This window comes from Diadema setosum, chromosome 3 (genome assembly GCF_964275005.1).
Source record: "Diadema setosum chromosome 3, eeDiaSeto1, whole genome shotgun sequence".
Taxonomy (NCBI): domain Eukaryota; kingdom Metazoa; phylum Echinodermata; class Echinoidea; order Diadematoida; family Diadematidae; genus Diadema; species Diadema setosum.
Genome location: NC_092687.1, coordinates 16,859,463 through 16,931,551, shown reverse-complemented (window position 1 = coordinate 16,931,551; position 72,089 = coordinate 16,859,463). Strand labels below are relative to the sequence as shown.

Sequence of the window (72,089 nt, the reverse complement as noted above, 5' to 3'; positions counted from 1 at the left end):
AAGTGTTGATATTGATATAGCTTGTCTGTGAATGGTTCACCAACCTAGTGAAGTGGCTATCTTATCGAATGATTATATCACATTATTTAATTTTCTTCTATACATATATATATATATATATATATATATATATAGAGAGAGAGAGAGAGAGAGAGAGACAGACAGACAGACAGACAGACAGACAGAGAGAGACAGACAGACAGACAGAGTGAGTCGTATTATGTTCTCTTTCATTTTATTTTTTTTTTATTCTTTTGTTAGTTTTATTCTTGTGATGTTACACTGTAAAAACATGGGTGTTAGATTTAACACCACGGGTGTTAAATCTAACACCGATCAAACTTCAATAAAGGACCACACCCACAGGTGTTAAAAATGCACTGTGATGGTGTTGAAAAGTGTTCACCTGACACTTCGTGGTGTTAATTTGACACTGTACCTGGTATTATTTTGACACTGTACTGGTGTTAATTCAAAAATAACACCACATGGTGTTGATTTGATATTTGTTGGTGTTAATATCAATGGTTTAACACCCGTTCAGCTTCAATAAGGGACCACACCAGCTGGTGTTACTTTGGTGTAAATTTATTTTCACATTTTTTCAAAAATCTAGTATTTTAATGTAAAATTCTTGATCGTCTTGCTTAAATCAAAAATCAACAAGAAGTGCAGATACTAAGAAACTCTTCAAAAAACAGTTTAAAATTTGGAAATGACACCCGGGGTGTTAATTTGACACCATAAATGAGCACCGAAAATTTAACACCAGCTCGGCGTTCACTATTTAACACCGGACTTTTTTGCAGTGTAGGACCTCTTTGCTTCTGGATATCTCGATCGATCATTTTAAAACCATTTTTTTTTTTTTTTAGATAAACTCAGAATTTCTTTTTGGAATCGTTGATGCTCTTTCATACTTCATAACATGTTTCTAATAATATGTCACAAAGAGGTTGGAAACCTGAGGCCCCGTCTCAGTCAAAAGTATACTATCCCTTTAAGAGAGCAACAGGCGGAAAGATGTCAGATGTCATTGCCTTTGAGGATAGCATGCAGCGTGTATAGATATTAGTGCCAAACAAGCGCTCACAAAGGGATCTATTTACCGAAAATGTCGTTATGAATCTTTCGTAAGGAGGCTTCAAAAGTCATCCATAGAAGACAAATTATAAGTTGCATCTCTCGCATTAGGCATTATATTCCTTACGGAATCCCAGCGTATAGAGCTAACCAGCCCCGATTTATGATTCGAATTCAATTAATGACTGGGAATCTTCATTCCCCGAGAACCTAGACTTTGTTGCACTTTACACTATAAGAACAAAATGAAACGAAACAAAACAAAACAAAATCAAAACAAAATAGTTGTCTGACTGGCAAACTGAATATTTTTACTATGATAATGATAAGAATGCAGAATTCAATACACGTATCTACAAATCAGGGTCCATAAAGCAAAACGGAAGGCAAATAGTATCAAAGTGTTCGAGACTATACAAGGTCAAAGTCCAGACAAATAAAAGCCGCTCCTACTATCTCTATATCGTGACTCTTTTATTGACATACAAGGCCACTGCACTACAAGTCTCCACTTCATTTTTTGTTACTCTAAACATAATCAGTATTTAGACTGGGAGCACGATACGGTTTATTGCCACTTGGTCTCCTTCCCAATTCGTCTAGCACCACTACGGTAAAACTCATTTTGGTCTACTATCAGTTTCGTGTTATGCCCATTAGCTGATCTTTAAAAAAAAAAAAAAAAAAAAAAAAAAAAAAAAAAAAGTTCCAATGCCCAGTTTGGCTAATCACTTCGTCTAATGACCACATGGTCTAACTGCTATTTTTAGTTCTTGGATTTTTTTTTTTTTTTTTTTGCCATTTTGTCTAATAAATTGGGTATTAGTCGAAATGGGCTAGCCCATCTGGAAGTAAATCACCTGGTAAGTGGCAATTGATTGGACTAAATGGTCATTAGACGAAGTGGTTGTAGATGAAACGGGATTAGACCATGTGGGTTGAGACTACATGGCTATTAGACGAAGTGCGAGTTAGCCAAGTGATAGATCACCCATCTTTACCGGTGCAGCTTTGCTCCTTTCAGACCAGTGTCGAAATGGGAGCATCTTTAAAGGTGCATGTAAACTGTAAACGTGCACCTTTCTGTTCTGAAAGGTGCAAAGTGTGACACTGGTAAAGACGCAAAGTTGAACCTGTATAGTTCGTAACGCTTTGAATAGATCGTTTTATACCACAAACTTCATGCCTAGTATTTGTCTGTATGCTCAGACAAGCTCCGGTTCGCTCGAATTCTCTAGCAAACAAACATTTCCATAAAACATACATTTAATAAAGCACACACACACACACACACACACACACACAAATCGCCATGCAACCTCTCCACAGTTTTGCATTATGCACCACTGCGCATATTCCACCTACTCACTGCGTGTGGGCTTGGATACCCTTTCATTTTGTCGTATTGCATGTAATGGATATTTCTAAAGGCACAACTATCCCCGTCAAGCGTCTTCTTAGGCATGATAATGGCCCCTGCATTTCTATCACTCTTAGAATTGCTTGATTTCTCTTGAACCGCGTTACAGTTTGAATTTTCATTCATTTCATGTCATCTGCACATTTTCATCTTGTGTATTAAACATGAAACAAGGCAGTACATAGCAGTCATCAAGCTGTTCCCTATTTTCTCCTGTTGAATTCAAATGCAGTCATGACAATTATAACGAACACGGTTATAACGAATGTTCGGTTACAGCGAAGTAAAACTTCAGGCAGCAAATATCCCTTCCATTTTTTGTTGGTTCATTTGTTCGGTTATAACGAAATTTTGATATATATGTTTGTATAACAAAAGAAAATTGCCGGTCCCGAGGACTTCAACGGGAGCCCAAATGTATCACTCAATAGCTTTGTTTAATTGACTTTAGGTTACAGTCGTGTATGAAAAGGAATGTACAAATGAACTAAAGTCGGATCAGATCAAATTGAAGAACATTAAAAAAGAGGCCTTACGCAAACCCTTCTGTGAACCTCAGCGAACTAACGAATTCGACTTAGGCTCCTATTTAAAATGTGTCACGAATGAATAATACATGTACTTCATAGTACATGAAATTTCCCAAACGTTCGCTACACTAGCAATATTATGGCCATATAGTATAGTTCAACACGGGACGGTAGAATGTAAGGTTATAATTTGTTTTTGTTTTTTTTATAAATAACTTCAGTTCGCTTTGTCAAAGTTGTTTTTATTCGACGATAAAACGTTAGAAAGACGGCTACGAGGCTTTGTATTCGAAAGGGATGTCGGAAAATATTGTCCTGCAGACCTACATGTACTTTCCACGTTTTCGACCAGTGTGAAATAGTCTCCTTCCACATTTCATTATACTGCAGACTTTTGACTGAAATTACCAGTCCCGAGACGAAGTCAAGTTACTAAAATAAATATGTAGAGATGAAATCTTCATGGGGGAAAAAAAAAAGTATCATATAGTGTATAGGGCCTATACGCTAAAAACATCCGGGTCAGAACTGACCCGGAAAAGGGTCCGTTGGGGTCACACTCCATTCCAGGTCAACAAATGACTTGGAATTGGTCATGAAGACCCGAAATGGGGTCACGCTGACGCAGTTCATGACTCTGAATGGAGTCATATCTGACCCCATTCCATGTCATTTCTGACCCTAAAAAGAGTGTGGCCCCAACAGACCCTTTTCCGGGTCAGACTGACCCGGATGTTTTTAGAGTGTATACACTCAAAATGAGATATACATCTATGCATATTAAGGTAAGTATACCATTCAACAATGTTCAAGTGTTCTTGCAATCGTTTGGCATCTGTTGATGTTTTCCAACAGGAGAACATCTCAATATGCCTTAATACAAAATGGTCACCTATCACGTGATCAGCTTTATCCAATCGCTTAGCACTATTCGACTGACAGATATAACATTGCGTCTTATGCGCTACTAAGACCAATAAATGTCACGTGAGTATTAAGCATCTGAACTGTTCAGATCTCCGTCATTTCGATGGCCCATGAGGAGGTTTGCTAGGCGTACATGTCCCTCCTTGGAGGCAATGTCCTCAGGTGTGAGCCCGTCGGTGTTCCTCGCTTTTACATCAGCCCCTTTTTTCAAGAGATATCCAGTGATGGCTAAGTGTCCTTTCTTACATGCTATGTGAAGAGGGGTACATTTATCAGTCAGCGAGGCTGCATTCACAACAGCGCCGTTACCACACAGATGCGCAATCACTCCAAGGTGACCATTCTTTGCAGATATGAACATGGGTGTATGCCCCTGTTTTGTGGTTGCGTTCACATCCGCACCTTCATTAATAAGGTTTTTCACTACATCTAATCTGCCTTGCTGAGATGCAAGAAACACAGGTGTGAATCCATCTCTGTCTATCGCGTTCACACTGGCTCCCCTTGACACTAGGCTCTGCACAATCTGTAGATGACCCTGTTCGGACGCGATGTGTGCAGGTGTGGAGCCGTCTGCCTTGGCAGCATTCACATCAGCATCAGTCTTCAAGAGAATATCAACCACATCGAGATGACCTCGTGCGGACGCTATATACAGCGGCGTGTATCCATCCTTCATGATAGGATTTACGTTGGCACCCTGAGATGTTAGAATAGCCACGACGTCTGAATGACCTTTCTTTGACGCAAAATACAAAGCCGTACAACCATCCTTGTTGGAGGCGTTCACATCAGCCCCGTGATTGACAAGATACTTCACGACTTCCTGATAGCCCTCCTGAGAGGCAACATGTAGTGGAGTGACTCCTGCTTTATTCGGGATGTTCAGATCAGCACCCTTACTTACGAGAATGTCAACGGCCTCGAGAAGACCTTGTTGCGCGGCTGCGTACACAGGTGTAAACCCGTCTTCGCTGGCAGCGTTCACATCAGCCTTTGCATCGATAAGCAAATCCATGACAGCTACACGATTATGCTGGGAAGCAGTGTATAGTGGCGTGAATCCATCATTGCTAGCTGCGTTGACATCGGCACCCCGGCCCACCATCCACTTCACGGATTCATGTCGCCCCTCCTCTGAGGCGATATAGACAGGTGTGAATCCGTGTTTCTCTTTTGCGTTCACATTGGCGTCACTGTTTAAAAGAAGTTGTATTACATCTTCGTGCCCGGCTGTAGAAGCGATATGCAAAGGAGTTAGTAATTCATCGGTGGTGGCGTTCACATCTGCGCCTTTCCTCACGAGTATCTTCACTACTTTGAGGTGTCCCTCTTGGCAGGCTATATGCATGGACGTCAGCCCATCACTGTTGACAGCGTTCACATTTGCTCCCTGAGCGATTAGAAAATTCACGAGCTTCGCGTCACCCTCTTGGGATACAAGGTAAAGCGGAGTGTATCCATCTGCCATGGCGGCGTTAACGTCGGCCCCATGCTCCAAGAGATAATTCACTACATGAAGATTGCACTGCGTCGCGGCGATGTGCAGCGGCGTGAAGCCGTGAGCATCGGCGGCGTTCACGTCAACGCCCTGGCGCACGAAATAACGCACGTCTTCCAGCGTCCCATATTGTGACGCAGCATGAATAGTTTTTGCGCCCTCTCTCGTTGAAGCATGGCTCAATGCTTCCATGACTCTGTCGACCTTCCGAATCAGAGAGAGGGAGAGAGAAAAAAAAGGTGGATCATTTAAAGGATATTTAAAGAGCAGTTCCAAATATAGTGTACACAATCATTATCAATAGGATGACTAGTGAAACAGAATGGTAAAGTTTCATCAAAATCGGAAGAAAGCTATATGATTGTATTATAACCCGACAGTGATACGATTATTATTACTATTTTTTTTTTCAAATTATATTAGGTGGCGTTGTAATCACCGCATGACTAAGCAGATCTTTCCCGTATATAGAAGCGTTATAAAAATCGGGGTTTTCTTCTTCATTGACAAAGTTAAAAAAAACCTTTGCCCTAGATGTCTTTACTGCTAAACAAATAACAGAACAAAAATAAGATGGAAACCCTGCAGGCTTTTTCCCTTTCGATCTCATGTCTAAAGAGGGTAAGGTGTGTGTGGGGGTTACAGCTCGTTATTTCGAAGATTCGTTATTCCGAAGGCTCTTCAGTCCGAAGATTCCTTGTTCCGAAGGTTCGTTTTTCCGAATATCATTTTCGGATGAACAAATCTTCGGAATAACGAACCTTCGGAATAACGCCACAAAATGTTCGGATTAATGAACCCTTTTTCATTTTCGGATTAACGAACCTCTAGGTATAGGGAATTTGCGTGTTTCGGATTAACGAACCTTCGGAATAACGAACCTTCGGAATATCAAACCTTCGGAATAACGAACAGCACCCGTGTGTGGGTGGGGGGGGGGGAGAAATAAGTGAAGATTAATTTTGTGTAGAGGCAAACAGTATAGTATTCTTCCATAATATCACCTCATTTGAATTGTGAAATTTTAGCATGGGGAAAAAAAACAATTGAAATTTGTTAGATAAACTTCTGTTATTACAAAAGAAGACAATACTATTATTAATGGACTTGCCCCACGTTCCCATTCAGACCCATCATTTTTAGTGATAACAGAATTTCAAAATTACAGATTTGTATTCGCTTCAGCTGGGACAACTTATGTTTAGTTGCAGAAATAATACACGTCCAAGTATCTTTTTTTTTTTACTTCATGTTTCCGAAATTTGAATCAATTCACAAGTATCCTTGTAGGCAGTCAAATAATTTTTACTTACCTATCTTGAGGAATTTCTTAGCTCAAAATGCATTCATATACCAAAGTATTAAATTTTGGAATTCTTTGGATTGTGAAAAAAACAAACCAACGTTCTTTCATTGAATTCGTTTAAACAAACGCAAATAGAAATTTCGTTTGTTAGAGTCCTACCGAGGCAGTGTTTCTCATTAAACCATATTGAATTTGAAAATCATCATCCTCAACATAAGATATGAACACATACTTTATTTATCAACACAGCTTTGCAGCTATTCAACAACGTTCTTGATTTTTCTGTTCTGTTTCCACAGTAGCAGCTTCTAGGCATTGTACAGTCACATGTTATGCTCTTGAGATTTTTATGTTTGTTTGTTCTTTCTGTCTTGTCTGTTCTCTAATGTCTGTCTTGTTCCCAATGACTTGCATTTTTTTTTTTTGGGGGGGGGGAGGGTTACGTTTTGATTTGGCAGTTGGTGTCCACAATATAAAGGCTCTGTATGTTAAAGTGAACCCCTTATTTTTTTTTTTTCCTTTCCCACAGCATAGATAATGTCAAGGGTGCCGGAAGCGGGGGGGGGGGGGGGGGGCAAAACGAGTTTTTGCCCCCCCCCCATAAAAACGAGTTTTCGCCCCCAAAGTGTCCCTGTAACAATATAATCAATTATTTAAAGACCAAAATGAACAATAAAGGCACTTTTCTTGTCTAAAAGTTGTCAATTTCATAACTGAAAATGATAATACACTAATGATAACACACTAATAATATACATATCTATACACTAATTCATATTCACTTATGAGTAAATTTAGTGTATAGATGGAAGCTCGCGTAGTATGGAAGTATGGAAGTATGGAAGTATGCCCCCTGAAACAAACCTTTAGTAAACCTTTCATTTTCCTTTTACGCGCCGGAGCACTTTTTGTCTTTGTTTTTGTTTTTGTTTTGGTTTTGGGTTGTTTTTTGTTTTGTTTTGTTTTGTTTTGGGGTTGTTGTTTTTTGTTTGTTTGTTGTTGGTTTTTTTTTGGGTGGGGGGGGGGGGGGCAAATTCTCGACCAGGGCACATAATGTGACGGTGTGAAATCCTCGGCGAGGGAGCGAAGCGACCGAGCGGGGGTACCACAGTAGGGACTTTTTGTAAAAACAGAGTACAAAAGTCGCGTTTATAGAGCATTTAAAAGCAAATTTCTTGGAAATAACACATAATGGAAAAAAAATTAGTGCGAAGAACTATGTTTAATTCCCTAGAAATGTGCTTTTAAATGCTCTATAAACGCTACTTTTGGACTCTGTTTTTGCAAACAGTTTTTTTTTCTTTTTTTTTTCTTATTTTACAAACAGTCCCTACCCGCTCGGTCGCTTAGCTCTCTCGCCGAGGATCTCACACCGTCACAAAGAAATAATGTACACCCGTATGCTTGTTTAGTCCGCACTATTTCTTTTTTATGTTTAATTCCCTAGAAATTTGCTTTTAAATGCTCTATAAACGCGACTTTTTTACTCTGCTTTTACAAAGTTTTTTTTTTTCTCTTTTTTTAATCTTATTTTACAAGCATTCCATACCCGCTCGGTCGCTTAGCTCTCTCGCCGAGGATCTCGCACCGTCACATAAATATACGCCCGTATGTTATAATCAAAGTCCTTTTTGATATGTCGCAATTATTTTTCCCCTATGTTTAATTCCCTAGAAATTTGCTTCTAAATGCTCTGTAAACTCGACCTTTGTATTCTGTCTCTTTGTTTGTTGTTGTTGTTGTTTTTTTTTTTTACAAAAAGTCTGGGGGGGGGGGGGGATACCAGCCTCCGACACCCTCGCCGAGGATATCACACCGTCACATTAACGTGCCCCCGTCGAGATTCCCCCCCCCCTCAAAAAACAAACAAACAAACAAACAAACAAACAAAAAACAACAAACAACAACAAACAAGCAAAAACAAAAACAAAACAAGTTTTCCTGCGCGCTTGGATATTGTATTCTAGGACTTAGGACTATGTAATAATGTTGGTTGGTATACACGTATACATGTCTAACTATTCAATTGCCAATTATCAATTACCTCTGATTTTCATGGTACAGTCAACTCGTATGTATTCGAGATCATTTCTGATGTTTGTCTATTAATAAGAAAATGAAATAGAGTCATGCAAATGACCTCATCCAATTAGCATATGGTTGCAACAGATTCTGATTCAGATCTTTGATTCTGTGTAAGGGGCCACATCATCCCGTAGTCCGAAATGTTGACAGTCCATACTGGTTATAGCTGATTTTTACGTCACAGTTCCTGCATGCTCAACGAGTTAAAGGGATAGTGTAGTTTTAGTTGAGATGGGGGTTCAGGGTTTAACTATTTGGGAGACTGTTAGAAACCACTCAGGCCTATATGGAATATTCACAAGCATTCAATATTCTAAGAGGAGTTAATCGTTTATTTGATAAATATCGGTTTTGCCATGGCTGAGAAAACAAATTAAAACAAAGTGGTCCTATTATCAAGTTGGGACCCATCTTTTTCTAAGGGCCTTTTGTTGTTGAATATCTCAGCAATTTTGGAGCTATTTTCATCACATAAAATTTTAATTCCTCTTAAGAATTGGATGCCTTTAAATGTTTCAAATAAGTGGTATTTGCAAATAGATAAAACCTGGAAACCCATCTCAACTATAACTACATTATCCCTTTAATGGCTATAGGAACAGCAATCCGAGTTCAGTATTATAATGGCAGCGTAATTCGATGTGTTCCTCCCAGAAGAACGGCTTTGTGAAACACCTCCCTGGGAGGTGTTTCACAAAGCCGTTCTTAAAGTTAAGAAGGACTTAAGTGCGACTGGTGATCAGTTCTTGTGTGCTATACTTATCAGAATCTCAATGATTCGGTAGCACAAGAACTGATCACCAGTCGCACTTAAGTCCTTCCTAACTTTAAGAATGGCTTTGTGAAAATTTTATCTGGTTGCACTGTCATATTCCGTTTTTACGAACAGCTGCTACTAAAGACATCTAATGAAGAAAAAAAAAAATGAATATCTCGTCACCATACCTGTTTAGATGTTATTGATATCCGCTGCATACGACTGGTCTTCTAGCGAAGAAGACCAGAGTTTCATCGGTGCGGACCTCCGATCGTTCAAGAGCTAGCATACGTGCCGGTGGTGGTGACTCTTTTTTGGTCGGCGTTTCCGCATGGCGTCGGACACTCCACGCGTTGACATTGCGTAGGCCTACTTCCCTGCAGCTCGCTAACAACGTTCATCGTTTTCCTGAGCGCCTATATATCTCGAGTTGCCCCATGTTTTTGACGGAGCGAGGGTGCAATATTTGCCATTCCCCGTTTATCAAAATTGTTTTCCGTCCTATTACTTCCTTCTTGGTGTATTCCAAGGGATCATGCACAAACAGAGACAATAATGTTGTTTAATGTCCGGATTCAAAGGTCAGACATGCTGTCTGTAAGGCTTGTTACAAGATAAGTTGATAAATCGGCACAGATTTTGTATTTGTGCGTCCATGTGTATGATCCTCTTCTTTGTGTCTTTATTGCTTCGCGCTCTTAGAAGCTCTAGAAGTACTTTTAAGGAGAGGAATTTCTGGGCAGTTCTCCTCAAATATAGTGTTTAGCTTTATATACGTTGCTCACGGATACAGCGTTGTTAAACTGCGTGTTAACCTTACACAGCAATGACGAATGATGTTTGTTATTTGTCAATGTTATTCACCTTTGCGTTTCGGGGTGCAAATAGTTCTACACGAATTTGTCCAATGTTATAGTTAGTTTATGGATGTAAGACAAGCGCGCCGGAACACTTCTGGTTTTGGGGGGGGGGGGGGGCAAAATCTCAACGGGGGCACATTTATGTGACGATGTGAGATCCTCGTCGCGGGAGCGAAGCGAGCGGGGGGGGGGGTGGAAAGGGGATTCCCCCCCCCCCCCCACTGTAGGGAGCTTTTGTAAAACAGGGTACAAAAGTAGTCGCGTTTATAGACCATTTAAAAGCAAATTTCTAAGGAATTAAATATAGTGAAAAATAATCAGTGCAAAGGGCTATGATTATTACATATACGGGAGTATACATAATAATGTGATGGTGTGAGATCCTCGGCGAGGGAGCGAAGCGACCGAGCGGGGGGAGGGCGTGGGAGGGGGGATATCCCCTCCCATACGGTAAGGACTTTTTTTTTGTAAAAACAGAGTATGAAAGTCGCGTTTATAGAGAATTTAAAGCAAATTTCTAGGGAATTATCATATTGAAAAAATCAGTTGGAAGGACTATGATCATAACATACGGGAGTACATTAATAATGTGATGGTGCGAGATCCTCGGCGAGGGAGCGAAGCGACCGAGCGGGGGGAGGGTGTGGGAGGGGGGACACCCCCTCCCACGGTAGGGACTTTTTTGTAAAAAAACAGTATAAAAGTAGCGTTTATAGAACATTTAAAAGCAAATTTCTAGGTAATTAACATATTGAAAAAAAAAAATCAGTTGGAAGGACTATTATGATCTTAACATACGGGGGTATATCATGTGATGGTGTGAGATCCTCGTCGAGGGAGCGACGCGACCGAGCGGGGGAGGGTGTGGGAGGGGGATACCCCCTCCCACGGTAGGGACTTTTTGTAAAAACAGAGTATAAAAGTCGCTTTTATAGAGCATTTTAGATTAGATTTCTGAGGAAATAAACACAGTAAAAGAAATCACGGCGAAGGACTGTGATAATAACTTATGAAGACTTTTCATCTTACTATAAGTACGGGCAGAACGAGCGAGCCACTTTCACTTTGCAATTTATCTGAAATGTACTCATTAAAAGCTTAAACATGATGGCATCGTTCGAACAATAAAAAATATTCTTATACTGCTAGAAAGCAAAGAAGAAAATGAAAAATGTAAGGTTTACTAAAGGTATGTTTCAGCGGGCACACTCGAGGACACGAGGCTACCATCTATATACTAGATTTACTCATAAGTTATTATTAGTGTATAGATACAATAATGTACGTTGTTAGTGTATTATAATTTTCGCCCCGTTAGGGGCGAAAAATGTTGCATTTTCAGTTATGAAATTACAACATTTACACAAGAAATATGCTTTTATTGTTCATTTTGGTCTTTAAATCAGTGATTAATCATTTGTTACAGGGGGCACTTTGGGGGGCAAAAACTCGTTTTGCCCCCCCCCCCCCCAACATTTTGTTTGGGGGGGGGGGGGGGGCAAGTGCCACCCCTGCCCCCCGCTTCCGGCGCCCTTGATGTAAGATATTGACAATTCTTTTATACTTGTATCATTATTATTATCATTAATATTATTATCATTATTATTATTATTATTATTATTATTATTACTATTATTATTATTATTATTATTACTGTTATCATTATCTTCATCATCATCATCATTATCATCTTGTAATGGAGGTCAGTATATTGGGTTAGAAATTATTTATTGAAATTGTTCCTTTTCTGTACTTAGCCGAGCCGCTGCCAAGAGCCTCTGCGAGATATCCAGATCTTAATGATGGACTGGTTTCGTCACTGTGGACTGATGCCGTGGGCTTTATGATTCGAGGACGAGATCGACCAACCGTACATAAAAGGGTTGGGGTGAACGCGTCGGTTGAATAGCGAGTGCCTCGATGACGTACTGTCTATGGCAAGCCAAATGTCCCATGAATCGAACATCTCGGTTTTATCGGATGATAAACTACGTTGATTTTTTTTTCGATAGAAACTCTGTTTTATCGTAAGAAAAACTATGCTAATCGGTAGCTTTTTACATGATGAACTCAATTCATCGCAACTTAGTTTATCGACGAATAAACTATTTTTTTCGAGCAATAAATCAAATTCATCGCCACTACTCAATTATATTGCCTTTGTTGGACATTCAGCTTACAACGCACTTCAAAAACTACGTAGAAATGAATCACGATAGGTGTACAAGATTAACAAAGACTTATAGAGGCCTTGCGTAGGATTAGTGAGGATGCATAAGCAGTTGCGAATAAATAGGTGAGGCATCAAGCATCATGTACCACTAATTACTGTGTAGATCCTTAAATCAGTTCTCCTGGTCAAAATTAGTATTCAATTTAAAAACACCATTTTTTTTATTAAAAATTATTTTCCTGGATGCCATGATATACCACCATAATAGGCATTTATACAGATCCTTACTTGGAACCACTACACAGTTCAATTCAATTCAATTCAATTCAATTCAAACTTTATTTCAGTGCAACCCTGCTGGAAAGAAAACTCCTACTGTGTGAAACACAATGTGAAACAAAGTGTGAACACAATGTAAACACATTATGATTCAACAATTTACAGTGTGAAACAGAATCTTACACAACTATCTGAAATTTACAGTGTGAAACAGAATCTTACACAACTATCTGAACTCTCTTTGACAAACCACACACCATCTGTCAAACTGTAAAATTCGAGCGTTTTTACATTGGCCCGTATTCACGATGGTGATTTAAACCTGGTTTAAACCTATACCTTGGTATAAATTTAGATCATGGTCTAAAATAAGCGTGAAATATATACGTACCTTTCATACGTGCGTATCAAAGTGCGTTTGCGACTGGCCATCTGTTTGCTACGTTGTTGGTACCATCTTTTAAAACTAAAGATAGTTCAGCAAATGTCTTTCTTGATACAGTGGAAACTAACTATAAAGAGATCGTTTGGAACAAAACAGTTTGTTCATGTCAGATATTTTGTTATATCAGTAGTCAATAAACAATACAAAATAAAGGAAATAAATTCATTAGGACTGGCGAAATTAGTTTGTTATAGTTATTATTAGGCATTTTGTTATATCAGATTGTTTGTACATCGAGTTTCCAATGTAATAGCCCCTCATTCTCTTTAACAGTACGCTAGAGATACAAACATAGTGCATATGAATTTTTCACTGACACGACTCTGCTAATTCATTTAAAGAGTCATATGGGAAAACGCTTGATAATATTATACATAGGCCTACTGCCTTCAGTTCATGGTTAAAATTGTGGACAGAAGAGATCCTAAAATAACACTATTCACCGACGAACGCAGCAAATAGTACTATTGGATGCACAGAGGCCCATTGACTTAATCACAACCCAGCGGTAACCAAAACGGCACAATTATTCCGAATGTATATGTCATATCATTAACTTTATAATTTTTTTCACAAAAAAAGATGCGCATACTAAGATAGGAGAACGCTATCATTATATTTAATCATTTAATAATTGTGATAATTATATGGAATTGCTCGCCCTTGCAGATCATTCATTGAGATCTCATACCTAATAGTCACATATTATGCTTGAAAAAAAAAAGTGATGAAAACTTATTTAATGACCAATTTAATACATTTTGTGTTTCATGTCTCTCAGTATACCACCTCGTTTACGCTTCAGCCCATCTTAAAGGGGATCAAGTTCAAATTCTGTTCAGAGGACAAAATAGTAAACGACGTCGGTTTCAGTACCCGCCCTGTTGGAAAGAACACTGTGTCTCAGAGTGTGTTCATAATTTGTTCACATAGTCGACAATGTGAAACCATCGAATGTAACAGTGTGAAAATGATTTCACACTGTGTGTGGTATTTTACAGTGTCCACATGGTAATGCTCTGTATCACACACTCTAAAAACAGATTGGTTGGAATAACCAATGTATTGGTTAAATTTAACCAATCTCGTTGGTAGATACGTGTCCAGCCAATCTCTTGGTTACAGTAACCAATCTCGTTTGGTTCAAATATCAACCAATCTACATTGGGTGCACATTAACCAACATGGATTGGTTAGTAATTAACCGTAGACTGGTTAATCTAGTATGGGCTACATTTATGATGCAACCAATCCACATTGGTTGAAGGGACCAGTGATACTGGTTGGGATTTAACCACATTTCATGAATAAAAAAAAAAAAATACGACTGGTGAGTGTCACAACACGTCATACTTACGGCTGATTTCATATCGTACTCCTTAGCTAGACTATAGTGCACAACCAACGATGACGTAATGTTAGCCTATTGAATATAAATGACCTATCCTACACACCCTAGTACACTAGAATCTATGTCTATGTCCTATTCCTAACTACAATCACAATGCAACCCATGGTTTATATACCCACGAAAAATCGTAATGATTGAAGGCATGGTTACTGAACTATATTCCATTCTTATCAGGCCAGCTGAAATATGAAAATATTTCCTGAAACACAAGTTGAAATTTGAATAATGAATATCACAATAAAGTATACAATTTTTTCTACACATTTTAAGATCGAAGTCAATATGAATAACTTATAGATTAATGTATTTGCTTTTTGCCAATAGCTTTTGAATATCAGGGGCCGTATTCTGAGAGCTTATTAAGTGTCTGATTAGCACTTAATTACCGAATTGGTATTCTGAGAGCATGATTAAGTAGGAGGTATATTATCTACCATAGCAACAAGCGTTTTGGCGGGAAGGACCTACGCGTTTGCGCGTATTAATGCGCGTGCACCTCTGAGCAAAGATAGTAGATAACAAGATACGAAGGCGCACGATAAGAATGGACACAAAATGGCTTCCCTACATGACGATACAAAAGAGAGCTAAGTACAAACTCAGTACACCTAGGAACATCATTTATTTCCAAAGGTAGTGGTATTTTTATTATTTTAAAAAGATTTAAAAATTATAGTCGTAGCTTTTTATCGATTAAGGGGATTATTTTGAAGAGCGAGATTTTAAATCAATAAGGATTATTTCGTGGAGGTAAAAATTTGGCAACAACGTGATCTCACAATCAAAGACGCTTGATAAACAACAACATCTTCAAAGACAGCGCGTCTCAGGCAAAGACACACATCACCTGAGACGCGCTGTCCCTGAAACCGCTGCTGTTGTTTATGAAGTGTCAAGACAGCGCGTCTCAGGTGATGTGCGTAATACGCTTGAGGTCCGCGCGCTGTCCATTTGTTTTGTACAGGATTAGCGCGCACTTTCGTCAATTCAATTCAATTCAATTCAATTCAATTTTTATTTTCCACTCATGGGGTGGAACACCCTCGTCAGCCAAAGGCTGGTTTTCAGAGGGGTCCACACATTGATTAAAAATACAAACATTATACGTACAGTTTGACAAGGATATACATCACATAATATGCAAAGAGCAAGAAACAAGGTATATTCACCATGATAGCTTGTTTCAGACACAAAAGTAGAAAAGGAAAGAAAAACATTATCTACAAGGCCTTAGATTACAACATAAAGAAAAAGAAGAAAAAAATAAGGGCATGTAACACTGAATTTCAAATACAGAAGAGAATCGGTATTGCTGAGATATTTTGACTGTGAATTGATGAGTAAAAAAAGGGAATGGCTTAAACTCCATCCGGTTAAGCATCCTATATTTATACTTATTTTATATATTTATGTAATTGTTTTTTGAATGTATCAATAGAAACATCAGAAGAAACATGTCGAACTAAATCATTCCATAAAGAAGCACCTTTATATACAAAACATCTTTTACCATAATCTGTTTTAGGGCGTGTAATATTCAATTGCATGTCGCCCGACCTTGTGGCATAATGTGATTGACGTACTCTGAAAAGTTGATTCAAATACGGTGGGGCAGTATTATGAACACATCGATACATAACTTGAGCTAAATGCTTTGATCTGCGAATGTGCAATCGATCTAATTTCAATGAAGAATACAATAATCTACTTGGGAATAACTGGTTCACCTTCAACACTGCCCTCAAGGATCGGTTTTGGAGAGATTGCAACTTATCTAAATTTGTTTTGTTGGTGTTTCCCCACACCACAGAACAATAATCAAAATGAGCTTGTATGACAGATTTGTAAAATAATTCAGCTGTTTTCTGAGTAATGAAATATCGTATTCTTTTTAATAGATACAGATTCTTCACTACTTTTGATCTCAGATATTCAATATGTCTATTCCATGATAAATTCTCATCAATATAAACTCCCAAATATTTACAAACATTCACTTTCATAATAGGTGTGTCATTTATATACACACAAAAATCACCACTTATATTGTTCCATTTCTTCAATCTTTGTTTACTACCAATTAAAATATTTTCACACTTTGCAACATTTAAAACCAACTTATTAACGTTCAACCACTTTGAAATAATCTTCAAATCATAATTCATCATTTCATATATTACGTTTGGGTCCTTATTTGAATAAAACAAACACGTGTCATCTGCATATAAAGACAGTTTACACTTTTTTACTTTGATAGGGAGGTCATTTGTATATAATAGAAATAACAGCGGCCCAAGGAGCGAGCCTTGGGGTACACCACAGGTTACATTTCTCACAGAGGATGAAATGCCATTTATACATGTAAATTGTTTTCTTTGACAGCACAAATAATTTTCGAACCACTTTACTTCTTTATCATCAAAACCATACAATTTCAATTTATGCAATAATATTGCGTGATCCACAGTGTCAAACGCCTTTTTCAGGTCTATCATAACAACACCAACTAATTCCCCTTTATCTATCGCTGAGAACCAATTTTCTGTTACATTAAGAAGAGCAGTCTGTGTAGAAAAATTTCGTCTAAAGCCGGACTGGCAAATTTCTCCATTATTTTTCCAATTACGGAGATAACCGATATTGGCCGGTAATTACCCAAAATACTTTTGTCACCACCTTTGAATATGGGGGTCACTCGAGCTATTTTCCATTGATGTGGTAAAATGCCTTCATCAAAGGATCGATTTATAACATGAGTAAGTGGTGACGCAATAATGTGTGCTATGGGAGGGATAACTTTGGCTGGTACACCATCGGGTCCGGTCGCCTTATCACATGGCAGAGCGGTCAAAAGTTTCATGACATCAATAACTGAAACGGTATTAAAAACAAAATTTGATGTTACTTTTTCAAAATGATCAACTGCCTTTGATTCATGACTTCCGTTCTGAACACTAGTACCAATGTTTCTGAAGAACTCATTGAAAGCATTCGCCAGCTCTTTGCCGTGAGTAGGCACATTATCGATCATACATAGGCTGACTATTTTTCTTATTTGGCGTTATATACTTCAGCGAGTTCCATATTTCTTTGGAACTGTTTTTAGCTGAGTTAATCTTCTTAGTTATAAATTCCCTTTTAGCTTTCCGAACTGCCTCAGTTACATCATTGCGTGCCCTTTTGTAAATATCCCAGTCATGCGTAGAATTACTCTTTTTAGCTTTAGCTTTAAGGCGATCCCGGGAGCGAATCGAAGTTAGAATATCTTTCGTCATCCACGGTGATTCTTTTGTTCTTACCCTCCGCTTGTGTGCTGGTGCATGCTTATCAATGACTTCTATCAACAAAGATATAAAAATGTCATATGCTTCCTGAGGGCAATTGCATTCATACACAGAATTCCAACAAATATCACTTACATCACTGATGAATGCTTCAGGGCTAAAACGTCTGAAATCTCGATTTATCTTGTATCGATGGTTGTCTTGAGGTTCACTGGTTGTTTTACCAATAATACAATATATCATGTAATAATCTGACAGTGATATTTCAATGACTCCGCTAGAAGAACATTTATCCGGACAATTAGTAAATATCAAATCTACTGCAGTAGTGGAGGTCGCAGTTACCCTTGTATATTGCGAAATTAACTGAGTACAATTAAACAAATCCATTATATCAAATAGTCTGGTAGTTTGCCATGACTTTCTGTCACTTAATGCATCACAATTTAGATCTCCAAGTAAAATATAATCCACATTTAAATTATCTATGTTATTGATAACAATTTCAAAATCATTAAATACCTCAGCTTTGGAATTAGGAGGGCGGTACCAATTAATAACAAAAAAGGGTTTGCTCTTACTTTGTTTGATTTCGATAATAATCATTTCCAGTTCTGAATTATGCTCAATGAGATCTTGCCTAGCGACAAAATTGATCTCATTCTTTACGTAAGAAGCTACACCCCCGCCATGGCGATTTCTATCACGCCTCAGTAAACAGTAACCAGGGACAACAAGTTCACCATCATCTATGTCCGCGGACAGATGAGTCTCACTAAGGGTCAGTATATCAATATTTGTTCGCAGCATAAAAGTTCTAATTTCATCAAAATATTTTAGAAGTGACACACAATTTAAATGGGCTATCTTAAAACCCTTTACCTTGTTGAATTTACATTCAGCATTTCCTATCCCTTTTGATTCAGACTTGAAAGAATCTGTATTTGTCCCTTTTTGACTGGCTTGCACGGGTGAACTGAGTGTGTCATGGAACGATGTGCACCTTCTGTTTTGTGTTATGGTGGGTACATCTGGAGATTCAAGAGGTGGTAATTGATCCCACAAACAGTTGTCACATATCCAATCAGCATTTGATGCGAAAAAATCTAATGACATGTTAGAACATTTCAGATGGCCCCAGTTATCACAGTACACACATCTCATAGCGTTTTGATTATTTTTTACTGATTTTCTACAAACAACACATGGAAATTTTACGGGCATGCCTTGTATGAATGCAAAACAAATACAATAACTACAATATAACCATTTAAATATGAAAAGGCAGAAAATTATTACAAAAGGACGTCGAGTATTGATAATCAAAAAAGACAGCAGACTTATTTGGAGGCAAAAATCGACATGAAGTCAGCACATGGATGCAAATCATGAAAGCTTTAGAGGGAAGAAAGGTCAGATGCGTTGCGAATCATTCTGTTTATTGTTCTGTTGTTTGTCGCTTTGACCTTCGCAATCACTCGACCATCGCTTGTCCAAGCAGTTTCCACTTTCGGGTGTTTTTGTACATTGTTGAGGAGTTCGCGGTTCACTTTCGTCAGATGTTCCTGTATGACGACACCAGAGCCTTTCAATCGACGGCGATTTGAGATGACTAATTGCCTGGTCCTGTATGACACAAACTTGACTACGATTGGACGTGGCCGTTTCATTCCGTGCGGTCCATTGATGGATGCGGGCGCTTTGTTCGGGTTCCCAATTCGATGCGAACGGTCTAGATGTCACTTGCTGTCATGGTAACCCCCAGCCGCAACGTAGGTGAGGGGTTGTAATCAAATACCGGAGTGTGCGCACGGAGCTCTTGGGTTGTAATTACAGGGGGCGTGGAGGAGCGCGCGAAGATCTCAACCTCTTTGCTAACATAAAATGACAAAATTCCTCGAAGATCGGCTATATTTCTTTTTTTTTCTCTGAATTCTACGGATACCATGATAACAAGGTTCAACCGCTCCTCGGTTACCGAAGACGGTAAGCATCGTTGTGGCAGAGAAAACACGATGTAATGCGTGATATCGGAGTAGTTAATGACATTCTTTGGTATCATTAAGTAACTGTTTTCCATTAACTTTCATACTTGATTACACCCTCAGAATACCGATTCGTAATTAACTCTGTGATTAGGTCCTCTCAGAGGTGCACGCGCATTGATACGCGCAAACGCGTAGGTTCTTCCCGCCAAAACGCTTGTTGCTATGGTAGTTAATATATCCACTACTTAATCATGCTCTCAGAATACCAATTCGGTAATAAAGTGCTAATCAGACACTTAATTAGCTCTCAGAATACGGCCCATGGTCATCTCTCATGAATATTCATGATCGATATTGAAGCAAAACGTAAACATGTCGACTTTTGACGACTTTATGACGTCTTAAAGACGTCTTTATGACCAAAACACACATATTTGGACAAGCAAAATTTATGTCATATGGAAACATGAAAGTTGAAAAAATATAGGCTTTGATGTTCGATGTTTAATTTATTTTGTACATATACTCTCTAAATGAAAATACATGATTGATATAATAAAAAAAAACCGACAACAATCAAGCTCCAACTGGAATCACATTTTGTTATTTTTACATGGTCTCGTAATGGAGATACATGATTGATATAAGAACCAACAGAAATTATGTTAAAACTGAAAAAAAAAAACGCCCTTTATTTCCGCACACAAATGCGCGCGCGCACACACACACACACACACACACAAGTTCATTTGATTCCTTTCATTTCATTTTCGGCCTATAATGTCAATGAAATCATGCATAATATGTAACTAATGCATTGTCTCATTATCGATCTGCACTAAATTCTCGTATAAATGAATTAAGTTCCAATGAAGTTGATATGTTTAACCATTTTTGAATAGTAGCGTCTTATTTTCACAACTTTCTTACAATTTTCTGTAAGAAAATCGAAGTATGTCAAGTATGAAGCATCTTTTGATATCGCGCTCGTATAGGTTATTCAGGAATAGCCGACCGCGTGGGTCCGGTCAGGTGACCCACTTCCTCACTTCCCGCGAGACAAAGTTTTATACAAAACTTACTGATAGTGTTTTTTGTTTTGTTTTTTTGTTTTTTTTACTGTAAGATGCATAAACCGGCCTTAATGGTTAAACTATTTAAAACAAACTCTGCAAAAACAACAGAAAATGTCGCTTACAGCAAAAATAAATAAATAAATAAATAAATAATGATAATAAAGAAATAAGATTACTGCATGACTCTGAACGCGGCAACCAGTAGGCGTTTTCACATCAGCCCGATAAAAATCCAAGCTCGAAATATTTTCCGCGATTGCGAATTACAGTGCTATTTCATTTCACATCAGCCCGAAGAGGGGGTAGCCCGAATAGTTAAAAATTTTAAAATAGCTAATTCGACAGCTGAGTATGTGCAATCAGCATCAGTAATGTGTGTGCCCCTCAAAAATTCCTCATGATTTGTGTGCAGTTTGCTTCGGTCGATCGGGTAACACACGCTAGGCATGATGGGATTCATCGCCCTAATTTCTCGAGTCGTTTTCACATTATCAAATAGCGCGCTACAATCCCGCTATTTCAGAAATTTCCCGAGTTGGACTCGAAAAATTTTCTCAATCAGAGCGATACAACTAGCGCGTTAATTTGTGTTCACATTATCAAATAGCGCGCTATTTCGCTATCGGGAAAATTTCCCAAGTCAGAAAATAGCGCGCTATTTCGAAACATCGGGCTGATGTGAAAACGCCTAGTGTGGATTGGTTATAGGCCCTAGCTAGCCTAACCGATTACATTGATTACTGGTTGACCAACGAATTGGTTAGTTTATAACCAATATAATGGCTGAAACAACCAATACAGCCTAACCGATTACATTGGTTACTGGTTGACCAACGAATTGGTTAGTTTATAACCAATATAATGGCTAAAACAACCAATATCGGGTTAACCAATGAGGTTGGTTGACTTTTTAACCAATCTGTTTTTAGGGTGCACTGTGAATCGATGATTTACAATTTGTATGTTCACACTGTCAAAATGCTAAAAGTTAACAGTGTGAACAGATTTTACACTGTGTTCACAATGCGTTCAAACTATGTTCAAAATTGTGTATACACTGTGTTGAACACTGCGCTTTTTCCAGCATGGAAAATTGCTCATGATTCTGAATCTGCGTCAAAAAGAAAACGTGATGACCCTGAAAAAGTAAGCGAATGTTTCTTCCATCGATCATTGCCCACAGGTGATTAGAACACGCAAAGCTGTGACGTGATGGATTTAGGAAACGTGTACTGGTCAGAGGTTGGAAACAAACGATCTCGGATCGGGAATTTTGGTGGGATAACCGTTTGAGTCGGGATACCATTCTCCTTTACACCTGCAAGCCGTTTTCCCTGCTGTCTTCACCAGAAACCTAACCACGCACTGGTTTGTGCTATCCTCCCAGCAGACCACATAAATTTTGTCCCCCACCGCTATCTCCTCTACGTACTCTAGTTCAAAACCCTTGAGTTTATAGTACGCCATGTCATCATGAAAGTGCGATAGGACGCCCCCTTCGATGGCCGCCATTGAGGCACAGTCGATGCAGTATTTGATGAACGCCGAGTGATTCACGTGCTGGTTTGCGTCCGTTTCACTTGGCAGTGCCCTAGTCGAGAACAAGTAAGTAGATCCATCACGGGGAGCATCTTCCCGCAGGTCGGAGGTCGGAGGTCGTGACCTTGACACTGTTCGCCCGTACCGAGAAACGCATTCCATGGGCAGTTGAATCGGTCGGCGAACAGTGAGGTCAACCCGCACGGCATGCGTGCAGAACGAAGCCAGCTCCAACCCCGTCCCCTGCTGGCGTAGTATGCTGTCAATGCAATAGGACGTCTTCCCAATGTAGCTCCACCATGACGTCAGATCCCAGACTGTGGATGGCGTTACAGTACCGTGGAACTCCTTCGACAGATGGATCACTTGGTAGCGCATGAAGATTCTGATGGCTGCGCTCAACTGAAGACTTTTCTCCATCCCTTGCTGTATGCTCCTGACGCTCCCGCTTTCGTTGATCTTCGCAACTCGCCACAAGTCAACTGTACCTAGAATCAGATAACATAACGTGAAATCAAACAAGAGCACTACATGGAATGAGCCGACGTACCAAAAAATAAGACAACGGTACCTGGAATGGGACAACGTAGGCCCTACTTGGAATCAGACAGTGGGTAGACAACAGTAGGTCCTCCATGATTTATTATTATTATTATTATTATTTTTATTCGGCATTTGCAAAACAATACAAGTGATAACAGAGAAGCAAAACCAGCAAACAAAACACGAGAAAACAAAGTGTCAGGCTTTCCCTGTTGAGCTTCCCTAAGGAGCCGGGAGATGGAATCAGACAACGGTATAGACAACGGTAGGCCGGCCTACATAGAATCAGACATCGGCAGCCTACTTGAAACCAGACAGCGATTTGATTTGTTTGTTTTGTATTTCAAATCAAATCGCTGCCTGATTCCAAGTAGGCTGCCGATGTCCGATTCTATATATATGTACCGTTGTCTTATACCGTTGTAACGGTATAAGACAACGGTAGACAGCGATAACGGAATCAGACAACGGTAGGACCTACAGTCGTCTGCGATCAAACAGCGGTACCCGGAATACGACAACGGTACCTATAGCTGGAATCAGACAACAGTCTGTTGTCCGATTCCAGGTACCTGTACCGTTGTCTTATTCCGCGGGTACCGCTGTGATCTCAGGTACCGTTGTCTAATTCCGTTATCGCTGTCTGATTCCAGGTATTGTGTTACCGGGGGCATCCCACGAGACCGACACCCACGAGTCATACGGTCCACGAGACCGACATCAATAATAGGTCCATGAGTCATACAGCTCACGAGTTATACGGCTCAGGAGTCATACAGCCCATGAGTTCGACACTACACACAAAAGGCTCATGAGACCGACACTAAGCAAACATAGCCCACGAGACCGACACTAAGCAATAAAGGCTCATGAGACCGACACTAAGCAAAGAAAGCCCACGAGACCGACACTAGGCAAAAAAGGCCCACGAGACCGACACTAAGCTAAAAAGGCTCACGAGACCGACACTAAGCAAAGAAAGCCTACGAGACCGACAGTAGGCAAAGAAGGCCCACGAGACCGACAGGATAAACAGCGCCATCTACATGTCAATCACCTGTACAGGGTGTTCCATGAACGGAAAAATAACATACTGGCGGGTGTAATTTCGTAACGCTATCAATTAAAAGATGGTGACCATCTACATAATTATGAACGACATCAAATATGTATTTCTACATACTTCTGGGGAGGGGGGGGGGGAAGGCAAGTGTGTCAGGGAGCGACATTGTTATCAAGTAGAACAATTGAATTGTATTCTTCATGCCCCCAAAAAGAGACAAAAACACAAATGAATTTAAAAGAGGACAATAACGATGTATGGATTAATTTTAGAGCTTTGATAATGCCATTATGCTATTTTTTAATAGGCTTTCTCAGTTTTTAGCTAGAAGATGGACAAGATATAAATTTTACCTCTTCTCTTTCCCGATTCACTAGTTACTTATTCTATTTTAGATATTCTACCCTCCTGCTTTGACGTTTTGCAGTAAGATCTATTTGTAATTTTCTCTGTAACTATAATGTAATTCTACTGATTAAAACGTTTCATATCGCAGGGATTCACCTCAATTTTGTGGCTTGTGTTATTCTCCTCCGAACAGTACATTTTATCGTGAAATACATAATAGCTGTTTTCATGGATGCATCTGGTTTTTTCCGAATCCCCAATGCTACCTTAATAGACGATTCCGTTATTTTTTATTTTTTATTAATACTAAATCAACACCCTCGGAGGTTTATTGTGGAAAGATCTGTTACACACTCTTACTGTATTTTGTTCATTTTTTTTTTTTTTTGGTCACAAACACACACCCATGCAAACACAATTAAAGATCCTGATCATTTCAGGGGGGGGGGGGGGGGGGGCAACTGATGGGGTAACACCGTGCCGGAGATGGCAACTCTTCTTTTCCATCTCTCATATCTTCCTATGCTATTATCAGGACACCCTAAACGATTTATTGGTCTATAGGTGGCGCTGTTCATCCTGTCGGTCTCGTGGGCCTTCTATGCTTAGTGTCGGTCTCGTGAACCTCTTTTGCGTAATGTCGGTCTCGTGAGCCTTGCATGCGTAGCGTCGGTCTCGTGGACCTTTTAAGTGTAGTGTCGGTCTCGTGGGCTTTGTTTGCTTACTGTCGGTCTCATGAGCCTTTTGTGTGTAGTGTCGGTCTCGTGAGCCGTATAACTCCTGGGCTTATTCTACTTGATGTCGAACTCGTGGGCTTTATTTACTCAGTGTCGAACTCGTGGGCTGTATAACTGGTGGGCTGTATGACTTGTGAGCTGTATGACTCGTGGGCTGTATGACTTGTGAGCTGTATAACTTGTGGGCTGTATGACTCGTGGGTGTCGGTCTCGTGACGTGCACCCGTGTTACCGTTGTTCGAATTCCAGGTAGGGCCCACTGTTGTCTGATTCTAGGTACCGTTATATAGGCCCTACCTGGAGTCAGACGAAGGTACCTGGAATCAGACTACGGTACCGGCCGGAATAAAGCCCGCCACACACTCATTACGACTCACGACTATAGGACTGACAGACTTGTACCAGGAATCAGACAAGCAAGGCACAAGGCATTGGGACAACACGTAGGCCCGAATTCGCGAATGTAATTCGTTATTCAAGTACAGTTCATGCATAGCCGAAAACAAAAGAAAACTAATCTAGACTAGACGATTAATAGACTCCGCTATAAAGAAGAAAAAAAAAAACAACAATACGTATGGGACGAAATGTCCCTAAATCGCAGCCCGAGTTTTAATTTCAACCAAATTCTTAGACCTGCTCCCTTCTTCCATTTATTAAAAAAAGAAATAGAACGGAAACGCAATCAAGTGTCAGCTACAGCAGATTAAAAAAGAATTGGGGGAACACTGTTTTTGTGTAGTATAATGGATGTGAAGTTTGATGACATAATTTTGCATTTTCATCCTTTCATTACACATGAGTTTGATAACTATATTTTAGCCTTTAAAACATAAATTAGCTCTCAATTTTTGACTGAACTGTTGAATTATCGACTTAATTTCTCGGCAAATCCATCGATGATTCTTTTCTCCTTACACTCTGCCTTATGTCGTTACGTATAATGATAAAGAAATGATATTATAGCAGTACCCCTTATTCATTAAAATCACTTGCAGCCGCCAAGTTCTTACAAGGCAACGGACAAGGCTACGTACCACTTTTGTTGAAGTCCCCGTATGTAAAGACATGGCTGTATTTGAAGATAGTGAGGTCCTCGGTGTTCGCCTCGCGATCCTCTTTATCTTGCCGCTGACGTGATTCAGTCATCGTTTGCAGAACACCTGATATTATCCTCTTACCATGTTGTTTGCAGAACAAGGGGAAAACAACAAAGAGAGGTACAATCTCGATAATAATATTATGAGGGGGGAAAATTTACATGTGTTTCAAGTTCGTTTTCATCTCGATGTAGGCCTGTATCTTCTGTTTGACAACAAGATAATAATGAAAACAAAGTAAAGAACAGCCATGTAGGCCTATCAATTCAAATACCTGGATCGAGAGGGACATCGAAGGTAAAGAAATATAAAATTGAAAATGAAAATCTCTTGTCAAAGCACGTATTTTGTGAGATTCGAACTTGGGACAGCTGGGGATGCACGTCGCGAGTCTGACACCCACGAGTCATACAGTCCACGAGTCATACAGCCCACGTGCCGGGAGCTCGACACCAGGTAAATAAGGTCGATGAGTTCGACAGTGTAGGCAAACGGGGCCCAAGAGTCCAACACCCATAACATCACGGGGCTTAAAGTGCGCAGTGTCGGATCGTCACGTTGGCCTTGTTTGCCTATATCACAGTGTCGGACACATTATGGGCCTTTTTTGCCTAGTGTCAGACTCATGAGCATGGATTGCCTATAGTTTCGGACCATGGGCTTTTTTCTTTATTGTTGCACGGACTCCTGGGATTTGTCTGCCGACAATAGAAACCATCATCTGGGTCTTTTGCCAGGTGTTGAGTCGGATGTACGACTCGTGGACATTTTTTCAATGTCGAACTCGTGACCAGTATGGCTCGTGGGTGTCGGGCTTTGGAATGACAACCCCTCCAGCCGAATGGGCTTGTGCACTCTTTATCGCTGTTTATACCGTGGTGTGCCCTTGTGGTTTACATAGTCATAATAGTATACATTCTCGATGAAAATTGCCTTAAGATGACCATGATCATCCGTCTTGGGTGAAAACAGATAGCTTGATAATAGCGAGCTTTAGACCTGCGACGCAGTACTAACAGCTGCCTCGCGCATTTTTCGTAAAGAACAGCATTTTTCCCCTAATTAGCATCGTCTTGGCGTTCCCGTTGCCGGTCCAAAGCTCGCTAATGGCTCCCCAAGACAACAGCGAATTAAGTTTTGAACTTACTGTCTCCCTTATTCTTTCACGGGTACCGCATGACTCCAAGGAGAAAAAAAGTCCCAAAAGTTGGATTGATGAGTTTTGTTTGTTTGTTTGTTTGTTCATTTTCCATCTGAGAAGATGGCTGGATGGCCCATATTCAGTTACGTTAAGCTGGTCTTCCATGGGGTCCAGTTGGATTTGAGGTGGGACCACTTCACCGGGTTAAACACCCTGCTCTTTGCGATGAATGAATGAAGCAGGATCTTTTACGTGCATGAGTTGTTACTCTCTCATACACTGGACCTCCATTTTATGTCCTATCCGAGGGAGTCACTAAAATACAGGGACTCACTAAAACACAGGTGGCTTGAAAATGAAGTTGAACCTTATTTTTTTTTTCTTGTTTGTTTTTTTTTTTTTTTTTACTTAGCTTACGGAATGAAAGTTACCAGTCAAATCCTGAAGTAAATTTGCTGAAAGATTTTTTTTTTCTCTTGCCACCAAGGAATTTACCATCTCTGACTTGTATATCGTGTGATGGCAGATTGAAGAGCAGGTGCAAATCTAGCGATTTTACAAATTTTGCTAAGTCCTCAATCGAAATGATAAAAATTATGTGACGCAAATTAATATGGCTCAATCAAAAGAAAATATTGTTCATTCTTGTTTCATTAAATGCCAGTAACGAACGACATGAATAATGAAAACATACATCAATTAAAATTTTGTTTTCTTTGATGCCACGAATGACAGCAGTACTTTTACAGGTCAGCATATCTGTTCAGCAAATGGCTATGTTTATTCCCTATATGCATGCGATTGATATGTTAATCTGTCAGTATTCCTGATTGAAGTTCAGTGGTAAAGCCAACAATGTAATACCTTGAATTTTTGAATAATGGACCAAAGATATCAGATAGACTAAACCAGAAGTTGTTCTTTTTAAGACCAAATTATTAACTTGTTCCTCGATTGAGATTTTTTTTCAGCATTTGAAAAAACAGTTTTTCGTCATTTTTTTTCCATTTAATTCATATAAACTATACATATAGATATAAAGGTTTAAGACGTCGGAAGCGTGAGAATAAGAATCTTAAAGTAGCTTGGAAATAATGAGCTAAATCTGTCGGAATCCAATATGTCCTTTTAATTCAAAATTTAGCGAATTTTGTTAAAACCATTCATCGTAATTAAAACATCGAAATTTTGGATTTTCTGCTGATTGAACAATCATGCAGATCATTAGGCAAAACTACAGTCACAATAAATCCAAACTGTTATAGTATGATGAAACAACATCCCCTAAACACCATGTGAAATACGCAAAATTCGTATAGCTCTGTGGGAATATCAGAATTCCTCAAACTCCACTGTTATATCCCACTGTAGTTTTACATTCTCCGCATAATCTATATTCAGTATGTTTGGGGTAGCTTCTCTTATCGCTGTTGTTGTTGCTTGTCCATCTAGTCCCTTTTTTTCAAATTGACGCAAAAAAAAAAGTCGTGAAGGTCGGAACTGTCGCAAATGAAAAAACATGTTTTCCACCTATAAGTATTCGCATGAACTTGAACCTATCAAAATATACCACATACAGTATGAGGCGGAATCACGACATACATATCAATATATTACACTAACCTTATTGCATAGAGAGAGAAAAAAAAAAACTTTCATTTATTTCTCCATACGTAATTGCAAATCAATTAAATCTGTTAAAGAAGGAATTTAACAAACAAATATTATCAACTGTCTACACATTAATGTTTTCTTTGGATTTATTCGCTTTTACAAACAGACGGAATGTTAAAAAAGGCAAACATTATGGACAGAATGCGGAACAAAAATATGGAATATAAAATGATATGGTCAGGCAGGGACAGTATACACTAATTGCAATGAGCATATAGTTGGCGGGAGCCTTGTGTTATATACAGTGTATATGGTGATAATGATTTGCGGTAAACTGAAATACCATCGACGCATACGAAACATAATAAAATAATGGTGGAGGCATAGAGATTATTATAGGCCTATGCGTGTCGAGTACAAATTGGGAGGCGTAAATAGGTATACGATGTAATATCGGGATACAGAATACAGCATAGCAGTATTCACACCAATCGAAAAAGTAAGAACAAACGGATAAATATAAATATATGACGTTGGAGTGTGCTTGTGATTACCTGCTTAGCTGATACATGTGTCGGTGTTGTGTGGGCGACTGTATAAGGAGATGAAAGGAGCGCTAGAGAGCTGTGATGAATTACTTTGATAGGAAAGGTTTAGTGTACAGTCATGTGTGATGCGTGCATGTCGGGGGTCAAGGAGATTCTTTTGTGTATGTGTACCGAGTGGAGCGCATTTCAAAATGCAAATGCAAAGTAAAGTGTAGAAATACAAGTATTATATGATGGTCATTAAATCTGTAACTGGACAAGCGAGCATACACATTGATAAGGGTCAGTGTGTGTACAGAGTGTGGCACCATGGTCGAGAGGGGCCCTTGAGTGGAAGCACAGCCACAAGACTGCATGGTGCGTTGGCAAGAGTGTGTGAACACATAAGAGCACAAACATACAAATTGATCGTTAAAGGACAAGTTCACCTTCATTAACATAAGGATTGAGAGAATGCAGCAATATTAGTAGAACACATCAGTGAAAGTTTGAGGAAAATCGGACAATCCGTTCAAAAGTTATGAATTTTTGAAGTTTTTGTGTAGTCACCGCTGGATGAGAAGACTACTGCAGTGTATGATGTCACATGCGTACAACAATATAAAGAAAATATTAAGAGAATTTCACAAAATTTCATCATTTGAAAAAAGTACACATTCCCTTGACTTGTTACTGACATATGTTATGGGTAATATTATTCCCATTGCCTTTAGAAAGAGACAAGTCAAGTGCTCTTTTATTATGCGAAAAAAGTGAAAATATGTTAAATTTTCTTTACATTTTCTTTATACTGTTGTACTCATATGACATCACAAGCCTTAGTAGTCTCCTCATCCAGCGGTTCCAACACAAAAATTTTAAAAATTCATAACTTTTGCATCGATTGTCCAATTTTCCTCAAACTTTCACTGATGTGTTCTACTAATATTGCTGCATTCTCTCAATCCTTATGTTAATGAAGGTGAACTTGTCCTTTAACAAACTTCTTTTCAGGAGCCGGTGGTAAAAATGTTGTGTAGAAACCATGCAACGTCGACAAAGTGACGTCCTTTCCTATTATTGTCGGGAAAAAAAATACACGATTAGACTACATATTATGCTCCAAAAATTGTGCAGAATTATCACCACTCTATACATGACTTCCGGTAGGGTGACGTCACATGGCCTCTCCGGGTAAGATTTACCTCAGGAGCGTCTCGAAAGATGGCTTGTGCGAGTATCTCCTTGAGGCTATATACCCGAGTTTTACCTTTGACGGTCTAGGGTAAGATTTTCCTCGAGGTCCTCCGGAGGCAGTCCACCTTGTTGCGTCATAACACACACGAGGTAGCATTGTTTTCCGGAGGCTGCCCCAAGTTCCGCAGTTTCTTATAAAAAATGACGGGGTACAAGTGAAAAATTGCAAGTCGAAGTGCACCTGTTTTCAACTAGATCCACGAACCAACTGGTATGCCATATGTCAGCACCTGCCCCCTTCTATTCATTAGTGTGCTGATGAGTCAGTGCTGAATAGTAGAGATGGCCTTTTAGTCTTGGAGGTGACATCTTCTTAAACCGTGAGGTGGCAGTATACTATAGTAGTAGAGGTTTTCAGACGCTGGTCCACACTACATCCACTTTTTTTTTTTACATGAAGTCCTCGGGGTCGGCAGTTTTCTATCGTTATATCGAAATTTCGTTATAACTGAACAAATAATAACAACAACAACAACAACAAAAACATAGAGCCGATAATTTTGTGACCTGGATTTTTATTTCGTTGTAACCGGAATTTCGTTATAACCGTGTTCGTCATTTGGGGAGTGCACTGTAATTGCGAAAGACTGCTCATAGTATTCATTGGATAGACATTTGCGCCACAATTAATATTCATCATGTTCATAGATAGCGATGCTTACATATTATTATAAAGGGCGGAGATATAGCTCAGTCAGTAGCGCGTCCGCCTCCAGATCCAAAGGACCTGGATTCAATTCCCGGGCCTAGCTGGGCAATGTTGTGCGTAATCATATATCGTCCCCTCCAGCAAGAGGCAAAAACGCACTTTCCCTCGGACAGGACATTAAACATGTTAAATGGAGGTCCCATGTATAAGAGAGCCTCAACTCATGCACGTAAAAAGACCCCGCTTCATTCTTTCATTGCAAAGATCAGAGTGCATAACCCGGTGAAGTAATCCCGCCTCACATCCAGCTGGACCCCATGGAAAACCAGCTAGTGCAGCTGCATATGGGCTATCCAGCCATTTCCTCAGATGGAAATGAAACAAACAAACAAACAAACAGACAAACAAACATGAAAGCGCTCTGGAGTGTACAGGCGTGTCCATTTAATAGCAAACCGTACATGTGTAGGGACGTAGTAGAAAATTACACTCGTATCTCGTACATTAAGTTATGTGTTGAACTATTTGTCCCGATCCCCTACCCACATCTTCCTTTAGAACTATCTTCAGCTAAGTTAGCAAGAATCAGTGACATACGCCGCTCACTACTAAATTATTACATAATAGTTGCATATCTCTGTGTAACAAGTTTTTCGAAACACTTGCCCATCTTCATGTATTTTATAAGCTGAAATCCACCTGATGTAAACTACTTTGCCATATCGAGTAAGCCTTATGGGCAAGCTTTGAATAAAATTTGGATTTGCTTGTGATTTTTGTTTTGTGTGTGTGTGAGAAAACTGTCAGTGTTTGTCAACAATGACCTCACACAAATAAGGTCCTATCACTACAAAAGCACTCGGAGAGCGCAGATATCCGCCAAACAGCGCATTTTCACCCATATTGTGTTTTTTCACGATATTTTCGAGAAAAAAAATAGCTTCACGAAATAGTCACCTCATACGACTTTCCTGTCGCTTGGTATTGCACAGAGTCTTCCACACACAAATAAAAAAGGCAGCCGTTGTAAAAGCACATGTCAATGCGATGTGTTAAAACAAAAGACTGGACAAGATCTAAAGGGTAATCCATAGGTACAAATGTTTTTGCGTTGTGTAAACTTTTCACTCACACAAATGCCTAAGAACCACAGAGCAACATTGAAGCTTACAAAGTTACGTACAAAAGTACGCCGTTTACCATGGCAACACTAAATCAAGTCGCTTATTAACTACTACATGTACACTATCATATTTTTCTCACAGAAGGGTACAGTTAATAGTTCGGTATTAGCTTGGTATTGGGATGTCACAACGATATTCGATATAGGCCTAATTGCTATCGATAGTCCAGCTAAAATCGTCCCACCCTAACAGGAATATCGCACGTTTTGTAGGTTTGCGATGATACATTAAAAAAAAAAAAAAAAAACAGAAAAAAAAACTTCAAATTAAAACCATTTCAGCTCTCTACGATGTCCCAAATATCGCGTGTGGTTCGCACGTATTGTGCGAAATACGCACAACATACGCAGAAATTTTATTGTGCAGATTTGGGGGTGGAGGTTGTAAGAGCGTCCACGAAAACACGTCCGGAAGGATATACCTTGGCTGTAGAAAGACAGCAATATGTCGACACGAACTCAAGCATTTCCAGGAACTGTAAGTCTTTTACGTAGAAGAGTCAAGTAGATTGTTCATGTTCACCGAGACTTTGTGACTCGTTTCTGATTGCACGGCAGCCAGGCATGCCAGGAGCGCGCAATCACTGACCAATGGCGGCGTCGATTTTTTTGTATTACTTTTATTATTACTACTTTTCGCATATTTGTTTTTTACTACTGCCATGGCCTCAATCCATTCTCCTCTTGCTCTGTTGCTTGCATAGGAGTTTTCAAGTCACACAGCGTCATTCTCTTTGTGGAACTCAAAGGTACAAGACATACTGAGAAACAGCGAGATTGACTTCGCATTCGAAATAACGGTTCCACGAACCATTAATAATCCATCTCTTGTCTTCTTGTAGTTAGGAAACCGTCTCATATACAGCTCGTAAGTCTTTTTACCCTGCTTCATAAAACACACACACACACACACACACACACAAAACAAAATGTTTGATTAAAAAAAAAAAAAAAAAAAAAAACTTGTTCCCTGACAGTAATAAGGAAACAAAGGTGAGACGAAAGACTCAGGTCTTCTCGTTTTCATCATGTTCATGGTATTTACGAAATAACACCTGCTAAAACTCAAAACAGCTTCAGTCTTTTGTCTTGTTCGTAATTTCGAAACGTTTGTTTTCGTGTCTTGATTTCAAGATTATCTTGCACAATGATTGAGGTTAGTTCGACCTATCCTCGGCCGGCTCTATCATGGCTGGCAGGAAATCCATTTCGAGCGGCGAAAACGAAGGTCACACGCCTTCAGGATCCATCCACTCTTCCACTCCCTCCGTCGCTAAGGGGCGTCTCTCCTTATTCGCCCGGCTTCGCTTGTCGTCGTCGTCGTCGCGGCACTCGCCGACGTTCAAGCGGAGGATCCCGAGCTCGTGGTACTGGGCCAGGATGGAGAACTCCTCGTTCATGGAGTGGCCGGTGGAGGCGATGACCTTGTCGAAGTAGTGGTAGGGCACGAGGCGGAATTGAGAGTCCAGCCGGACGGGGTAAGGCCAGAAGCCGTAAAGGTCGGTCTCGTCACACAGCTGCAGGGCCGCGTGGGTGAAATAGAACCCTGTGGGTGAACGCCGAATTATACGTTTTTATTTTTGGAACTTATTTTTGGAACAATCTAAATTCTCGTCATCTGTTAATAGAACTGTCAGAGGCTCCCACTTTCGATGATTTGAGCATCTTAGTAGGTCGAGTTGGGTAATGGGCACATTATCATTTCTGCTATCATTATCAACCATTACTGATTATTACCTTTGATATATATATATATTTTTTTTTCACATTCAATTCTGTTTTCCAATATTACTTGTTTTGTTTTTTCCATACAATTAAAACAAATGAGAATGTAATATATAGAAAAACCTACATAACAATTATATAAAACTATTACTAGAAATAATATAGTATATTGGAAAAAATGGCAATCCTTGCTATTGTTAATCTAATGTTAACAATATCACCAAGTGACAGTATAATTCATCGGAACACGAAATGCTTTGGTCGTAGCTGGGACCAATATTCGCTCCAGCCAGAACTGGGAAGTCCTTACCGGTTGAGGGCGCTTTCGTCACGTTTCTCTCCTTCCAGAAGGTCCACAGGCTGTTGAAGTGATCGGGGTGTCCCAGGGCAAACCGCGGCCCGCTGTCCTGCCGGTAATCGTCGGACATAAATGGCTTCAGGCACATGGCGTTCAATCCGGGCGCGCCGAAGCAGGGGAACCACAGATGGCCGTGGTACTCAGTAATGTCCTTCATGAATTTCGCCACGGAGGCCTTGTTCCCCAGCGCCGTGTATCTTCGACACAGAAATCATAAAGACTGAAAGTGAGGCTAACAGACACAGCATTTTTTTTTCTGCTGTTCCCAGTGCGTGAAACCTCTTCACTTTCCAATAGAGTCTGTGAGGGTGGAAAGTGCGTTACAATGTACTATCAATGTGTTATTTGGGAAAGTAGGGTTACAATTATTTATCTGACCCTGTTCTAAGAAACCGATCCCTATTCTTATTTATTGTAATTGGCAGTGTTGGTGGTATTAATAGACTTGTGTTTGGTGTTAACCTTGCTTAAAGGAGCGTCAAAGGTATAGATAGCATTTCAGCAAAGAACATCGCATCCGTTGGGTTTTACTGCTTGCATTAATGTTCCACTAACAGGTACAGCAGCGGCAGTCCGGGCGCCAACTCACCTTCGATAAAAGATGGTCGGGTTGAAGCTGGTAACATTGCTTTTCCAGCCAGCGTCGCTGGCAAACTTTTCGATTGGCGCGACATTGCATCTGAGAGGAAAAGGGAAAACTACAACGTTTGAATACCATGATTTTCATAGTGACAAAGAATAGATAAATCATAACACAGCTTATACAGCACACATGAACACACGTATACACACGCATTAAAATTAACAAGACCTTCAGAGGTAAAACGTTTTTTATCACATGAAGTGAATTTGAACCTTACAAAATGTATTTGATCTCCTTATGTACCCCTTTGTAGTGAGTCAGTGTGTAAATAATACCACCATTCGAGACGCTCTTTAAAAACGTCTTCATCCAGCGAGATCTTCATCTAAACGCAATTTTTTCTGCACAGATAGATACTGAAATTTGGCCCCATAAAGAAGTCTAATTCGAGACTGATTTTCATCCCTCAGAAAGGCAGAGCTCCTGCGCATATTACAATTCCTCGCTGCTTAAAATAACAAACTAATATTCCTGCCAACTGTACGGAACAGTGGTTTAGCACTAAACACGAAAAGAACAAAAGGTAAAGATAATCATCATAAAATTATCAGACACAAAATGTCTACGGCGGCACGATTTTACGCACAATAGACAAAGGACGATAACAAGATCGCGGACTGACCTGAATACCATATCATGTGAGTCGATCTCGGGTCCGCATCGAGATTCGAGCAGCGATCCACTGTTTCCTATCACCGCGCAACTCCGGTACCGCTTCCCGCTAAATGCAGAAACCTGGGTGGGATGAAAGATCACACTGTCATAAATTTCATTGGAGACAATGGTAGATTATTCTCGGACATGTTGTCAATCATTGTCAAGTCTAAAATATATTTTGCTTCCATTTTGCAATCACATTTTTGTATGATGTTATTTTGATTTAGTTTAGGCTATTTTCACTCACATGCGATTTTTTTTTTCTGTTTTGTTTCTGCAGGAATGCCAAAGAAGGCATTGACAACAGCAAAGCTCATAAACATGAGATTCTTTCTAGCGTATGAAAACTACACGGACTTACGACCTAATAAAAAAAAAGACAAAAAGAAAGGAAACAGAGAGCATTAACACATGGCATAGCAGGTTACAGTATATCTTCCATTCTCCATGAATAGGTAAAGAGTATCCAAAATCCAGAATAAGCCAAAAATATGACTCAAGCAACAAGTTACTAGCGCTCCGGCCCGGGGCGGTTGGGGGGGGGGGTGGTAGGAGAAGGGTCTCTTTTATTTTATTTTATTTTTTTTTAAGGGTTCGTTTGTCTTACTTCCATTTCACGCCGTATCCTACCACCAGTTTCCTACTGGGTTTTCCTGAATTCCTTCATATGTTTTCCCATTTCAGTTTAATCTTCAAGCCAATAGATGTTGTGTGTCCATCCATTTATGTGTTCACTAGCTTGTTCGTATCTTTCTTTGTGTACCAGATGAGATAAAACGTCGGTTTGTTTGTATGTTTCTGGATATTTCAGACCTACTGCAGATCCTTCCGAATCATAAAGACATAATGCAGTGTATAATAAAAATCGAGCGCGTTCCAATACAAGAGATCGATCTCGAGCACCTTTTTCCCTCCCTGATTAACCCTTTTGGCGCCAATGAATCAAATATGCACAAATTTCACACCCATGCTAATGGACAAGACGCAACAATTTCAGGAAGTGAGCCCTCTTGTGCTCTCATTTCAGTAATAATATGTCTTCATTCAGAACTCACCAGCGGGAGACGATTCCAGAACGGCTCGGTGACGGTGAAGTCGTCGCCGCGTCGCACCGAGAGGTTACCCACTTTGCGCATGTTGAAATAATACTTGAGGGTGGAGTGCACGGGTGTGTTCATCTTGGTGACCATGAGGTAGTCCGGGGAATCAAAGCCAGAGCTGTATAGCTCCCTCCTAGTTCAGACATTGAAAGGTCCACAGATTCCTTACCGAGTAACTCGTACTTTGTATGTTGGATGGAATTGATATTCCAGGCCAAGGGCGATCCAGAAATTCCGGAATGGGGGAGGGGGGGGGGGGCATGAAAAAACAAATAGTGGGGCGCACGCGCCTCCTTTCATTTTTCTTTTTTTAATTCCTTTCATTTAAAAAGGGGACGTGCGCCCGGTCACTGACATAAATTTTACCCACATACATAACCCTCGCCTTCAACAAACTAAACGAAAAATCCTATATCACAACCCTAATCCTACCTTAGACCTAATCCTTGTACTGTTGGAGAAAATAAGACTGGAAAATCGTTCTTTATTCAGTTCGTGATATTCTTTATTCCCCGTATTATATGCAATATGTTATTCATAAAGAAATGATGGTATAAGGGGAAGATACTTGATTGTGGTGTGTTCATGAATTCCACTACTTCACGACAATAAACAATTCATGAAGGAGAAGCAGTGTTAGACTTAACTACACCTGCTGGTATGGCGACTAATATACCTCCGCCATATAGAGTCATATTATTCTCCCATAGATGTGTAGTACATCTTGATAGTGTAAAACGACATCGGTAAAAAGAAAAAAGAAAAAAATGAAATGATATGTTTGAAAGTTTTATTGCACAACCCCAAATCTATGTTCAGAGTTGTATTTGGACCATTTGAGCGTTTTCACTTGATCTTTGACCCCAATGGCTCATATTTTTTGCCAAATAGTCACTAGCTGCCAATATCCAATTTTCATGATAACATCTTCAACTTTATAGAGAGCTCAATACCTGATTAGATGCAGGTTCGTGTAGTTTGGCCTCCATATGTGCTGGAAGAGTCTCCCGTAGAGGTACAACCGTTCCGACACGGGGTCAATGAACTTCCACAGCTTTGCTGTCAAAGAATGCCTGGAACACGCATAGTGAGAAACATAATAATAGTAGAGCAAACATACGACTCAAGGACAACGCATAGTTTTTGCTGTCCAGTTTACCTTTATGATGGTCTATGGACTACTAAAATAAGTAAATAACTACGAAATAATGACCAAAGACCAAATGTCTATGAACATACGCCGTGTTGATTGCACGATAGTGTGGATATAAATGTACACTGTAATTATGGAAGAGCTGAAACGGGTGACAGACCTAATTAACTAAAATTTGCCTTTCTTTCAGTGATTTTAATTATAATTATTCTTATTATCATATTGAAGGTGTGGTTCTTCACTGAGCAATGTCCTCTGCCTTACGAGAAAGAATAAAAAAAAAAAACATATGCCATAATTAAATTATTTCTGGCGTCACTTTCGTTCCTCCATAATCTTACATTATTTACAAGCTCATCTCTACATAACATGAGACTGTACTTTGAAAACGTGAAACGTGAAAACATGGGGAATTTGACACTCCGTAACCTTTTTCCATAACCATTGAGATGAAACGTGTTATTATACCATTTTGTCTCTCTAATCTACTCTCTTCTATTAAAGACAAAAAAAGGGGAAAAGCATGGTATGGCATACCTGTCCTCGGTATTATTCGCTTCTGCGGTGAGAAAGTGGGCGTGGATATTCCCGCTCTTGACGTCTTTGTACCACGTGTCCTCGTAGCTTGGCCTTTTCCTTCTTTTGGATGCCTTTTTCCTGGCTGCCTTTAGTTTCTCCTTGCGGCTAAGATGGTGGGGTACGTCGTCCGTCAGAGGATGGTGCAGATCCCCGTAGTCGGTAAAATTGTAGTCCCCGAGAAGGAGGTCGTTTTGATCATAGAAATATCTTTACCAGGGAGGGAGAGATGGGGGGGGGGGGGGAGGATAATAAACGGAAGTACAGCGTATAGGAGACGCAATTAAAGTACTGACGACAACAATGTCGCAGCAAAATTCATGACATGAGCTTTCAAGGACGGTCTTTATTTTTTAGACAGTCTGAATTTTGGTGTGTGTGTGTGTGTGTGTGTGTGTGAGTTTTTTTTTTCCTTTACATCCATCACTATGAAAGGGTTTCACAATAGTTTTCGCTCGAAAGACTGCAATACATACAATGCATTGCAACAATAAGTGTTTCTATACATGTAGTTAAATAAACTATAACCGTGTGAAAAAAAAAAGTTTTTAAGATAACTAATTAGATGTGGGCCTAATTGAATCAGATTTATCACACACACACACACACACACAAATAATAGAAGAGAGATTTCTGTAAATTTGACAAATTTCCATGATTACTGTCGTGTGCGAGGAAATGTACATACTAGTTTCAAACTTCTATTCAAACTTCTTTCAAACGGGCTATTTATCAACATAGCAAATCTTGTGTAATGTCTGTTAGGAGTCAAACACTTGAATATGAACGGAAGAAGTAGAACCTTTGGACAGGCAGTAGATAGCTATCAAAGTGGTTTTTTTTTTCTTCTTCCTTTTCTATTTCTTTTTCTTTCTCTCGCCTTATTTGTAGGGCGTGTCTACCATATAAGTATAGACTCTACGATATGATCCTGGGAGCATTTCATGAAGCGTTTTGTCAGATATTTCATCTGACAAACTGTTAAAAGCTACTGGACTCCTTGCATCTGATTGGCTGAGAGCAAATTTGTCCGACAAATTTATCGAACGAAATGCTTCATGAAACAGAAAAACGTTGGACTAATGAATGCAAAACACAAACTTCTTGTATGTACGCCTAAGTCTGACTTTTATGCCCGGGAAGTGAAATTCAGCAAACATTGTGTTCATGAATTTTGAGTTTATTTTTCCCTGGAAAGTAATAATAGGCCTACCCCTAGCCTCAGTAAGTACAACGTACCTTGAATCTGACATATTAGGTCCTGGAACCGAAGGAGGATGTCTCGAACACAAGCGCTGAAGACTCCGCTGGATTCGTTCCTCCCCCTTTGACTTCGAACCGCGCGCCCGGAGTTCCCGCACGAGTTGGGAGCAAGACACGGCGTTCAGACGAGGGAAAATTCCCAGGCCCAGCTTTAGGCCCACTTGATCGACCAGTGGTATTTTTCGACGAGCCCGCAAAGGAGTGGCCAGCGAGAAGAATAGGAAAGAGATGGACATAATGGTCAATAGTAGTGTCCAGATGCACTGGATGGTCAGCCGGCCAGTCCTGGATTTCAGTGAAACGCCCATCCTCGTTTAGAACAGCTAGGTGTTCTAGTGTGTTTGAAGAAAATCGAAGGGCTTTAATACCTGGACATAGAATAAAAACAATAATAATCAAAGAAACTGGGTCAGCCAATTGGGTATACTAGACCTAAAGCTTGGGGAATTTCTGCTCAAATGATTGCCTAAACTGTTCTGTTACTTAGTAGACTAACTTGTTAGGCATTGTAATTAAATGATCAGCTTAACGTTAGGGCCTAAATTTTACTGCGTGCCAATATCGAAGAAATATATGTAACTTTCTTTTTTTTTTCAGTTTGAACAAAATCAGAAAGAAATCAAATGCATTTACATTGAGCGAGAAACAGAATGTTTGATCTCCTTCAAAAGCCTAGGCAAAAAAAAAAAAAAAGATCTAGGACCCTACCCTACCTAACGTTACAAAATCTTCAACCAAAACAAATAACCACCGTTAGAAGCATTTAACGTTAGGCCTAACAGTTACTGAGTAGACTCTAACATAGATCCCAATCTAGGTGTCCAAGGGATCAGTAACGTTTAGGCCTAGAGGGCCTACTGGTTGTGACTCCATCTTTATAACAGTTGTTAGATCTAACTACGCTAGATAGTAGACCTCTAGTCTAGCCCTAAGTTACTTCTAACTTTAACTGGTTAGTTAGTTAGAACCTTTAGTCTAACCTCTTAGACCTAGGCCTACTGTAGAACGTCTAACGTTACTGTAACCTGTTATACTGTAGTCTGTAACGTTTAATAGATTTCTAGACCACTAGGGTAGTGTAACGTTACCCCGTCGTTAGTGTTGTTACAAAGAAATCAAATCTCGTTGATGGATTGTGTTCTTACTAGCATCCGCTGCTAACCGTTACAATTTCACATCTTACCATGAAAGCTGCTGTATGATCACGGATCAGCAAATGCCAGTAGGCTAAATCAGGCAATTTCTTCCCCTTTTTGCCTACGTCTACCCACGTTGTCAGCACATGTCCTAGCGGTCGACCTTCACTACAAACGCTAGCACCAAAGATCGTAAAATCTGCATCTAATTAATAAGCCTAGCCCTAGCTAGCTAGCTAGAATCATAGGCAGGGCTAGTCATACACCGTAGTAGCGTCGTAATACTATGTGTGTACTGTATGCATGTGTCACCAAAGAGATATAATCTCTTTGTGTGTCACACAGTGCAGTACGTAGGCCTAGTACTAGCGTAGTCGTAAGTAGATCGTGTAGCTTAGCCATTGTTATTTGCGCGTATGTACAAACCATTCTTTAGCAATAATGGAAAAGCGCGTGTATGCGCTAAAGCTTCTTTGCGCCTTATATGACGTCATAAGATCATGAACCGCGGTTGTAAAGACTGATAAACTATTTTGAGGTTAAATTTTATGAAGACTTCGTGAAGTTTGCTCTAAACCATTCGCATTGGTAATGGAAAAAAAAAAGAATCCCGAAGGTTCAGTTTTTTAGGTAAGTTCTCCCGTTTTTAATGTTTTACCATAATGTAAACAATGTAGAAACGTACGCGATACTAAGGATTTGAGAGATTTCTTGAGGTTTCAGCTCCGAGTGTTCAGACTGCATGCACTAACTTGAGAAGATTTTGCAGGCTACGGTTCGGAAATTTGTCCAATAGTTTCGCGAGAATTTTTCAAGAAGTGTGATTCTACCCTGTTTGCTTCCATCAACAGATTGTGCTACATCTTGACAGTTTTGACGACACACTTGTAATTCCTCGTCAGCATGCACGGTAGGGGGACTGGGATTATGGGACCGAGGGGCCCGTTTCATAAAACTTGTCATCAGTGACAAGCAAAGAGGTTCTACTCTTTTGTGACTCCAGGTATTCCGTAAAGGGGAGGTGCCTTTACAAAAATTAAAGAGGGGAACCCCCACCCATCATGTTCTTTTTTATCTCTTTTGTTTTAACAAAAAACAAACAAAAAACAACAAAAAAAGAGGGGGCGCGGGGCCGGTGCGCTCACCTCTCGATCCGTCACTGCTAGCGAAATGGAATCGTGACAGCTTTATTAAGTGGGGGTTTTATTAACTACCATGATGAATGGAATCTTCTACAAACGAATTTTAGAGACGCCCCAACTGTTGATGTATTTCATCGTATATTAGTACGACGTATGGATACGACGTTTCGATATGAGAGCGTTCAGACACAAATATACGTCGTATGGATATAGGATAGTGATTTGAAACGACGCTCAAAACATCGTTACGATATACAACTCGCAATTGATACGACGTTTCAATATCAGAGCGTTCAGACACATAAAAATGTGCTATTCATACGTCGTATATCCATATACGTCGTATATCCATACGAGAACTCTAGTCTGAACGGGGGGGGGGGGGGGGAGGATGCTAGGCAAGGTTGGGTGATGTGTACATTACGACTGTAATTCGGGGGGGGGGGGCATTTTTAATGCACTGCTAGCCACCTCGAGCCTGCAACCGAATATCACAGCTGTGAAGTCTTGTTTGCACTAGCCAGAAGAAGGAGAAGAAGAAGAAGAAGAAGAAGAAGAAGAAGCGCTTTGACGGGAAAGTCTTGCGCGCTTGCTCGTATCAATGCGCGTTCCCCTCTGAGAGGAATACACGGAGTTAATAACTAATCGATATTATATTCGAGGGGGCATTTCATGAAGCATTTTGTCCCACAACTTTGTCGGACAAATTTGCTCTAAGCCAATCAGATGCAAGGATTTCAGAGGCTTTTAACAGTTTGTCAGACAAAATGTCTGACAAAATGCTTCTTGAAATGCCCCGAGCGTATAATTCATGGGGCGCCAAGTGTCGCATGGTCTATTTCGTTAAGAAATCAGTCATTTCGTCGTCGAAATGAGTAGAATTCGTAACGAAATGTTCCAAAATAATAATTTCGTCGACGAAATGTTCATTTCAATACGAAATACAAGTGTATTATTATTCCGTTGCGAAATATAAACGAAATGATCATTTGGTTATGAAATAATTAGTGGTACTGTACGTGTATTTCGTTATGCAATATTATTTTAGTTAGGAAATAGAGTAATCTCGGCGTCGAAACGTTCATTTCGTCGACGAAGTGACTCTATTTCGTTACGAAATGATTATTTTGTTGACGGAATGAACATTTTGTTACGTTATATCGTTACGAAATTATTTTCTTACGAAATAAGGTCATTTTGTAACGAAAATAACGGCATATTGTATACTACATGTATGTATCATTTTCACATTGCCAAGAAATAACGAGGTTACTTCTACAAGATTTACAAATTTTTACAAAATGTCACACATAGAAGTAGAACAGAGACCATTTAATTATTGATAATGTTGTTTACTTGTGTCAGTTTATTACCATACACCATTTAGAATAATATACTGTAGAAAGAAAACAAAAGAATCAAAAGTTATAAATGTTAGAGAGTGCATTCCATTAATTTCAGCCTAAATAAGATACCAGTACTTCAAGAGACAGAAAATGAGATAGTATACAAAGAATGCAACACATCTATTTTGACACAGCCAGATGACAACATAATACATCGTAGGTATATATCATGTAGACATTCCCCTTTTAATAGAGGTGCAATATAACATTTGACATCTACTACTCGACATCCCCGTATGAGTTATATTTTCCCAGCAATATTATGTTTAAAAGCGCGCAGCGCTGAGGGAAAATGTTGTATCGACGGGAAATGAAACTTCAAAGGGGTAGTTCAGTGATATAGCTCAAAGGTAGACAAAGCAATGCTTGTACATTAATGTTATCACGGTCTACATAAAAGTACATATTGGGTCACCAGCCCTGTCGACAGCCAGTCAAATAATGCTGAAATTATACTACCTGGCGTCACCTGAGGCAAAACATGTACAAAGATTTAAATCCTCGCTGCATTAGTCAGGTGGCTGCACTATGATCACTCGCTGACTAGTATTTATGTGGACCATCTGATAATATTAGATGACCTACATAAACACTGGTCAGTGATTGGTCAATACCAACTAATGCAATATACTGTATTATGTAATACCATAACATCTCAGAAGGGTTAGAATTCCCCAAGAAAGATCCTCGTGCAAGTCTTTGAAACAGTGTTGGGCATGTGTCTTGCATGCACAACCACATGCAGTTCGAATCTTTTGGTACAAGAAGATCCATAAAATGCACCCAAGGATACCCTGTAAACCTGATATTCAACAATACAAAGAAAAAAAAATGTACATGCATTATCGTTAATTTCCTGAAGCACAAAAACAAAGAATTCAAAGCAATAAGAAATGACAAATAAAACAACAACAAATTATCATTCATACGTCCACCCTGTATATGCCAAACATTTTACAGAAGTGCCATGGTCCTCCTCATCCAACAGGCATATTAAAGCATACGCTCATTATTACACTGCCAGGATATATCACATTTGATATTATGTACGATCTTACGTGCAATATTCCAAATTATTTGCATGACAAATGGACAATATATTTTAGTTCCGTGACGCCAGAGAGTGCAGAGGTGGAATGGAATTCACCAAGGGCTAACTCTGAGCGAAACCAGTCTAGAATAATGGACGACACAGCGTGGACAATGAATGCTACAGTAAATTTAGATACACGGGATTCGTTGCGCATATGCATGATTAGAGTGTATGGCTTTGTGATATCATAAATAAGAGTTGAATATTACAGTACGTAGTGTCAATCTATTAACAAGTTAGAAATCATCTCATTAACGTGCTACAATATATTTCTAGTGTTGCTTATTTACAGATGTATAGATACTAATACACATTACAAGAATTGATCATAGCTCACTTTGCAAAACTTTCAAGATAATCATAAATAGCTGACTCTTGATAATCAAAAATTTTGTGTTTAAAAAGAAGAAATGATACATACAAGTACTGTCATTGCAAGGTCAAGTTCAAAGACCACTGGAAAAGTTCATACTTGTGCCCAATTAATCATTTTCCGTCCCTGCCAATTTCAGTAAACTTTGCTCGACCATATATATATATATTTTTTTTTTTTTGCCAGAGAATATGCTAGTACATAATTAATATTGATACCTCGAAAAACAAAAGAAAAAATCTGCTGCCATCTTTCTTTTTTTGTGACAGCTCAGTTTAAAGCAATATCTGCTCACATTTTAACATCAAAAATAAAAAATGCCATGTTTACAATAGCCTTGGACGACATTACGAGGCAAAGATTTGACAGATGCAAAAGTTTAGAAAAAAAAAATGCGTACTGCACAGATAAATAACACATCTCTGCTCATCAAGTGATTGGACATGCTTGTATAAAGCATTATGAAAATGATAGTCTTAGTTTCAGCCAACTTCTATATGACGTGCATAAAAACATGAAAGAAATATAACATTTATGAAACACTGTAATAACTCTGATACAAGAAAAATTTGTTAAGTATCATTACATGTTAAGTTTCCAGCTATTTCTACACAGAAAATTATAAATAAAGAATACCTGTACTAATATTCTTTACATTCATTTTTTTTTTTCTAATCATGCATCACAAATACATTCAAACACACATACAAACACACACACAACACATTCTTCCACAGATGATAAAGTACAATTTTTCTTCGTAACGCCTCTGTATTGTATAAAGTACAATCACTCATTTGTTTTCACATATAACATGCAGATTTCAAGTACAATGCCATTTTTCTTCATTTTTCATTTGATACTGTCACATCACTTTTTTTTCACAATTTTTTTTTGTATGTACCCACTTCAAGCAACCACATCAATATCTAGTTGCATAACCACAAGTAACAAAACATATATTTCAGCTAGCATGAGAGTTTCTCATAATCCAATTTCTTCTGAAAGTTGCACACCATACATACATGTCAAATGTACTTAAGCTAGCAAGGAAACATTTCCTAAACTCTACTCACTTTAGAAAGCAACAAGTAAATCACCACGTGCTTCTGAACACTGAGTTCCTACTACAGTCTGCAGAGTATGCACACATTCATCTACATTCATACATACACTGGAGACTAACAAACATACAGGTAAATAAACTCTAATTTCAAAAATTGATTATAGTATAATACTTTGGCAAATGTACGAGATTAAAAGTCAAGGCTCACTGAATGGAAGACGCAAGTTATGCAAGCTAAGTTGCAGATGAAAGCCATGTATGAATTTATTGTTTATACTAACACAAGCCCCTGACTGCAGCGGGTGGTACACAGTACTAGCATATCGTCGGCTGAGAACCAGGAGGGCTTTATCGCAATATTGGAGGAATTTAGTTAATTGTATCACGTCACAGAGCTCATTAATTTTAAAGGCACAGTTTACCTTTGCAAGCAGTGATATTAAAAAAAAAAAAATGTGAGTTATCACATTTGATGCATATGCATACAGTGTAGGTCAGTTGTATCACAAAACATCCTATCATATAAACATTTTGCAATAAAACCTAAGATATAGGGAGATATCGGTGTGTTTCTCATTAAACCATACCTGTAGACAGTTTAGTCTAGAAACAATTTTATCTTAACTATTGTTCTTATTTTGTGAATTTAACAACACTTATATTAATCATACTGATTCAAATTTTTACATTGATTGTTTCTATCCCTAATGCACATTTTAGAACTATTTTGAAGCACTAAAGATGGGTTTGTGTTTCATCTGTAAATGGTAAATTATGCCTTTAATTACATTAATGTGTCAATTTTAGATTATTTTCAGTAGAATATAGGAGAGAAACTAGAAATGTCGCTATGGCGACTGATGCCTCCGCCATAATGCATGATTCTTCCAATAGGTGTATAGTACAATGTCTTCACAATGTGTGATGACAGTTTCACATAATTGGAAAATATTGAAATGACAGTTTTGTCAGAAATATCTTGAATGTTCACTTTCCTTGAACTGGGTATGCTATAATTGTCTAAGAGTGCAGGTACACATATTTAGGGAATTGAGAAGTTTTATTTGACTTCTGACGGACCCTTTTATAAGTTTACGCATTGAGTAATTTCCAAGGTATGAAGAAAGAGTGTAATTAAAGTACAAAACAGTTTTTTTTTTTTTTTTTTTTTGGGAGGGGGCATTGAAACCTATCCTTTGACCCTTAACCTTTGACCTTTGACCTTCTGGCTGGAAATTTCCCGGAAAATCTCCATTAGGTAATGCATGTATATATTAAGTTTTAAAACTAATAATGCAAGCATTGCATATACTAGTATATGAGGGAAATAGTAAAATTTTGAGGAGTTGACCTTGACCTTTGACCCCGTGACTATTGACCCACCACCCCTCAATTCCCTAGATAATCCCTGCCAGTCAGTACATGCGTATGCACCAAGTTCCATGAAGATACATTGAACCATTTGCGAGGAAAGTGATATTGCAACATTTTCACCTAACCTTTGACCTTTTGACCTTTGACCTTGTGACATGAAACTCTCTTTGGAGAATCTTTACGCAGTAGTACATGTCTACACTAAGTTTCAAGAAAATACCTTTGGGCATTGCATAGATATGAGGGAAATAGCAACATTTTTAGCATTTGACCTTGACATTTTGACCTTTGACCTCTTGCCGATGTCACTAAAATCTACTCAACTAATTGTCCCATCATACATCATCCTTGGACCAAGTTTGGTGAAAGCTGCTTTATCCACTTTTGAGTTATCACGTGAACAGATAAATTTCAGGATTTGACCTTGATCTTTGACCTTTGACCTCTGTCCGATTTCAGTAAAAAACTTATCAAGTAATTGCCCCATCATACATCATCCTCCGACAAAGTTTGGTGAAATTTGCTCGATCCAGTCTTGAGTTATCGCGTAAACGGATACAATTTCATGATTTGACCTTGACCTTTGACCTTTGACCTTTGGCTGATTTCACCCAAAATCTTATCAATTAATTGCCCCATCATACTTGGACCAAGTTTGGTAAAATTCCAGTCAATATTACTCAAGTTATCGCGTAAACGAAAGCGGACGGACGGACGTACAGACGGACGGACGTACGTACGGATGGACGGACAACCCGAAAACATTATGCCTCCGGCACCACTTCGTGGCGGAGGCATAAAAAACACACAAGGGTGCTATTTTACCCTATATTTAGGAATATGATTATTAATCTACACATTTCTGATTGAATAAACTTTCTATTTCACAAAAATATTTTGTTTCATTTTCATTTACGTTCAAATCTTAGAATACGATAGTGCCCTTCTGGTTCTCAGCTGATGATAATGTGCCCTATCACCTCATTATTCCCAACCAAGCCATGATAGCTGCAAATTATGGTGATCTGGCTGGAAAGCTGCTATTTGATCAAGATTTGTTTGAAAGTCACACAAGTTTGGTGGCTTGCCTTCCTCCAGTAGTGATAAATCCAACAATTTGAGAATTTCTATGAGGTTAAAACATTTCATTCCTATTCCAAGTCACGTTGGTACAGCAGGGTTGCAGACATTCTGGATTCACACAATAACCTGTCGAAGACTATAAATAGCCCTGAGTAAACTAAGGCAGGTGTCTGTGATAAATGTGCTCTACAACAAAATTTGCTCATCTGTGGTGGGTTCAAATTTAGATGGTTCCAATACACAATAAGGAAAAATGTGTTACATTAACCAGACGGTAAAATAATGCGTAAATCTGGAATGCTTTCGCAATCTCATGCCAAGACAAAAAAAAAAAAAAAAAAAAAAAAAATTACAGTAATAATATCTATATAAATTTATACTTGAGTTTTTGAGATGCCTGTTCCAGAAAGATAAAGACTTGGCAGTTTTGCAGTGCCAATGTTCTGAATGAACCTTTGATGGTTAAATGAATTATTGCCCAGAAAATAGAATGCTCCCGAACTCTGTGGCCTGCTTTCTTCACATACTTCCTCATCAACAGAACACAATTCTTTGTATTTGCTTCTATGGTATGCACATGTCTATAATGCTGTATTTTATTTCAATGTCATACTTCTTTTTTCCGGATCGATGCGCTTAGAAACATCAGTATTAAGCGCTATACAAATGTTATCATTATCATTATCATTATGGTATCTTCTCCCCTGTTTTATGGTATAACAGTTATTCAACATCGCTTCATTTTCCGTTTCTCGAGAACTACCCTGACAAGACCTTTGGTCTTTTGCAGTTTCCCTGTTTCATCCATAATTAGCACATGTTACACACAAACACACTGCTATAGCTTCTGACCATCCCAGCATTATATTGAGAATTTAAGGTATCTTGGACGAACACTGAACTAGGGCTTTCTACAGCAACAGTCAGCTAAAGTGTATTAAACCAGAAGAGGAGGGGCTTACTTCATAGAGATTAGTCCTATGATTCATCTGAAGAATCATACAATTCAGATAGTTATGTTCAATCTGCTGAAAAATAAATAGAAATCAAGAGGGAGTATATTTCTGTAACAAACTTACGATTAATGTTGACTACAGACCTGCGCAGGATAATTCAGCGTAAGATGAATTGTAACTCTTTGTGAAATGGAACAGAAGCATTTTTCACCAAATCAAATGAGAAGGTGAAAGCCACCAACTTCAAGAAGATGTCACTCTCTATGAAATGGATTTTAGGATTTTGAAATTATGGCATGAAAATCTTATTAATTCCAATAAAATATTTCTTGTCCAGGAGAGGAGACTTGAAAAACACACAAAAAAAAATGTTGTCAGACATTCAAGATAAATGTAATGTTTACTTTCTTTCAAGCGAGCAAGAGAGAATTTGATGCATACAGTGATCACAAATTGCCTAAATTATGAACCCGTCTTTGCATCTGATGTGCATTGATGTATAATGCAATTAGAAAAATTCATGATATATGAATCAAATTAGTGGAGTTACATAATTAGAAATACTATGTTGCTCAAAACATCACTGATTTGCGTGTTAGATATTCACAGACATTATATGAAGATATTACCTCAACATGATTGCCTACGCTATTACTTGCGTTTCAAAAATCAAAATTTACAAGCATGATTTTCAAGAAGTACAGCTGCATACAGTGTATGTAAATGTAATTTGTCAATGAATGCATAAAAGGCAAAACACCTATTTCAAAGAAAATAAAATTGCATTAGGGACTGGGATAGTTCATGTCCCATTACACACACAAAAAAAAAAAAGGAATCAAGCATTTGCACTGCCCTAATATTCGAGTCCAACGGCGATGCTGAAATAATAATTCGTGGTATGAAGTTAACCCTTTTTGTGCCATTGAGCCAAATGTGGACAAATTTCACACACATATCTACAGACATGGAATTAATGTGGCACGAACAGAGTTAAGCAAGCAAAAGATTGTCATTCTTCAAATTTACTTTATCTGGGATAACCAGTTGAGGACTAGTCCCGAGTATACTCCGACAGGTGTCTACAGGAAATGTGTGTTCCTTCCGCAAAATCAGCTTGAATGTTCTCAATGGGTTGAACAGCACATAAAACAATCAAGTGACACTAAGAATAATGAAGTACACAACTCTATGATTCAACACTGGACAAGCAAACTGTACCAACATTTAAAAAGACTCCAACACTAAATTGCTGGTAAAAAAATAATAATAAATCAATAAATAATAATAAATAATAATAATAATAATAAAAAATAAAAAAGAAATACAAAAAATCTCACTTCCAGGAGTCACACACTATCACGTTGCCATGCCAACTCCAATAGAATAAACATTATCCTTCTCATAACCACCACCTCATAATGCCACTGGCATTACATTACCACCAGGTTGCCAATGGCCTGTACTCAGTTTACAATGTACAAAGTGACTGGTTTCGAGCCTACTTGGGCACTGCAGGCCATCTTTCATTTTATAGTGTTTTGCATTCTCCCATCCAAGTACACCTTGTTAGCCTTTTACAAAACAGCCTCTTCGGAGAACAACTCTGGTTGTGGTCCACCAGGCATTGGAATGTATGCTATCTGTTGTCTTGTAGTCTTGGTCATACAGTCCCTTTGATGAGTGTTACCTGGTCCTTGTATTTCACGAGTGTTGACACAACAGGATGGACAACTGCCTTGCCACAATAGGTGTTTTTAACAGCTGGCTCCGAGAATCTAGCTACGAGTGGTTGTATCAGGCCTTTCTCCAAGTCAGCCCCGAAAGTGTACTGCATGAAGAAAATAGGTATTCACTCATTCATACATAAACAGCACGATCAGTGCTAAACAATAAAACAAGAATTGATTGTCATTAACTCTTGATGTGGCACGTTCCAATGCCTGACACAGTCGACAGCATGCCAACCTTGCATATTCTGCTAAAACGCACAAACCCGCCCAAACTGATCGATAAATCAGCAAATGTCATAGTACATTGAAAGCGTTTCTCGCGATTCAAATCCTGTCACATGTAGCATGCATTTACAGTGGTGACTGACTATCAAGTGGCATTCCCTACTGGATTTGCTAATGAATTGTAAGTTTCTATCACTGTTTTGTGTGTAAAAGTCATGGTTCTACAATAATGTAGCTTCTGGCCATCTGAGAGAAAAAAAAAACAAACAAACCACAATCATCGATTTGTCACAAAATTTACATTGAAGAAAAACTTGTCAGTTTTTCTAATGTTTCACCCATTACATGTCTCTGGTAAAAAAATATTCAATGAAAGTTACATTGATTTGAAACAACTGTTTTCCTAAAGAATGATTGTATTGCTGTCTCAAAATAATGTGGCACACAGGGGGATTACATCGTGGTAGATAAAGACTTCAAGGAATAGTATAGTTTTGGTTGAGACAGGGATTAAGGTTCCAACTTTTTGCGAGATAATTAGAAACCACTCATGCGAAATATCAAAGAGCATACAATTCCAAGAGGAACTGAAAGTTTATTTGATGAAAATGGTTTTGAAATGGCCGAGATATCAAAAGACAAAGAGGTCCTAATAAAAGTGGATCCCACCATTTATTAGGGCCACCTTGTTTTACTTTTGGATATCTCAAGCCATTTTCAGACGGCGACAGTCATAATGATAATGATAATTATGACAATGTAGCAACAACAACAAAAAACAAGAAAAAAAACTGCTAGTCCAATAGTGGTGAGCAAATACAATAAAATGGAATCAAAAGGAGCCTGAGCTTTTGATTGTAGAAGAATCCTTGTCAGAGAAAAAATGACCATTTTGCCATTTTTGTCATTTTGCCTCTGTCGATGATTCTGTTAGGATCGAAAGCTGGGACCCTTTTTGACTCCATTCAATTATGATAAGTCTGATGAAGGAAATATGATGAAAAACGTGCTCCCTCTGCCCAAAAATGACGATAGCATGACGACAAAGGTAGGGTCACTACTAAAAATACCACCCATCGCAACTCACATCTCGAAAAGATTCGTAGATGGCGCGGAAGGCGAGCATCTTCTCGTTGTGGTAGACTCCCCTGTTGCCGTGGATAACCGCAATGCCGTGCTCGTTAGTTCGGTGACAGTTATTGGAGTACATGCAGTGGTCAGGTCGGTAGTTCCACTCACAAGGATATGAAAAGAGTCCCTCTGAAACGAAAGAAATGTGGATGAAATCATGAGGCAAGTACAAGTAGGGATTGTATCCAAATCTACACTATGCTGTAAAGTATCATAGAGCCAAGGAAACAAAGGTGGTCGTAAAGAGATAGTATGTTTCACCTATTTTTTTTTTCAACGAACTGCAATTTTCTAACTTTGATCAAGATCATTACATCTGCCATGCATATTACACATAACATTTTGGAAATTAGCATCACCTATGTGAATCTCTTGGGGTCTGTATAAAAGGTCTGAGTTTGATCATCTTATGAAAGCAGCAATTGTTTGCACAGAGTGACTTCAATAGAAACTTGACAAGAGGAAGTTGATTAAATCCTGTTCCCAAAAGGCAAAGAATTCTCACACAATTACAAGAGGTGCTCTGTAATACAGACAATGGTATATTACTAATATCTTTGCAGAATACCAATAGAATATGATTTGGTTGAATCCTAGAAGAACAACTCTATAATTATGACTCTGCACCACAAAACCAACAAAAAGTCGCCAGATATGGATTTTTTGGTTAAGGACAAATTCTGAAAGAGCAGACTCTAAGCTTTAAAATGATGTATAATCAAATTACCTCTCCTAACCTATCTACTATTGGAAAGAAAGTACACACAGTGTAAACTGAGAAAAGAGGCTCGGAAGTCAAGGGTGTATTCAAACACTTAATCTTTACTAAGTCGTGCTACCACATGATGCATGGGACAAAAAGCAGGATGTAAACCACCAAAGCAAAAACGATGAAAAAATTATCAGATTAAGCTGAAATCAAGCATGCTTTATTACCATATTCTGTTCATGATTACTGTAAACTTTCAAAGCAGTAGCATCATTCTTTCACAATCTATTTGAGTGGAAAGTGGAGAGTGTGCAAGAGATTTTCAAGAAATAAAAAGGGACTTCTAAGACATACCTGATCACACTACTCTACCAATAAAAAGGAGACTGTAGAAAAACTGCTAGTAGAAAAACTGCTAAAAAAAAAAACACTTTCCCATTGATTTCATAAACCCAAACTCAAGAATAATGTAGAAGGAGAAAGATTCTTTCAAAAAAATATGGAAAACTCAAGATTGACTTGGTTGACCCATTTCACTCTTTTTGAGTCCTCATGTAAAATCAAGGGGTGAGACTTTGTGTTGGTTTTGTGATGTACACTCACAATTGATGGTATTACAGAAATAAATGCTTACGGGGATAGAAGTGAAAAAGGATGTTGATTAGATCCTGGTCTCCCCACGTGATCTTGAGCTTGTACTCGTGGTAGTACGGTACGATCTTCTGACTCCACCCAAAGTTCCTCATCCGCGTCAGGTTCATCAGCATCACTCCGGAGTTCATGCCCGTCTCGCCATAGTACGGGTGGCGGGCAAAGCGGTTGTACCTGGTAGAGGGGTACAAGGCGGCAAAAATGGTGATACCATAGGTAAAGAGTCAATGGAAATATAGAAAATAAAAAGAGTCAATGGAAATATAGAAAATACAAAATAAAAAAACAGTAATTCATGTATACGTGTGAAAATGGTCCTCATTAGACCAACCCAAAAAGAATACCCACAGTCCCTCGATTAGGACTTTGACACCACAAACCTCATTTTAGGATACAACCCCCAAGGGGCGGGTCCAAGAATTTTGTAAAGGGCAGGGGGGGAGGAGCGCAAGATGGCTTCTTTGAAAATTACAGGGAAGAGGGCACCTGCTTTCATTTTCTTTAATATTTATTATTTTTGTTTTAACAAGAAATGAAAAGGGGGGGCGCATCCAGGGCGGCCTCCTCTGGATCCATTACTGACCTCTACCTTTCTGAACGCTAATTTTTTTTTCTTCTATAGTTTAAGAGTCAACTCAGACCGGCTTTTTCCGTAATACGTGTACTTACCATCCAATGTTTTTGACCTCATGTTCAGGGGCCATCGCGGCAAGCTGCGTGGAGTTGAACTGCTTGAAGAAGTCGTAGATCTCATCCACAGGGCGGATAAAGAGGATGTCTGTGTCAACATAGAGCAGGGAATCCACATCGACCAGAAGATCCTGTGGTTAAAAAGAAAAAAGAAGAAATGTGACAAACAAGAGTTAAACTTTCTAATAGTTAAGTATATTGTACCTGTATTGGGATTGCAAATAAGTCATCACACTATACTGGTCCATTTGCTGATTGGCACTGAATACTTGAGAGTGTTTTGCAATACTGCATAGATACTATCACTCATCTCCCTTATCCCTGTTGTTCCTGTTGCACTCACACACTGACATGCACCTGGATGGGATTTCCAATTTCTCAATACTGTACGAGCTGAAATTTCCGCGGTGGTTTTATTTTCGCGAATTTCGCGAATCACCTTTGAACCGAGAAAAAAACAACACGCGAATAGATAAGTTCAGTTAGACCCTCGCAACCGCAAAATTAACAACACGCGAAAATGTCCTCCAAGTAGCAATTCGCAAAAATATCTGTACGCGAAAATTTCAGCTCATACAGTATCACATTTAAAAGGATTGTACAGTGCTGGTTGAGGTGGGGATTCAGGTTTATAACATTCCTAAGTGAGATAATGAATAACCTCTTATGAAATATGAAATAGCATGTAATTCTAAGAAGGATTCAATGTTTATTTGATAAAAATTGGTTTTAAAATGGCCGAGATATCCCAAACTGTGATAACAATAAAAGGCGACAGGCCACGCCTTTTATTAGGATCTCTTTGTTTCACCTTGTTTTTGGATATCTCAGCCATTTCAAAACCGATTTTCATCAAATAAACTTTTGATGACATCTTCTTATCATTAAATTAGCAGCTCTAAATTTTACTACACATCTTTTTACTGCTGAAATTTTAGACAGACCCAGTTAACTATTGTAATGTGCACAAGCTCAGAAATAAAATCTTCACACCCAAAGATACCAATTTGAGAGAAAAGCAGGAACTCTAATCTTTTAAAATGTGTTGCCAATTTAACAATCAGGAACAAATTTAGTAAAGCAATGTCCTTTGAACATTCTGTGACCAAGCAAATGGTTACACATGGACACCAACGGGTTCAAATGAGAGAGACTGATTTCTCTTTTACTGTAGGGTCCTATGGCGTACATCATGTACGCTGCCTTATGAAATACTAACAATGTATGGTAAAAAAACGTGATAAAACAATACCGCATCATACCAAAAAACTGTCAGTAGTATCTGACATTTAATCCATTGAAGACTACTTCCAAGTACCGGTATACTCAAGCATGTATCTATGGGGTAATGCATCTTATAGCAAAACAGGCCCATCCTTTATTTAATGGGTTAACAGGTTAATGAGTTTTGTGAAGTAGAAAACATAATGGACACTGCAACTGATTGACAAATTGCCCTACATCGACGTAAATAAGCACTGAATTGATCAGTGTTTTAGTAGTAGCCATGATAAAAGTGTTGGTTCTAATCCTTTAGTTATAGCATGCAGCGGGTACTGCTTTGTTATTCAAATTCATTATTTTCTTCCGTCGAGACACTTGCTTTCGGGCGAAAGCTCGGTGGTCTAGTGGAGATGACGCCTGTCCGGTGATCAGGAGGTCGTAGGTTCGAATCCTGCTCGAGTATTGTACGCCCATGATTTTTTATCATGGCTACTACTAAAACACTGATCAATTCAGTGCTTATTTACGTCGATGTAGGGCAATTTGTCAATCAGTTGCAATGAAAACATCTCGACGGAAGAAAATCATGAATTTGAATAATGGACACTGTATTTGAATAGGATGAAGATTTGGCTCAGTCAATAGTGGGTCTGCCTCCACGTCGAAAGGGGACCGGTTCGATTCCTGAGTCTCACTGAGCACTGATGTATGTAATCATACCATCCCCTCTATTAAGAGGCAAAACACTTTGTCCCTAGGACAGGACATTAAATGGAGGTCCCACGTGTGAGTCAGCCACAACTCACACACATAAAAGATTCATTCATTGCAAAGACCAGGGTGCTAAACCCAGCAAAGTGGTCCCCTACTTACCCGCACAAGAAAAACAGGTAAATGATGCCAACTTCTCATAGTTCAGCCCAGATGACTAGCAATAGTCAGCAAATGGTATCAACCAGGCACATTGTGCCACACGCTTGAATGAATTAATGAATGAATGAACTGTAATGCAATACACCGGCCTTGACTAATTCGTGGCTACTCTGTTCCAAGTATTGCAACATGAAAGAGCTATGATCAAAGTGAAGAAAACTCACACCCTAACTATGATCATCTCAACAAAATTGGGCCATAACTTTTATTCCTCTTAGATTTGCTCTCTCACAGCCACAAAATTTCACACTGCACTGTGTTGAAGAAATCAATGTCTATGTGAAAGAAGAACACACAAATTAAGAACTTAGACCTCACTCACCGGTAGGAACAGCCTCTGAGTGGCGCACATCTTAAAGACCTTCTTCCACTGCTGCGGGTCTTCGCCCGATGGGAAGGAGATACTGTAGAGGTCAAAGGTCAACTTGCGCCGGTAGGCGGTGGGCCAGTCATTCAGCTGAAAGTAAAAGCAAGAAATCTTAATCAGTTTGATACTCTTGGTTTTTTTCCCAATATCATGATATGAGCAATCTTTAGCAAATATGAAAATCATTTGAATGAAGGATACCTTTATTCATTACAGTTGACGCAGAATGCCAGAGAAAATTCGTGAAAATTTTATGGTGCGTGAAAGGCCGTCGGAACCAAGTTGCAAAAATTTTTGTGCCATGAATATATCTTGCTTTACAGTAGTGACCTGTGTGATCCATGACACTATGAGATTGTTGTCTTGAAAGAGGTGTAATGGGAGACCATTGTATCTTTAGATTGTGGGTCACTTCAAAAAATTGTTAGATTTTTCGAATTGTTGCTCAAGCATCAGCTTTTGCTACAGCATCAAATTGGTGTAACTGTATGGTAGTGAGTACCCCGGGTTTGCAGCATCACTGTTGGCAGTGATTTTGCAGAGTGTGGTGCTATTGATAAACCTTGGGCTATGCATTATGCATGACTTATTACTGTGGGTAGAAATACGGTAGCTTGCCAAATGGTGAAAATGAGTAAAGAGCTCTTATTCTTATACCAAAGTACTCCAATTATCAAGTTACAAGATCATTTATTCATTAAAATAAAAGATTCAATGTAGCTTTGTCAGCAAAGGTCAAAGGAAGTGTTTTTAACATGACCTTTGACCCTGCATTCATCATACCCTTGCCGCAATGCCCGGCTGGAGCTCATCCTCCGCAAAGATGTGGAAGTGTAGCGGCCGCTGTGTGAGAATAGTCGCTGTCTTCAGCATCACCAGTGTCTCATTAGTCCTGTCTCCACAGCACACCACTGAGAGGTGGATGCTGAAGTTAGCAACCAAAATAAAAACAGAAATTTATGTCAATGGGATGGCAATGCAACTAGTAGATTTGATAGGTCTTTAAAATCATTATTTTTCAGTTGGTATTGATGGTAACACTCAAATATTTTAACATTTAAAGAACTTGATTTCATAAGAGAAGTACAGAATAATTAACGAATAACATCATGTGAATCTCTTTGAATTTGTACAAAAAAATTAAAATGAAATTTCCTTGCATACTGACAATCATCAAAAGTGATTCTACATTTTTTTTTATCTTTTATTTTTTTTGGTTTGTTGCACAGTAAAGTAATCACTGGAAATAACTTCACAAAGCGTTTTTAGTACCATAGTACTACTATTAAACAAATTCAAACAATTTCCGAGTCACTGCATGATCCCATACAGGACATACACCTGGGGGAAATTTCATCAAGTCTTTTGTCAGTGATTTTCATTGCCAAAATTGCTCTCAGCCAATCAGATGCAAGGGGTTTCAGTAGCTCTTGAAAACAGCTGTCAGTGGCAAAAAGAGTTTCATGAAATGTTGTCTTGTATAATTACTAGTATACCCTGAATGCAAAACATGTTTAATGTAAGACAACACAAAATATAAACATTTACCTCAAACTTGGACTCACTTTTAGTGATAATCATTCAGTTATATCACATTCATATTCCTTCACAAGCACTGATTTTGAAAAACCCTTGTTCTACATGTATGTCTGTAATACTCGACTGTGTGTGCATGCAAGACGGTGTGTTTGATGGCTTGAGCTGATTGAATGACAGGGACATAGTCTGAACATGTACCACAGACGTTACACTATGTAGCCAACAAGGGCGTGGATAAGACCCCGTTTACAGTGAGTAAAAAGGCCGGGCTCGGACGCGGCCAAGCCCGGCCTTTTCTCACTGTAAACACAAACTGGGCCAAGTGCAGTACCAAATTGCTACCAATAATAGTCATTTGTTTACAAGCAGAGCGCCACTACGACAAAATATCGAAAGAATTGAATTAAAAGCCCGGGCCGAGCCCGGCACTGTAAAAGGACAAAATTGCAGGGCCGAGTACCGCAATTGAGGCCGGGCCCGGCCCTGCACTGTAACACTGTAAATAAGGTCTTAAATACTGCAGTAGTTACTGACTTCTGAAGGTCAATGCAAGCATAATTCGGCGTTATCATTACAATCCTCCTCAGAACTGACTACTAATATGACACAATATATTTTCAACCCTTTAATAGTCCTTTAAAGTACCACTACACAAATGTCTGTGTAAAGGAGTCATGTGCAATGAATGTCTGTATCCAGTGAATATCATTCCTGTATGGCCCCATATTTGTATATTTCCCAAATTTCCCAAATTTATGACTAAATTGTCCAAATCCTTGTAACATTGTCCAAAATTTACTATTCCCTTCAAATTGTTTGGGGTTGGCAGTGAAAGAGCCTTTAGCCTTTTAGGATGTTTAGTTCCACTTGGGGGAGGCAGTAGTTTCTGTATTAAAGAAACCAAAGGATTATGCACTGTCATGCTTCTACCCTACCGAGAGACAAGCACTTCAATGTCATTACTGCACTGGCAACATTATTTCATCTAATGCCATGGGGCATGCCAAACTTACACTGAGTCAGCTCCTGGCACCTTCCCAGAATCCCCTGCCCTCTGAACTTCCTGTGGGTTGCCATGACCTTTAGCCACCTGCTGGGAAACGTCTGGCGTCTTCTGCTTCTCCTGTGGAGAGGTATCAAGAGTCCCTCCATCAAAACTAGTTCTGAGCCAGTGATTTCAAACTTAACATCCCTGGACAGACTGTCGAACTTTGTTAACTATTAAAGGAAACCTAAACCCAAAGAGAAATGTGGATCGAGTGAAAGCAGCAACATTAGTAGAACATACAATATCAGTGAAAGTTTGAGGAAACTTGGACAATCGATGCAAAAGTTATGAATCTCTAAAATTTTGGTGTTGGATCCACTGGATGAGGAGACTACTAGCAATTATAGTGTCATGTGTGGACAGCAATATAAGGAAAATATAAAGGAAATTCCAGAAAAATTCATTTTTCCATGAAACTTACACATTGCATCAACTTGCTACTCACATACATGTTGCATGTTAAGGGTAGCAATTATTCCCCCTGCTTTCTGAAAGCGGTTAGTCAAGTGCTCTTTCATAATGCTAGAAAAGTGAATTTTTGTGGAATTTTCTTTATATTTTCTTTGTATTGTTGTCCACACATACACCTGTAGTCTCCTCATCCAGTGGTTCCAACAACAAAACTTTTAAAAATTCATAACTTTTGCATCGATTGTCTGATTGTCCTTAAAGAGACTGTACAGTTCTGGTTGACGTGAGGATTTAGCTTTTAATGCTTTGCGAGATATTCAGAAACCATTCTATGAGATGTCAAGGAGCATGCAATTCTAAGGGGAATCAAAAGTTTATTTCATGAAAATTGGTTTTGAAATGGCTGAGATATCCAAAAACAAGGTGAAACAAAGAGATCCTAATAAAAGACGTGGACTGTCGCCTTTTATCATTATCACATTTTTGGACAGTTTTCATCAAATAAATGTTCATAAAAGGTTTCTCACTATCTCACTTAGGAATGTTATAAACCCGATTCCTCACCTCAACCAGTAGGACCTACTGTACAGTCCCTTTAAACTTTCACTGATGTGTTCTACTAAGGTTGAGCACTGCTTTCACTCAATCAACATTGCTCTTTGGGTTTGGGTTCCCACTAAATCTGTACATGTTGAAACAGATGAAAAAGCTGTCACGGTCACCATTTTATAGTTGTGAACTAAACATTCACATGCTAATTGAGTGTTTCTGAATGGTTTATTCTGCAGGAATAGACTCAAATCTGTAAAATTATGGTTACATACTAATTACCATTGTTTTGAAACATTTAACAATAATTTTTAATCAAAATGTTTTCATAAACATCACTTCATTCAAACACAATATCAAGGACAGAAATGTCATGTACAGTAGGATTGTAGGCCCATGCATCTAGGAGTTTTCCATCTGGAAGCAGTGAACAGTGTCTCTACTTTTAACAGCCACTTTATGTCACATGATTCAACAAACCCACATGCAGATCCATCTATTTTGGTACTTTACTGAGTCATGCATTAACTGACAGCTCCATTTTCTTTTTCCTGCAGAGCTCTGGTTAAGCCCTTTTTGAGACACATTTCTTTTATCTTGGCCGACAACCAAGTCATACACTCATAATTCTATTAACTGTTAAGAGAGCAATGCTGTTTGGTGTCCCCTCTCCCCCCCCCCACCCCCACCCCCCACAAAAAAAAAAAAATCAAACATTTCTGTGTTCAAGTTATATGTGACTCTGCATCACAAAACGAACAATAAGTCGCACCCCTTGATTTTACGTGAGGACTCAAAAATTGGTGAAATGGGTCAACTGAGTCAATCTTGAGTTTTTCATATTTACTGAAAGAGCTATCCTTCTTCTATATTACTCTTTAGTTTGGGATCATATTTTTGGGGAAAGTGTGTTTTTCAGCAGTTTTTCTACAATCTGTACAGCCCTTTTTTTTGGGGGGGGGGGGGAGAGTAGAATGATCAGGTATATCTTAGAGGCCCCTTTCCATTTCTTGAAATCCTTTGCGCGCTCTTCACTTTCATGTCTAATTCTAACTTTTGAAAGGATAATGCTACTGCTTTGAAAGTTGGCATTGATCATGGACAGAATGTGTTAATATCTAGAGCATGATACTCAATTTCAGTTTAATCTGATAATCCCTTCATTGTTGTTGCTCTGGTGGTTTACATCCATTGTTTTGTCCCTTTTATCACACAGCGAGCACGGCTTGGTAAAGATTAAGCATGTATACGGTGTTAAGCGCTCAAATAGACACTGTATTTCAGAGCCTCCTTTCTCAGGTCACACTTTTCAATAGTGTGTGCTTTTCCTCTCTTTACAGTATTTAGATAGGTTAGGGGAGTCCATTTGCATTGAGTTTAACTTATACATCATTTTACAGCTTTCAGTCTGCTCTGCCTCTTTCAGAATCTGCCCTTAACTATTAAAAAATCCATGTCTGGCAACTTGTTGTTGATTTTGTGATGCAGGGTCACATAATATGCTACACGTCACACAAGAATGACCACAAATTCCTGTGCTGACATACAACACCCAGAGCAGTTTAGACCAGGCCAGGCCTACTTCTAGAAACAAAGAAAATTGTCTCATCATCATGTCCAATAATGACAAGACAAAACATGTATTAAAGGCAGAGAATACCACATCTCCTCTTTCTTTCCATAATAGCCTATATTTCAAGGCACCCTGCCTACATTTATCCAAAAACATTTTATCCACATGGCAAATCACAGTTATACCAGAAAATGTTTTGGGGATTTCTTCATTTATTTTTGGGACGTTATCAAACTCATAGCTTTTCTTTTTTTAATGCCTCCGCAAAGAAGTGGCCGGAGGCATTATGTTTTCGGGTCGTCCGTCCGTCCGTCCATACGTCCGTCCGTCCTGTTTTGTTTTTGTCGATATCTCAAGAACCGTGTGGTGGTTTTACATCAAACTTGGTATGAGGGCTTATCCTTGGGGGATAATACTTTGTGTGGATTTTAGGGTCACAGGGTCAAAGGTCAAAGGTCACAGGTTATTTTGTGAAAAAAAAAATTGAAATTTCATGTTTTTCTCCATATCTCGCAAATGGTTCAAGGTATCTTCATGGAACTTAGTATATATGCTTGTACCGATGGGCAGTGATTAGGGAAGTTGGGGTTCATGGGTCAAAGGTCAGGGGGTCAAAGGTCAAGGTCAACTCCTCAAAATATCACTACTTTCCTTAAAATGCAATATGCCTGAAGGTTTGTTTTGTTTTTTTTTTTCTTTTTAAACATGATGTATGGCATGTATTACCCAATATATTTGGGGAAGTTTCTTGCCAAAAGGTCAAAGGTCAAAAGGTAAAAGGTCAAGTGAAAGTGCTAAATTGCACTTTTTCCTCCATATCTCGAAAGTAACTCAAGGTATCATCATGAAACTTACATATTTATGCATGTTCTACCTAACAGTGATTCTCTGTGGAACTGTGAGGTCAAAGGTCAAAGACCAGGTTTAGATAATGCTATTTTCCCATTTGATACTGAAATTATACTTTTTCTCAATACCTTGAAAATTAGTCAATGCCTAAACTTATAAAAGGGTCAAAAGTCAAGTAAAAATCATCAGTTCCCCAAATACCTGCACTCTGACATTTGAATAATTCATCCAATTGAACCTAGTTCTAGGAAAGTGAACATTCAGCACATTTGTGGCAAACCTGTCATTTTAATATTTTGCCAATTGTGTGAAACTGTCATCACACATTGTCAAGACATTGTACTATAGACCTATTAGGAGTTAACCATGCATTATGGCGGAGGCATATCAGTCGCTGTAGCGATATATCTAGTTTTTTATAGAGGTACTCTGTTTCAAAAGAAAACACATAGCATAGCAAAAACCTTTCTGCATTGCAGGATAGTTCTTAAAAGGAAAGCACTTATATATTTATGGCAAAACTTGTAAGTTTGCCAGCAAGATTGTGTTATTTTGAGGGAAGCAACAAATCATATAAAATGATGAAGGAATCTTGTAGCTTTGTTTTGTGATTATGCATCAGAATTTGGTTTACATCTAGATTTCCAACGTTCTGTTTTCTCAAAGTAGTCTCCTCATCCAACTATTATACATGGTTCTACATCATACATGCGACAGAATGGCCAGATTGTTTTCTCAGCATTAATGAATTACATAAGGGCTGAAAATAATAGTCTGGATGCCACAAGTTCTAGATCTACAGTATTACTGCCAATTAAATAAAACAATAAGTAAATAAATGTATTTAACCCGTTGAGGACGGGCTGATTTCGCTACAACACGCATTTCCCATAGACACTTGCCCGAGTATACTCGGGACTCGTCCTCAACGGGTTAAAGGACAAGTTCACCTTCATAGACATGTGGGTTGAGTGAATGCAGCAATATTAGTAGAGCACATCACTGAAAGTTTGAGGAAAATCGGACAATCCGTTCAAAAGTTATGAATTTTTGAAGTTTCTGCTCAGTCGTGGCTGGATGAGGAGACTACTATAGCTTGTGATGTCACATGAGTACAATGATATAAAGAAATTATAAAGAAAATTCAACATATTTTCACTTTTCTCGCATAACAAAAGAACACTCGACTTCTCTCTTTCAGAAGGCAAGGGGAATAATATTTCCCTTAACATACGTCAGTAACAAGTCAAAGAAATGTGCACTCTATTCATAAAACAAAGTTTTGTGAAATTCTCTTTTTATTTTCCTTATACCGTTGTACGCATGGGACATCATACACTGTAGTAGTCTCCTCATTCAGCAGTGATTGCGCAGATGCTTTAAAAATTCATGACTTCTGAACGGATTGTCGGATTTTCCCCAAACTTTCACTGATGTGTTCTACTAATATTGTTGTATTCACTCAATCCATATGTATATGAAGGTGGACTTGTCCTTTAAATGAATGAATGAATAATAGATTTATAAACAAATAAATGAATAAGTAAATAGATAAGTAAATAGATAAATAAATAAATGAATGAATACACAAACAAATAAATACATAAACAAATAAAAATGAAAAAGTCAGGTCAACAGTCACCATTTGTACAACTGTAGGGCTGCTCCCAGAATTAAACATCGAAATTTCCATCTCAAGATAACTTGTAATTGCTCAGGGATATGGAAACTGATTTAGAAAGAGATGCCAAATGGAAATAACTGATATTTTGGTGCTCATCTTAATTTCATAACTTCCATTGCCATAGAACCTAAATAGGGTGGGTGAGTGGGAGGGGGAGAGGGAGGGGGAAGGGGAAGGAAGTGGGGGAGGAGAGAGAGGTCCTGACACTAGTACAGAGGCACAGACTCTCCCGCTTTTGACGGGAGACCTCCCGCCGAAAGCCCATTTTCGCAAAATCTCCCGTTCTCCCGCTTAAGATTTACTTTCTCCCGCCTTGGCTCTTTGTCTCCCTCTTGAAATAATCTTTTACACTACTTCAGTAGTGTCATCGTATGTTGAAAAATACATTATAAGCCTGTGATAGCACGAGAGAGCATCTAAAACCCTTGAGTTTCAAGGGCCCTGCAGCCGAACCGCAAGATACTTTGCGCTCGTGATTTGCTCTTTGCACACATCAAGTTGGAGTTTCGAGTTCACTAGGGGTTTCAGGCGGGAGAATCTCCAGATCAGAAGGGGCTTGGGGTTGGAGTCTCTGCCAGTAACATCTATCACATTTGAATGTGGCTGCACTGCGAGTGCTATACATGATAGTGAATACACAGTTGAACAACAGTTGGACAGCCATATTGAGAAACTGGTCACACAGTCATATGATAAATTTCACTTTGTTTGACCATTTTGATAAATGAGTTTGTAAAGTGCTTTATTTGATGAGTCATCTAGATTAAAATTGGTTTGAGTCAACAACTGAAACACAAGTCTGTCACAGCCTCTGTCACATATGAATTTTTTTATCGCTTTGACAATTAATCAATTTGTTAAGTGCTTAAATTGATGAGTCAGCTATATTTGTCAATTGAAATTGGTTTGAGTCAATATAAAATATACATTTATGCTCAACATGAAGGGCAATTGGAAATAAACGAGCTGCTCTGCTCGGCAATGCCACTGCACTTGTGCTAAATAATTAATCCATAGATCATAGGCATCACAGCTGTTGCCATAGCAATCTCAGTGCTCACCCGGCAGCAGAGATGGGTCTTACCTTATTAGGTTCCTCCCGCTGTACTGGGGCTGGTGGTTCAGCTTTCTTTATACCTTTCATATTAATGAGAGAAGCAGAGGGTTGGAGGAAAGGTTAAATTCATCTTTGGCAATGGCAGATTACAACGTACGTGCAACTTCAGTGAACACGGCACTGAGTCATCAACATCAACTTAATGACTTTTTGCATGGGAAACGTATGCCATACATTTTAATCATTTCCATGTATCATAGTTGACCATTTTTCTGCACAAGCTACACTGTGATTTAGGTAATTAAAACTGTATGGGACTACTGCTTTGACTTTCATATTAACTAGAAATATTATTGAGCTTCGCACTGTAAACGGGGTCCGAGACTCCCATAGGCCAATGCTATAATTTAGGAGTCAAAATAAGTGAGATCAACAGAAATGCATGCAAATGAAATAAAGTTTTAGAGTGAGAAAGGACCAAAATGTGTGAGTCTCACGCTCAATGCGTGAGAGTTGGCAGCCCTGCATTGTTTGCTTTCAATGCTAGCTTGCCACAGAAAATTGCATGTAAATACTGTAATGTTCGCATGCATTTTGATTTCACAAATTTCGCGACAGCCAAGATTTGCGAAATTGAAATGCACATGAAAGTTCTTGTCTGCACTATATGCACTGAATGTTAGAGGAAACTCGTGAAAATTTCATGCCGCGAATAAGGCCGTTGGCTCCAATTCGCGAAAATATAATGTTTCACAGTATGTGGGAGATAATTTGATTGACAGGTAGCTACACATCGTCAATCTTTGTAATGAAGATGGCGGCAATCATCACATCAACCAAGAGGAGTGCCCTCTTGAATCTCTGGTCTGTACAGTACCCATACCTTTATCAAACTGGAGGAATACTAACACTGCCTACTCACATTATACCTTAAATAGCACACTCTGTATTTGATTCAAAACTCTTCAAAACTGTATTCTTCCAATCTCCAAAGTAGCTTTCAAATTCACTATGTTAAAACACCCTCCATGCGCAAACATTTGGTGAGTATATTCAGGAATGAAGTTTCACTGCTAATTATGATATCTTGCCAGATTGGTAGGCCCGTGTTCCATTCAACGTTCTACACCCCATTAAATTTGACAAAAGGCAGAGGCTGGAGTAAGATTAACACAGAAAGGAGCAAGCTTAGTCAACTTCAAGTTGAACATCTTTGTACAGTTTGTACAAAGTTGTAGCTAGCCATTGTAAGCACATTATATTGAATTTAATATACAATATGTACGGTTCATAGTTTTGAAATCACCAAAAATAGTGTTGCACTCTTAGTAATGACTAACTAATATTATTTTATTAAATTTTAATGCAAGTGAATTTTTAAACTGAAACTTTGTGAAAAACTGACATCTAACCCATGGCATATTAGCCCTTTGAGCCTGAATGGCTGGTTTTCCGGCCTCACTGAGAAAGTAAAATAACACTCAAGAAACCGGCCTCAAGTCATGTGATTTCTTTTCAGCTCGATACGACCTCCTGCATGACCCCATTATCAGTTATGGCATTATACAGGACCTGTGATATTGCAGGCATAGTTTTCGTGCATTTTGATCAGAGAAAAAGTGAACTAATAATGCCGGGAAAATGGCAAGAAAAACATACACAGCCGAGGAGGCTCTTGCAAGGGAATACGGGGAGAATCCACGGAAGACATTGATATGACTCTGAATATTGTTCAAGTTAGTGATTTTGAGAATGAAATTGATACATAGGATGAAGTCCCCCCCCCCCCCCCCCACACACACACATTTTTTGCATCATACAAAGGAATACATAAGGTGTCACCACTTTGGGCACCCCACTTTTTTAACCCCGGGAGTGCATAAGTGGCACTTGGAAAGAAATAAATAGAAACCTTGAAGTGTGCTCAAGGTAAAGTTTTGTTTTTGCACTGAAGACCATTTTTTTTTTCTTTGCTTGTTAGCTGATGAAACCCGGAAGTGGCACCAGAGGTCTGAAGTACCCCCCACTTTTGAAAACGTGGCACCGGCCACGCATGTAAGCTGGTGGATTTAGCGGTTCCTATGTGTATTGCACCTCCAACCCAGTGCGAGTGGGGTAGATCATAGTCAGTGTGTCGTCGAACTTGGAGCTAGTGGTCATGGCCAAGATGGTGATAGTCACAGTGAAGGCATGGAAGAAAATGTTAGTCAGAAGAAACAAGTTTTCTTATTCCTTTTACTTTGTCAGCACATTATTTCAAATATGATAATCATTATTTTGCGTGTTATACTTTTTACAGTACCGGTATTAATGATTACACAAATTTGTATAGTGCAGCTACTATACCCTTACTTCGCTGTGACGTACAAGGTTGTAACAGAGCTTCTGACATTGTTACTGATTAGTGTATACACAAAAAATAAGTCACAAATTAAAGGACAAGTTCACCTTCATAAACATATGGATTGAGAGGATGCAGCAATATTAGTAGAACACATCAGTGAAAGTTTGAGGAAAATTGGACAATCGATGCAAAAGTTATGAATTTTTAAAACTTTTGTGTTGGAACCGCTGGATGAGGAGACTACTAAGGCTCATGATGTCATATGAGTACAACAGTATAAAGAAATGTAAAGAAAATTCAACATATTTTCACTTTTTTCGCATAATAAAAGAGCACTTGACTTGCCTCTTTCTAAAGGCAATGGGGATAATATATTACCCATAACTTATGTCAGTAACGAGTCAAGGGAATGTGTACTTTTTTCAAAAGATGAAATTTTGTGAAATTCTCTTTATATTTTCCTTATATTGTTGTATGCATGCGACATCATACACTGCAGTAGTCTTCTCATCCAGCAGTGACTGCACAAAAACTTCAAAAATTCATAACTTTTGAACGGATTGTCCGATTTTCCTCAAACTTTCAATGACGTGTTCTACTAATTGCTACATTCTCTCAATCCTCATATCCTTATGTTAATGAAGGTGAACTTCCGAAAAAGGTAAGTCTTCAACAAAAATTTGAAGACAGCAAGTGATGGGGCCTTCCTTATTTTCTCGGGTAATTTATTCCAAAGTTTTGGAGCAGCACAGCAGCTACGAGTAGAACTAATCTAGACTAAAGATTTATGTGATTAGAATCTAGAATTGTTCAAATTCCTATGACATCTATTGTCGTATTGACTTTTGTTTTGACACATTTTTTTACATCAGTCAAATAAGCGAAGTATGTCAAATATTAAATTCAGGGTACCATTAATCAATATGCTCACGAAATATGCAAATAATTCAGGTTCAAATCACAAATGGAAAGGTAGGGCTTCTACACTCTACAATTAGGCTGGTACACACAAAACTAGACTTGTAAAGCAAATTTAAGTGAATATTTACAATTGAAATTACAGTAATACTATTCTGATAGTGAAAGATCTGACACTATACAATCCCTTCGAATTTTCCAATTCATCAACCTAGGATGATAAGTGGATACCCACCACCGGACTGTACCGCCGCCCGATCACGATCCTGTCCGGGCGCACCCACGTTCACGTTTCTCGAACCCTGCTCCTGCCCTTGGCCTTGGTTCTGCTGCTGCCCCAGCTGCTGTGGTTTCAAGCTAATTGGGTCTGGAAACTTTTTGCTTTTCTGCGGTTTTCGCTGCTCGATTTCGTCAGATTTAGCCTGCTTAGCAACATTCTGCACATTCGCTCCTCCTCTAGACTTCTCTTGCTGTTTATCCACGGGTAGACTTTCCCTCCGTAGATTAGGTTGTTTTTCATTCACTTTCGCAACAAGGGGAACGTCCATACCTCGCTGCAAAGAAAGTTGAGCGGCTCTCGCCACCTCTGCCTCGCGGTCACTCGGGCTACTCCCCCGTTGTGTGTAGCCGTACAGGGCGATCAGACCCACCAGTGATGCCAATAAAAGCAGCGGCTTGATTTTCACTCTCATCTTCCGCGATCTGCTGGGCAAAATTTCGCCAAGTACGATGTAGAGAGCTGGAGTAAACAGGGCGAGGTGGTGCAACATTTGCGCAGCTTCTAGGTTTGTATTTCCGGTAAATATAGAGCTTGTGTTCTGGGTACGTGGATAGATTTAGCGGTATTCATGAACCGTGAACTACTATACTACATTACACCGAGTATGGCTTCGCGTGCCATGGCCATACCCATGTAATGCATACTTACAATGTACTGTGTGTATAAATATGTATGAGACAACGTAGACCGCGTACACACGTACGCTACCGGGCTCGAGGCAAGATTTCTGCACGCACGCACACACACACACACACACGACAAAATACAAAATCGAACCGGCGTGTTTACGTATGTTGTGTCCGCCGTACCTATGTCTGAATACTGGGGCCGTATTCTGAGAGCTAATTAAGTGTCTGGGGCCGTATTCTGAGAGCTTATTAAGTGTCTGATTAGCACTTAATTACCGAATTGGTATTCTGAGAGCATGATTAAGTAGGGGGTATATTAACTACCATAGCAACAAGCGTTTTGGCGGGAAGGACCTACGCGTTTGCGCGTATCAATGCGCGTGCACCTCTGAGAGGACTTAATCACAGAGTTAATTACGAATCGGTATTCTGAGGGTGTAATTAAGTATGAAAGTTAATGGAAAACTTAATGATACCAAAGAGTGTCATTAACTACTCCGATATCACGCAATACATCGTGTTTTCTCTGCCACAACGATGCTTACCGTCTTCGGTAACCGAGGAGCGGTTGAATGTTGTTATCATGGTATCCGTAGAATTCAGAGAAAAAAAGAAATATAGCCGATCTTCGAGGAATTTTGTCATTTTATGTGAGCAAAGAGGTTGAGATCTTCGCGTGCGTAGGTGAGGGGTTGTAATCAAATACCGGAGTGTGCGCTACATTCTGTGGTGTGCGCACGGAGCTCTTGGGTTGTAATTACAGGGGGCGTGGAGGAGCACGCATTGAGGGCATATTTGCGCATGTAATCATCAATTTGGCTTCTAACAACGCGTCTGATTGGATGGAATAACAATTAGATGGGAGGGACCTAAGATAATTACAGGGGACTTAATCATACCTTAATTACGTCCTCAGAATACCGATTTTGCCCATGATTAAGGGCCTATTAACTTCACGACTTAATCACGAAGTTAATTACAGACTTAATTACGACCTCAGAATACCACCCCTGATTAGCACTTAATTACCGAATTGGTATTCTGAGAGCATGATTAAGTAGGGGGTTTATTAACTACCATGACAACAAGCGTTTTGGCGGGAAGGACCTACGCGTTTGCGCGTATCAATGCGCGTGCACCTCTGAGAGGACTTAATCACAGAGTTAATTACGAATCGGTATTCTGAGGGTGTAATTAAGTATGAAAGTTAATGGAAAACTTAATGATACCAAAGAGTGTCATTAACTACTCCGATATCACGCATTACATCGTGTTTTCTCTGCCACAACGATGCTTACCGTCTTCGGTAACCGAGGAGCGGTTGAATCTTGTTATCATGGTATCCGTAGAATTCAGAGAAAAAAGAAATATAGCCGATCTTCGAGGAATTTTGTCATTTTATGTGAGCAAAGAGGTTGAGATCTTCACGTGCGTAGGTGAGGGGTTGTAATCAAATACCGGAGTGTGCGCACGGAGCTCTTGGGTTGTAATTACAGGGGGCGTGCAGGAGCGCGCATTGAGGGCATATTTGCGCGTGTAGTCATCATTTTGGCTTCTAACAACGCGTCTGATTGGATGGAATAACAATTAGATGGGAGGGGCCTAAGATAATTAC

The 72,089-nt window shown here is 39.1% G+C and overlaps 2 protein-coding genes across 4 annotated transcripts; both read right to left on the bottom strand.

Annotated features, from left to right (window-relative positions):
* Positions 1-31,480: 31,480 nt before the first annotated feature.
* On the bottom strand, positions 31,481-41,582 carry LOC140226229 (CMP-N-acetylneuraminate-poly-alpha-2,8-sialyltransferase-like). Of its 3 annotated transcripts, none has more exons than XM_072306718.1 (9): positions 41,485-41,582; positions 40,278-40,669; positions 39,000-39,248; positions 38,263-38,382; positions 37,265-37,442; positions 36,175-36,287; positions 35,499-35,588; positions 34,862-35,106; positions 31,481-34,372 (listed from the first exon to the last, which is right to left on the bottom strand). In XM_072306718.1, the coding sequence occupies exons 2-9, from the start codon at positions 40,607-40,609 to the stop codon at positions 34,056-34,058; spliced, it is 1,644 nt and encodes a 547-aa protein (XP_072162819.1). In that variant the 5' UTR covers positions 40,610-40,669; positions 41,485-41,582; the 3' UTR covers positions 31,481-34,055. The 3 variants fall into 3 exon arrangements, with proteins under 3 accessions (XP_072162819.1, XP_072162821.1, XP_072162820.1); XM_072306720.1 differs by having other exon boundaries at positions 40,278-40,461; positions 41,485-41,543; XM_072306719.1 differs by lacking the exon at positions 35,499-35,588.
* Positions 41,583-51,544: 9,962 nt separating this feature from the next.
* LOC140226228 (glucoside xylosyltransferase 1-like) lies at positions 51,545-60,192 on the bottom strand. The gene is made up of 7 exons (XM_072306717.1): positions 60,146-60,192; positions 58,377-58,518; positions 57,549-57,683; positions 55,049-55,200; positions 54,363-54,553; positions 52,976-53,148; positions 51,545-51,761 (listed from the first exon to the last, which is right to left on the bottom strand). Exons 2-7 carry the CDS (start codon positions 58,464-58,466, stop codon positions 51,594-51,596), a joined length of 909 nt encoding a protein of 302 aa, XP_072162818.1. The 5' UTR covers positions 58,467-58,518; positions 60,146-60,192; the 3' UTR covers positions 51,545-51,593.
* Between the last annotated feature and the right edge of the window lie 11,897 nt (positions 60,193-72,089).

What these genes read in the sequence shown, in the direction of transcription:
- LOC140226229 (XM_072306718.1), bottom strand. Translation starts at nt 40,609, where the DNA reads ATGGGCGTTTCACTGAAATCCAGGACTGGCCGGCTGACCATCCAGTGC. An exon ending in GCGAATAATACCGAGGACAG is followed by an intron (nt 38,383 to 38,999) that starts GTATGCCATACC and finishes TGCGTGTTCCAG; the next exon opens with GCATTCTTTGACAGCAAAGC. An exon ending in TCACATGATATGGTATTCAG is followed by an intron (nt 35,589 to 36,174) that starts GTCAGTCCGCGA and finishes TTTTCCTCTCAG; the next exon opens with ATGCAATGTCGCGCCAATCG.
- LOC140226228 (XM_072306717.1), bottom strand. Translation starts at nt 58,466, where the DNA reads ATGCTGAAGACAGCGACTATTCTCACACAGCGGCCGCTACACTTCCAC. An exon ending in CTCAGAGGCTGTTCCTACCG is followed by an intron (nt 55,201 to 57,548) that starts GTGAGTGAGGTC and finishes TTTTAACCACAG; the next exon opens with GATCTTCTGGTCGATGTGGA. An exon ending in GAGGTCAAAAACATTGGATG is followed by an intron (nt 54,554 to 55,048) that starts GTAAGTACACGT and finishes CCCCTCTACCAG; the next exon opens with GTACAACCGCTTTGCCCGCC.